General features: G+C 57.6%; 1 protein-coding gene and 1 pseudogene across 1 annotated transcript; both read left to right on the plus strand.

Annotated features, from left to right (window-relative positions):
• The first annotated feature begins 2,572 nt into the window (after window positions 1–2,572).
• LOC148595738 (maestro heat-like repeat-containing protein family member 2B) lies at window positions 2,573–10,947 on the plus strand (annotated as a pseudogene).
• A 9-nt stretch (window positions 10,948–10,956) lies between these two features.
• On the plus strand, window positions 10,957–15,063 carry LOC148595739 (maestro heat-like repeat-containing protein family member 2B). Its single transcript, XM_088519730.1, has 12 exons — window positions 10,957–11,134; window positions 11,310–11,442; window positions 11,581–11,667; window positions 12,133–12,237; window positions 12,420–12,531; window positions 12,801–12,913; window positions 13,055–13,210; window positions 13,327–13,481; window positions 13,721–13,880; window positions 14,168–14,334; window positions 14,582–14,719; window positions 14,895–15,063. The coding sequence occupies exons 1-12, from the start codon at window positions 10,992–10,994 to the stop codon at window positions 15,061–15,063; spliced, it is 1,638 nt and encodes a 545-aa protein (XP_088375856.1). The 5' UTR covers window positions 10,957–10,991.
• The last annotated feature ends 53,988 nt before the right edge of the window (window positions 15,064–69,051 follow it).

Genomic DNA, 69,051 nt, shown 5'->3' on the forward strand with positions numbered 1-69,051 from the left:
GGCCTAAGGCTGACCCCCTCGAAGCTCTCCGGGTTGACGTCCTCCACCCCGAGATGATCCTGGCCCATCTCTGCAGCCAGATGGGCCGTAGGGGCAACTGGACCAAGAGGGGGTCAATGGGGGCTATTGGGAGGGGGTCAGGCATGTCAATGGGGCCAAGGGGGGCTCAATGGGGCCTACAGGGTCAACTGGGCCAACGGGGGGTCAAGGGGAGCTACTGGGGGGGCTCAATGGGGCCAAGTGGCCCTATAGGGTCAGCTGGGCCAAGGGAGGCTCAATGGGGCCAATGGGGGCTCAAGGGGGCCAAGGGGGGTCAATGGAGGAGGGGTTCAGCCAATGGGGAGACTCCCCAGCAGCACGGGGGGGCTTGGCCACGCCCAGCACCTCCACCCCGCCCCCGCAGCTTCATTGCAGCCAATGGGGGGGAGGTTGGAAAAGGGGGCGTGTCCTTTCTGTGGGCGTGTCCCAGGAGGCGTGTCCCTGCTGGGGAAGGAGGCATTTCCTGCCACAGGCCCCGCCCCCAGTGGCCTCCTCAGGGCTCTGACACCTCCCCCCGCCTCTGAACTGTGCCCCAAAACGGCCCCGTTTTGCCCCAAAACGGCTCCCTCCCCCTGGCCCCAGAACCCGCCTCAGCCCCCGAGACCCCCCAGGACTCCCAATATCCCCCTAAGACCCCCAATATCCCCCCAATTCACCCCAAACCCCCCCAAAACCCTCCCAAGACCCCCAATATCCCCTCTATCTGCCCCCAAACCTCCCATATGTCCCAAGACCCCCCAATATCCCCCCAAACCTGCCCCAAGACCCCCAATATCCACCCAATTTGCCCCCAAATCCCCCCAATTTGCCCCAGGACCCCCATGTCCCCCCATCTGCCCCAGGATCCCCCCAAGTCCCCCAGCCCCTCCCGAGACCCCCAAAACCCCCAAGACTCCATTTCCCCCCTAGATTGCTCAGCCCTCCCCAAATCCCTGAGTTTTCCCCCAAACACCCCTTCCAGGCCCCTCCTGCCTCCCCAAAATCCCGATTTTTCAGCCCAAAATCCTCCCCATCCCCTCCCGCAGGAGCCGCGCGCCCCCTCCCGAATGGAGAACAGCGCATGCGCAGTGCGCAGGAGCCGCGCGCCCCCTCCCGCACGGAAAACAGCGCATGCGCGGTGCGCAGGAGACGCGCGCGCCCCCCCTCCCCGCGCACGCGCAGTGCCGCCATTTCGCCATGAGGCGGCGCCTGCGCAGCCACGAGCTGAGAACCGGCCTCTAAAAACCGCCGAAAAACGGCCCCTAAAATGGCCGAAACAGCCCCAAAACTGCCCGAGGAGGTGGCCAATGATGATCCCCTCTTCTGCCTGTTATTTTTTCTCTGTTTTGTTTTTTTTTGCTTCTTCCAAGAGAGAATTTTTTTGGGGAAAATCGCTGGAGAAAGGAAGCTTGGAAAGCTCAGGAAAGGCAGCTGCTGATTAAGCATCCGTTGAGCAGCGGAATGCTCCATACAAAGGGTGCATTAAGAAGAGCGTCTCCAGCAGGTCAAGGGAGGTGATCCTGCCCCTCTGCTCAGCCGTGGTGAGGCCACATCTGGAGTATTGTGTCCAGTTCTGGGCTCCACAGTACAAGAGGGATGTGGAGCTGCTGGAGAGAGTCCAGCGCAGGGCCACAAGGATGATCAGGGGCCTGGAACATCTGCCCTATGAGGAGAGGCTGAGGGAGCTGGGCCTGTTCAGCCTGGAGAAGAGAAGGCTGAGAGGGGACCTGAGCAGTGTCTGTAAATACCTCAAGGGAGGGAGTGCAGAGGACGGGGATGGTCTCTTTTCAGTGGTGGCCACTGATAGGACTAGAGGAAATGGCCGGAAACTGAAGCACCAAAAATTCCATAGGAACTTAAGGGAAAAATTCTTGACAGTGAGGGTGACAGAACACTGGAACAGGCTGCCCAGAGAGGTTGTGGAGTCTCCTTCTCTGGAGATCTTCAAAACCCATTTGGATGCAGCCCTGTGCCACGTGCTCTAGGTGTCCCTGCGTATGCAGGGGGTTGGACTAGATGATCTCTAGAGGTCCCTTCCAACCCTAAGCATTCTATGATTCTATTGCTTCTGTCCTTTGGATAATATCGTGAAGACAAGGAGGTTGTTTGGCAGCAGCTTCAGTGACACTGCTTGAAACTCCCAAATCGGAGCAGAAAGGTGGTAACCTTGCCTTCCACCTGTAGCAGCCTTTATTCCACATCCTCGTAATGAATTAACACTGCACAGGCACGGGCCGTGCGTCTGCAGAGAGAGTCACCGCGCAGGATGTCTGGAGGCTGGAGAGCGCCCCTGAGTGCTGGAGCGCGGGCAGGGCCGCCCTTGGGGCGCAGGAGCTCCTGGCCCCAGCCAGGCCGCCCCCAGCCCCGTGCTGCTGGCAGCCCTCTGTGAGGCGCTGAGGCCCTTATGTGTCACAGTGGCCCTCATGGCGGGTCACAGTGGTCCCCGTGGGCCCATCACCCTCCCAGGGCTGGCGCTGGCCCAGTGGCTCGTGACTCCTGTGAGAGGAAGTGCTTGCTGATGGAGCAGCGCGTCCGCGGAAGGAGTATTGCCACGATGGGGGTGCTGCGAGCACTCCGAGGTGAGGGCCAGCACCGCGCTTGGCACCCCGCGTCCTCCGTGGGCGTGAGGGCCCCTGCTGGTGCCGGCGTTCCCAGCTTGGAGAGCGAGGCCCCTGTCCCCAGGCCTCCCTGGCCTCTCCTGACACCCTGAGCTCTGGCTGGGGACACCAGTGCCCTGATACCGGGCCTGTCCCTGCAGCTGCTGGCGTGATGCAACCCTCCACTTTTCCTTCCAGAGTTCTTCACTCGTGTAGGTCCCCGGTCCGGACCTGTGCGCGAGGAAGATGGCGGCAGCGTGGCTGGGTCTGTCCCTGTGGTCATCGCTACCTTTGCCGCCATGGTTATCTCTCTACTGGACCGTCTGCAAGACGCCACGGTGAGTTGGGGCTGTCCCATGAGGCTGGAGGGCTCCTCACAGTGCCCAGCTGCCCTGATGCCATGGGTGGTCCTCCCTCCATGGCACCTCTGTCCCCTGCCTCACTGCAAACACCGATCCTGCCATGGTGTTGGGCAGTCGCTTCCACATACCCTTCTTTCCTGCGGGAGGTGACGGTGGTGCCGGAGTTGGGGCTTGGGTTGTGGTCAGGAAATCCCAGCGCAGGATTCCCAGCCGCTCCTAACGGCTGTGCTGAGCGGTGCCGCCAGCTTGAGCACGGCCTCACCATCCCGGAGCTGCTGAGGGCTGCAGGTCCCACCACATGGTGTGTGATGTGTCCCCAGGGCGGTCGAGAGGAGACCTACCGCCAGCTGGAGAGCGTCTTGTGTGGCTCTCAGAGCTGTCTGCAGAGCTCTGTCGTAGACAGGCTCGTAGCAGCAGTGTCTGCAGACCTGCGAGCGGTCCAGGTGAGCTTGTTCTCTCTTAGTGAGACTCCGGATGCAGGTGCCCAGCTGTCTTACGGACAGTCTTTGGGACGTGTCCTTGCTTGTGGGGCTTGGGGAGGTACCCGGAGCTGTGCAGAGAGGCGGTCGTGGGCTGTTTGGGAGCGAGGGGCAGTGGGAATCGTGTCACGGGATCTATGTGGTGCCTGGAGACTGAGCGCGGGGCACAGCTGGTCGTGCTCGCGCCGTGCAGGAACTGTTGTGTTCCAGGGTGTGACAGCCGCTGTGAGGACGGCGGCGAGTGACGTCCTGGTGGCCCTGGCCCGCTCCCACCTGCGCGAGGTGGTGTCCGCGCTGCAGGGCCACCTGAGGAGCCTGCAGGAGGTGTCAGCGGAGGTGGTGCTCGTCACCCTGCGGAATGTGGCTGCCCGCTACGGTAGAGTTCCCAGCCTGATGCTCTGCGTTTCTGTGGGTGCCCAGCGGGAGACACAGCTCCTGCCGCTGCCCAAAATGTCTGGGCTGGGCTGGAGGGAACCTGCTGGAGACCAAATGTGCCAGGCTTTGCCCCGTGTCATGCCCAGGGCTTCCCTGCACCCCTTGGGGAAGGTGCCCACATGCGGGTGCCCTGGCAGGAATCTCCTCATGCCATAGGCTCCCCCAGCGCAGCGCCAGTTCTCCCATCCCCTGCCAGCATGGCCCCGTGGCCTCAGGGCCCCACAGCCCTGGTCCTGGCACACAAAACTACCAGGGCACAGAGCCCACGGGCTGTGGCAGCTCTGCCTGATCGGGACTGCCCCCTCCGCAGCGCTGCAGTGCGTGCCCTTCGCGGCAGCGACGCTGGCGACCCTGCACAGGGCGCTGAGCGAGGTGCGGAGCGGCCGGGTGCTGCGCGCCGTCTGTGGTGGTGAGTTTCGGCATCACAGCAGGGCCCACAGAGACGGGAAGGGACCAGGGTGGCCCTGGGTGCCTTGCTGGGCTCTTGGGGTGGGCACGGCTGGGAGTGGAAAGCGCCGTGAGAGGGACCGTTTGGGAAGAAAGCAAGGAGCAAGGCTGTGCAGAGGAGACGGTGCTGGGGTGGGAGAGGGGAGAAACAATCCAGCATTTCAATCCGGGTGTCTCAGACCATGGCTCATGATGCCCCTGAAACCCAATCTCCTGCACTGAGCCCTGGCACCCCTGGCCTGGGCGCGAAGCAGGCTTGGGGACCGCTGCAAGGTCTCCTGCCGGCCAGAGACTGTGACACGATGCTGTTTCCTTTCCCATGCTGCAGTCCTGGAGCAGTGGTGCAGCAGCATAAATATGTACTTCCGCGAGTGGGAGAAATGCGCCTTCCCTCGCGTGGGAGCTGCCCAGCTCTGCGCCCCCGTCCACCTGCTCTTCTGCTACGTGGGCGAGAACTGGCAGGGCTGCAAAGAGGAAGAGGTGAGTGCTGCTGCCCCAGCAGCCACGGGCCACAGCAGCGAGGGCGCCCGTGGGGGCTGGAGGGGCTGTGCGAGCAGCCAAAGGGAGCAGGCTGGCCACAGAAGTGCCCGAGAGGGGAGTCTGCAGGCCATGCAGTGGGGCAAGCAGTGCCAGGCAGTGGGCAGGAGCGCAGGTGCCCGTGGTGGCCCTGAGGCGTCAGCATGGAGGATGGGGCTGCCTGCTGGGAAGAGCCCAAATCCTGGGAGCGTTTGGCAGGGTGGGCTAGGGGTGCAGGAGGAAACGCTCCCTGTGCTGGTGAGTGAGCCCTTGTAGCAGGGGTGAAGGGGAAGGGGAGGACTCCACATGGGAAGGGCAGGCTGGTGTGTGGGAGAGGCAAGTGCTGGAGAGACACGGGGCCCTCGACGTGGCGTGTCCCTGTTCCTCATCAGGGCAAGCAGGCTGTGCTCCGGGCCATGGGGGCCATGATGAGTGTCCTCGTGCGCCTGGAGGAGCACCGCGAGCGCGCATGGCAGAGGCTTCCCTGGCTGCTGCATCAGTACCGGGAAGTGCGGGACCCCGCTGGGGTGACCAGGGTGAGGCACTGCGAGGGGCACAGCACTGCTGGGGCCGTGGGGATGGTGCAAGGTGTTGGAGAGCTGCAGGGTGCTGGAAGGAACAGGAGCTCTGTATGTTTGAATACCTTTGAGCAGGTAGAGGGATCTGGGGCTTTGCAGGGGCTTGTTAGAAGAAACGGCACAGCAGGAGGCCAGGATGGAGAGGATGGATCCTGGGACAAGTGGCTCGGGAGGGGAGGCTGTGCCACCTCTGTGTCGGGGGGCATAGGGAGCTCTGTCCTCACAGGCAGGGCCGTGTCCAGCCCCTGTGATGGGAGAGGTGTGAGGGGGGTGGTGTGCCAGGAAAGGCCATCCCAGCAGGGCTGCAGGGGGGAGAGAGACCTTGTGGTTGAGCCAGCAGCCCCGTGCAGGCTGGGGTCTCCCTGGGAGTGGGTTCAGGCCGAGGCAGCTCCCAGCGGGGCCAATTTCCTTTCCCCATGGCTGGCGGTGACAGCTGCCCTCTCCCTCCCGTGCTCCCTTGCAGAGTCTGCGCTATTTCCTGGGGGCTGTGGCAGACGTTCAGAGCCACGTGCTTCGCACCAGGCTTCTGGCCATCAACGCTGCTGTGCACGAGCAGGTAAGGCCTGATGCTGCGTCGCTGGCCTGCACGTGCTGGGGGCTCTGGGCTTTTGGTTGTGGGTCTGTGGCCAGAGCTGCTCGTGAGAGGATCACTGGGAGCACAACTTGTTTCTGTCTCCCTCCACGCTGCTCTGGCTTTCCCTAAAACACACCTTGTCCCCACAGCTCTGTGATGAGGTGGAGCCGCCCAGCCCAGAGCACCGAGCAGAGCTGTGCCGCTGCGTCGTGCTGCAGGGTAGGGAAGGAGAGCCGGCCCCGCGCCGCCGTGTCCCGGCTGCTGTCCTGCCAACGGGCAGGTGTGGCATGCTGGCCGCTAACGCCAAGCATGATGTCTTCCCCGCAGCCCAAATCTGCCCAGCGGAGGTGATTGTGTTCCTCTACTACAAGCTGAGGAACGGGAGCAGGGCTGATCGCACGGCCGCCGTGCAAATGCTGCAAGCTCTGGTCTGTTCTAACAGTAAGTAAGACGTGCTGGAGAAAGGGAGTGCCCATGGGATGCTGCTGCTTCCTCTGAATTGGCAATGCAGCCCCACTTTTCTGCCCCATTTGCGCACAAAAAGCCAGGGAGCTGTGACAAATCCCTCCGAAAATGGGGGCTCATCCTCAGCACCCGCCTCCCCTTGTGTCTTGCAGTCCCCAATGCGAGGGAGAACATGCCAGTGTTGGTGAAGCTGGCACAGTCCGTGTGTCACGACCCTGCAGCGCAGGTGAGCTGGTTTGGACAGGGACGGTACCGCTGCAGGGGCCGAGCCGCCCTTTCCCCAGGGCAGAGGCTGGCGAGGCCAAAGCAGCAGCCAAAGGCAGGGCCTGGGGCTGGAGCCCAGTGGCGGCTCTGGAGCAAGGGCTGCTGCTGCTCCCTCATTGTCTTGACCTGGCAAGAGGGGCTGCACCACCGGGAAGGCCGTCAAACCCGTGCATTTGGTGCGGTTGTGACTGCTGCCCCTGCCACAGGTGAGAACAGCCGTCCTGCGTTTCATCGGGGAGCTGCTGCACTCCAGCGCCCCGGGCTGCTCGGCATGGGACGTGGTGGGGCACATCTTCCTTGAGTTCAGCCGCTCCTCAGACAAACTGGTAAGGGCAGAGGGTGGCACTGCTCTGCGTCCAGTGCCACAGCGCTGCCATGGGCGTCCCTAGCACTGGGCGTCCTGCCTGGTGAGCAGGAGCAGCGACACTGTTGCCGCAGTGGGAGCAGCCTCCCCTCGCCGTGCACCCAGAGGGCTGGGAATGGGCATCCACGGGTGTTTCCCACTTCTGTCCTGCAGACATCAGGAAACCTTTCTGAGCTGGAGGCCCAGGAAGAAAAGGCCATTCGGCATCTGTGCATGCACATCCTGGGCACACTGGATGTCTCCACCGGAGCAGTAGCCAAAGTGAGTTGTCTGCTGCTGGACGCTGCTGCTGCTTCTCTTTCCCCTGTGTTTTTACACCGCCCATCCTAGCCCCTATCGCAGCCAAGAAGAGCTAGGGCTGCCCTTGCTTGTTCAGCGCACGCTGTGGCTGAAAGGAGCATGGCTGGGCACCTCTTGGCTGCCTTCTGTAAATGAGACATAGGGACTGGTGGGGCCACAGGGCACCCCATTGCAGCAGGGAGGTGAGCTGTCCCCAGGGTGAGTTGTGGTGGCCGCTCTCAGCAAGCAGGCAGCCAAAGCGAGGGGAAAGGGGAACAAAGCTGGGTGGGTGATAGGGAGAGAAGGTGGAGGAGGCAGACGGGGTGAGACTGAGGGGCTGGACTGGTGCCACAGAAGCGTCAATAACAGGCAGACTGGGAGGGAGAGGTGGAAATAGCGGCATGCTCAGTAGCCCAGTTCTTGCCTGCAGCTCCTGTGGCCCAAACTGCTGCGGTATGTGGTGCCGGCCCAGTACACGGGCATGCTGGTCCCCCTCTGCCGCTGCCTGTGTGCACTGGCCAAGAGGCGGGAGGGAGCAGAATGCTGTGAAGAGGAGGCAGCACACGAGCTCCTGGAGTCTGAGGAGCAAGGTGGGAAGCAAAGGCGCAGGTGGCGCAGCTGGGGTCCCCTTCAGCTGTGTGTGGGGCTGCGGGACATGGTGCGGGCAGGGCCTGCTGGGGCTGGGCATCTCACGTGGCTTTTCTTTGTGCCCACAGCTGCTCTGCCAGCGCCTCAGGCCCTCCTAGTTCGCCTGTTGGTGAGTAACAGGGCCCCAGGAAAGTGCTTTTGTGGCTGCAGAGAGGGGAGAGGCAGGAGAGATGGTGCCTTGGCCAGTGCAGGGCACCCTGGGGGGAGGCCGGAGGATGTCAGAGGGTGCCTGGGCAGCCCCTGCCCGTCGGGGGCTCTTGCTCCTCCCGGGGATGGCAGCGCTCAGGCGAGGCTGTTGGCTGCCTCCTGGCATCCAGGGCAATGCCAGCCTCCTTGCCCGCCTGCCTGCGGGGTGGCCACAGCTCCTGCGGCTTGCACAAGCCCGTCTCTCCTCTGCCCTAGGTGGTGGCAGCGGTGACTCCCCACGCAGGCGGTGGCCGTGGCGCTGCGGCCCTGCAGCTGCTGCAGGCGCTTCCCAGCAGGATCCACGGGCGCGTGGGGGCGAGCTGGGCTGCAGAGATCCCCCTGCTGCTGCAGCACCTGGCAGGTAAAGTGCCCGCGGGAGGGAGAGGCTGCGCACGGAGAGGGCAGCGCCGAGTCTGGAGGAGGGGATGAAGTTGTATTTGCCAGCACTTACCAGCCCGATGGCCTGAGGCTGTGGGACATGAGACACGGTGCTGGAATAGCAGCAAGGGCTTCTGATTTCTTGGCTTTGCAGGAACAACTGCGAGAAACCTCAACATGGCAGAATGGGAGAGCCTTCTGCTGAAGGTACAGTATCCCTGTGGGGATACGCGTGGATGGGGCAAGCAAGGCCAGGAAAAGTGCTGGGAGGAACCTCAGAGCTCCCTGTTGAGGCACTGAGTGGCACAAGCAGGTCCCGAGGCCCCAGTGCCTGCCCTGGCCATGGGTGCTACTGGCTGGGAAGAGCTGCTCTTGGCATGTGCAGAACGGCTGGGCATAAAGGCAGCTGGAGACAGGGGCAGAAGCCTCCTACACAGCGCCCTGTGCCGTGGCACTGCCTGCTCCTGGCATGTGCAGTGCCCACGGGGCTGGAGTGGCTCCTGAGGGGAAGAGCAAGGGGCAGTTACAGGAGGGGCCGGTGGGCAGAGGGGCAGTTGCGAGGGGGTGCTCTGCCCCGGCCCTCTCCAGGGTCACTGCGGTGTGCAAAAGGTCCTGGCCAGGAACGGGGGGCATTTACTTCATCTCCCGCTTCACCCTAGTTCCTGCGAGTGTCACTGGACCTCGTTGCGAGCGACGTCTGGATTATTGACCTTAGCCGGGAAATAAGCCGTCAGCTGGGCTGCTCTCCGCGCCTGTCCTGGGAAAAGGTTTGTTCCCTGTGCAGTGTTGCTGCTGTTCACGTACCCCGAGGGCTGCGGTGACAAAACCCTGGGGGATGCCGGACAGGACTCGGGTCAGCGATGCTGCTCTGCTCTGTGCCTGGTTTTGCCCCTGCCCTCTCTCTTTGCTCAGGAAGGCGCTTGTGCCCCCTCCATGCTAAGCTGGTCCTGGGGCCAGACTGGCCAGAGGCTGCTGTTGGTGCTGCAGGTGCCTCGGCGATCCTGGCACCATGGGGCTGCCATGGGCTGGCCCTGTCCTGCCAGGCTGGGCTGTCACTGCAGCTGGGGCCTGGCCTCTTCTCTTGCAGCGGTTCCTGTACAAGGCACTCGGCACAGCCCTGGCAGCTTGCAGGAGTCCTGGCTTCGTACAAGAGCAGACCCTGGGACACCTGCAAACTGCAAACTTCCTGGAGCTGTGGAAGGCACAGGTGAGGGTTCCTCATGTTGTGCTGCATGCCCTGGCGTTCAGGGGCTCTGTGTGCCCTGCTCTGGCCCTGCTGCATTTCTGTTCACTGCCATTACATCAGGAAAGGTCCTACCTGGCTGGTGGAGCTGGCCAGGGCTGGGCACTGTGGAGAGAGTGACTCCCCACTTTTGCTGCGTTGTAGGGAATAGTTTCAGTTGTGTCCCGCTGTGCTGAGGGGCACTTTCAGCTGGCCTTGTCATCCATGGAGCAGTTCCTGGGAACTCTGCAACCCCAGAAGGTAAAGGGCCCTGGGAGTTCCTGTGGGTAGTTGCCAGAAAGTGTGTGGGGAGCTGCATGGCTGATTGGGCTCGGGTAGCTCCCCTCTTGGGAGCACGGAGGGTCCTGGGCAGAGCGGGGCTGCGGGCCGACGTCTCGGTGCTTCACCGGGCTTCTCCGGCGAACCCCTGGCAGAGCGACACGGTGACGACCCGGGCTACCCGCGCGGCGCTCATGGTGGTTTATGGTCGGATGGCGCTGCGAGCTCCCAAGGAGCAGCTGCTGGCCCACGTGGGGACAGACATCGTGGGCAACGTCCTGTGGCTCTATCAGGAGGGCGGCCAGGTGAGGGCTTGGGGCGCGTGGCAGAGCCAGGGCGCTGCCATCAGCTCCAGCCTCTCCTTGTGCTTCCCGTGTGCCCCTCTCCTGCCGCAGCGGTGCCAGTGCTGCCCGCCCTGCTCCCCTGGGCCGAGGTCTATGGGGTCTTCCCAGGAGACAGCCAAGGCAGCTGCTTCCCTCCCCTTCGGAGGCTTCTTGTTGGGAGGGAAGAGGAGGTTTCCTGGTGGAGCGCAGGTGTCACGCCAGGCTCCGCAGGGCTCCCAGAGGGTGCAGTGTCCTCCACGCACTGTGCTTGGAGACAGATTGCCTCCGTCTCCCTTGTTCTTTCTGCCCTGGGCCCTTTGAGGAGCTCAAAGTGGATTTTTCTTCCCTGGCATCAGGACGCGCAGCTGAAGCTCTCCCTGGTGCAGAGCATCACTGAAATCAGTACAGCCATCCAGGCTGCAGGGGCCAGCCCCAAGTTTGAGCTCTGCCGCAAGCGGGAGCTGCTGCAGACCCTGGTGGTGAGTGCCCAGAGCCGGGGCCGCGGTGCTGTAGAGCCTTTGTGGGAGTTGTGAGGGGGCGGCAGGGCTGGTGTCTGTGGTCTCGGCCAGCTCAGCCCATGGCTCGGCCTGGCAGGAGTTCCCCCGCTCTCCTGCCCACTGCCCACCTTGTGCCTGTCTGTGCCTTGCAGGAGGTGATCCAGGAGGAGCCGCAGGAGTCCCCGGTGCAGCCCCGGGCCCTCGTGGCCATGGAGCATTTGAGGTAGGGTCTGTTCCTGGCACTGCGGGTGCCAGTGTGTGTCCCAGCACAGCTGGCTGGTCTGGCTGGGGCTGCGGGTTTGGGGTTGTGGGTTGGGCCAAAGGCAGCTGTCCTCTGCCTCACTCTGGGGAGGGCTAGTAAGCCCCTCTCTGTGTTCTCTGCCCTTTTCTCTTGGCAGCAAGTTGAAACCCTGTCTGAGCAGGAGGGAAAAGTGCAGCCTCCTGGCTCAGTGCTGCCAGGCCGTCCTGTGCCTTCGTTGCCCCGACCAGATGCACGTGAGAGCGAAGACGGTGGCAGCTGCTTCACGCACAGTGGTAGGTGCTGGCCTTCTGGGTCACCCCTGAGAGGGGAACCAGCACCAGGCACCCCACACTGGGAATGGGAATCAGCACTGGCTGCTGTGGCATCTTTGTGGGGTACATGGCCTCTCCTCTGCTTTCTGGTGACAGGTGCCATCCCTGCAAGCCCTGGGACAGCTCACAGCAGCCCTCCTGCAGGCAGAGCCGGTCCCCATCTGCCTGGGGGACGTGGTGCAGGTGAGTGCCCTGGGGCAGCGCAGAAGGCGTTGCTGCTGCCAGAACATGGCAGAGCCAGGGGAATGATGCCTGTGGGCCTGGTCCATGGAGGGGAGCTCTTCTCTAACTCCGTGCCATCCATGCACATCAGTCGGAAGTGAAATGGTCCTAGTTTCAGGCGCCCTCGCCCTAGGTTTGCATCCACGCTTTTCCCGTCTGCAGCAATGTTCTTGCAGGCAGCTTGCAGTATCCTGCAGCCCCCTAGATGAGCAGAGCTTCTCCCACTTGTGCAGCTGTGAGCAAGGGCTGATGCACAAATGAAGGCTGCCCATGGTGAGAGCCTGGAGTGGGGAGGTGGCCACAGCAAGGGCTCCTCATGCGGGGCTGCGGTGCCCAGGGAAAGCAGGGCCACAAAAGCAGCAGGGCCCCTGGGGAGTGGTGCAGGGCAAAATTCAGGCCGTGGTGAAGCAGATGCTGTTGTGGCAGGTCCTGCGGCGCTGGCTCACCTCGGCCCACCTGTGTGAGCGGGACAGAGCGCTGCAAGTGTGTGTGCAGGTGCTGGGCACCTGCGAAGAGAGGCGCGAGCAGAGGGTGAGCGGGGACCCTGTGCCGGGAGCTCTGCGTGGGCGGGCGGCGGGTTCTGGGTGTCCCAGGGCTGCAGGGTGGCCCCTTGTTCCCGCCCGGCTCCGCCAGTGCTCGGGGCGCTGCAGTCGGGACAGGGCCAGCGGCCGTGGCGATGTCGGTGACCTTGTGCCTGTGTCTGGCTCCCGCAGCGAGGCGGCACCTGCCAAGAGTTTGGCTCCTTGGTGGGGCTGCTGGGGCCTCTGACATGCGAGGAGACAGCCGCATCCCGTCGGCGGGCAGCGACCTGCCTCTGCCTCCTTCTCCAGAGAGTTGGTGAGAGGAATAGGCAGGGCTGCCCCTGCTGCTCCCTGCGGGAAGGAGCCCAGCACCAGGCCCTGTCCCCCTGCGCTGCAGCACCTTGTCCAGCTTGCAAAGCCCCTGTGTTGCCTTGGGGGACCCTGGCTTTGCGTGGCCTTTGCTGGCCTCCCTCATGTCCTCACTCAGTGCCCAGGGATCCGGAGGTTGGCTCCCCATGAACGTCACTGCCCTTTCTGATAGCTCCCCATCAACGTCACACCCCTTTCTTATAGTTCCAGCCGAAAACATGGTAGAGATGCCGTGGACCCAGTTTGCATCTCTGTCCGCGAGACTCAGCGCCGTCACCTCTGGGTCTCTCTTGGCAACCTCCACCAACATTGCCAAGGTACCTGGCCCTCAAAAAGCGCAAGTGGGGCCATGATGGTTTTGTGTGCACGTGTGTGTGGGAGCGCTGCTCTCAGGACAAGTGTTTTGCATCTGAGCAACTCTTGTGACATGCTCACTTGTGTTTCTGATTTCTCCCCAGCTTGTCTGCAAATATTTCCCACGAGGCCAGGCCACAGGCTTCATGAACAGCATCGTGGAGAGCCTGCTGTGCGCCAGGCCCATGTGCATGTGGGCTGCGGGTCAGTGGACACTGACCTTCCTGGGGGATTGTGTCGACAAGATATTCCAGGAGGAGGTGAGAGAGGCATTTTTTAGGATGCCTTTGGCTGTTCTCTGTGGTAGTGTGTTGGCCCTAAGGCACAACGGGGAAAGGACGCACCGAGCCTTTCTCTCTCGCCAACCTCCTTTCAGGTGCCTGAGATCATGTCTACCCTGTGCACGTGCCTGCGGAGCACCCAGCAGAGCACTCCCCGGCACGTGGTGCTGCGGGCCATGGTCCTGCTGTGCCGCTCTCACCAAGAGCCGGTGCTGGGCAGCCTCCTGCAGACACTGCTGCCCATGGACAGGTCTGTGCAGCCGCCCTTCCCGCTGCCCTGAGAGCCAGCCGTGGGGCTCGTCTGCGTGGGCGGCCCTCTCGGCAGCCAGTGCTTTTGCCCCGCGCAAGGCTGAGCGCTGCAGCTCGTGTCCCTGTCGGGACCTGGGCACCGGCAGTCCCCATGCGCACAAGGAGGGTGTATGGCTTCTCCAGAGGTACCTTGGGTAGCCAGGGATGCCGGCTCACGTGCTGGTGTGTGTTCCTTTGCAGCAACACAGCAGAGGTGTGGAGGAGCCTGGCGAGAAGCGCCGTGGGCTGCCCAATCCTCGTCCGTTTAACGCAGAAGTTGGGGGCAGCCGGGAAGAGCAACGGGACCGACTGCTGCGCTGGGGAGCTGGGCAGCAGCCGGGCTGCCCTGGAGCCTCACATGGTATGGCCAGCACCCCCGGCGGCCGTGCCGCTTTGCACGTGCTTTCCAAGCGGTGCTTGAGTGCGAGCGGGATTCCTGCCCTTTGTGAGGGCCCGTGGAGCCTTGTGGGGTGCTGAGCTGGTGTGGTAGCAGCGTGGGGAGCTGGGACAGCTTGTGGCTGCCAGGCTGAAAGGCTCTCCCTGCAGTGAGCACTAGAGAGAGTAAAAGCCCCCAGGCTGTCATGGGGACATGGTCCGTGGGCAATGGCCTTGTTTTACCAGGCAGTTCTTGGTTGAATTTCTCTGTAGATCACTCGCGCCCTCTGTGAGGTGGTGTCAGCACTGAGGTGTGACACCCTGGTTCGGCGCCTGCTTCCCTGGCTGCTTCCAAGCCTCCTGGAGCAGCTCAGTGAAACGCTCAGCGAGGAAATGGACCTGCCCCTCGGAGAACTGAGGAGGAGTGACCCACCGGGCAGGTGAGGAGCAGCAGGGGCAGAATCTCTGTGTGTGGCCCATGGCCTTGCAGGAGCACCTGCCTATTGCCCTGGTGCTGGGCTGCCTCTGGGGTAGGTGGGACTGGGCTCTGTAGGGCAGTGCGCCGGGCATTGGGCCGTTTCTGCACCTCAGCTGAGTGTTGCAGCTGGAGTCCATCGTGACGCTGTGCTAAAGAGCAGCTTCCCACAAAGTGCTGCCCCTGGAGCTTTCCTTGGCTTCTCCCTGCAGCCTGTTTGTGGAGGCGTTGGAGCTGGTGCTGGCCAAGAGCCTGGAGCACCGGTGGCTGCGGCTGCTGCGGGAGCAGGGAGCGTGGGCGTCCTTGGCAGCGCCTCAGGCTCACACAACTGGCGTGTGTCTGCTGGCGAGGTGAGAGCCCCTGGTGGGACCGTGATGGAGGAAGGGCTGCCGGGAGCTGGGGCCTGCCCCGAGCTCTGCTCCAGTGTGAGCGGCGTCTGCACCGGGGTGGGCGCAGCTGGGAGCGGTGCCGCGGGGCCGTGCTGTGTGAGCACGTGCTACAAGGCTGTTGGTGCTCTGTGTGCAGTGTGCTGCTGCGCGCGGAGCAGGTCCCACAGCGCCTGGTGCAGCGACTCTTCAGCTGGCTGCATTCCCGCTCGGCGAACCTGCGGCTCACAGCCACCGCATTCTGTGCCGAGGTGAGGCAGCCGCGGGGCGAGGGGGCTCGCAGGGCTTCCTGCGTCTCACCCAGGTGAGGGGTGCTCCGTGCCAGCGCTCACGTGTCTCGATTGCAGCTCATGAAGGACCAGCTAGTGAGGGAGAGGAAGATCGTGACACCCCTCCTAGAGGCGCTGGCAGAGCGATCGCGCGACCCTGTCAGCAGCGTGAGACGAATGGCCGTGAGGGGCCTGGGCAATGTGGCCACAGGAGCACCCACCAAGGTGAGGCAGGCTCTGGTGGGCTTTGAGTGCAAGTCAAGCTGGGGAGGAGTGCGGAGGCACTCGAGGAGCCGAGGCAGGTGCAGGGCTGTGCCGAGGCAATGCCCTGGCATCAGGGCTCTCCCCTGGGCTTGCTCTGGAAAGCGCTGCCGCTGGCACCGCAGCGGGGAGCAGCGCTGAGAGGCAAGAGCTCATATGCGTGTCGCTCTGCAGCTGCGGAGGCACTGGGCCACGGTGGTGAGAACGCTGCTCGGGGGCCTGGAGGACGTGGGCAGCCCCAAGGTGGCTGCGGAGAGCCTGGTGGCACTGACCAAGGTGCTGGGACAGCTGGAGGCGAGGGCCATGGGCTCTACCTTTGGAGAGGTGGCCAGGAGCTGCCGGGCGCTCTGGGGGGCGGTAAGTGGAGCTGCTGTCTCTCTGTGGACAGGCGGGAGCCCACGCGGGTTGCCGTCCCCTGCGGGCTGCTGTTGGCAGGGGGCAGCCGTCGCCGGTCACCCACCCTGTGGGCAGCGCCGCGCGGGTGCCGAGCAGTGTGTGCTGGCAGCCTGCCCGACGGTCTTTCTCGTCACAGGAGGAAGAGGAGCTGCGCTGCTCGGCCTTCGGCCTCTATGGCGCCCTGGCCTCCTCTGCATCGAGGAGGAGATCGTTTTTCAGCAGGGAGGTGGAGGAGGCCTTTCCCAGCCTGGTGCTGCACCTTCGCGACCCGTCCCCGGCTGTGTGCAATGTAAGAGCCCCAGGCACCCCACAGAAAGCCCCGTGGAGCTGGCTGAGCCATGGGGGCACATGCTGCCTTCTGCATGGGGCTGCAGGAGTCTCCACGGGCCCTGGGTGATGCTGCCCTGCTGGCAAGGTTCCTTCCTCAGTGCCCGGGCAGGTGCAGAGCATCCCCATGACAGGGCCTGGGGCTCTTTTGCAGGCCTGCAAGGTGACCCTGCACCTGTGCGCCCCATTTCTGGGGTCGAAGAGGCTGCGGAGGCGTCTCAACATCAGTGTTGGGCTGAGCGCAGAGGAGACACAGGACGAGGTCTGCAGACACCTGGTGAGTGAGCTGTGCGCTGGGGCTGTGTCCCTGTGCTGGCTGCCCACCCCGTGACTCCCATGTCATGGGGTCGCCTCCGGACTGGCCATGGGTGGGCAGGCGATTGGGCAGAGGGGAGCAAAGGGGGCTCTTGGAGATGGGGATGAGCTCCTGCTGCCTGCAGTGTGTGTTGTCGCAGGCCCAAGACTGCCCCGCGCTGTTCGAGCGGCTCCTGAGCACATCTTGGAGCTGCTGCATGGGAAGCCACCAGGCACCGCAGGCGGCAGCCGTCCACGTCCTGGGTGAGCAGCAGTGGGGGGCTGAGGCGCTGCTCCTGGCCAAGGCCCCGGGTTGGGTTCAGGGCCCGTCTCTGGGGCAGGTCGGAGCTGTGGCCATGCCCGTGCCCTGGTGGCCATGTCCCCATGCCAGGCCTGCTCCAGGACACAGCCCCAGCCACGTGGCTACAGCAGTGGGGCCTGTCTAGCGAGGTGCCCAGAGGTTCCGTGGGTGCCAAAAGCCAGGGCGCTTGGGGATGGGGGTTTGTGTGGCCCTGGGTTTGTGTCAGGGAAGACACCCCAGCTGGGCACCGTGAGGCATCAGGGGCCTTGTGCCCACGCTGCTCCCCTCAACGTCGGTGTCTTTGCAGCTCACTGGAGGCCGGAGCGCATTGAGCAGCCCCGTGCTCGACAGGCAGTAGCTGCAGAGCTCTGCGCCAGGGCAGCCCAGCAGTGCAGAGCAGGAGGCAAATAAAGCCGTGTCCCTGTGAGAGGAGAGTCACTGTCTGTCCGTGTGGGGCTGTGTGCGGTGCGGCAACGGCCCTGGCCTCCCTGGGGATGCGGGCCCTGCGTGGTGCTGCCTGGGGACAGTGGAGAGCAGAGGCACTGGAGGGAGGGGGTTTGCAGGCACTGAGCTTAGGGGGCCACTGCCAGGTGCCTGGGGACACCAGGGTCACTGGGAGCACTGGGAAGAACCTGGGGGGTACTAGTGAAGGATCCCAAAGCAAAGCCAGCTCCGCTCTCCCCTGGCAGCAGCCCATGGCAGCGGATGAGCAGATCTGCTGCCCCGCAGCCCTGCTCTGCTGCACTGCTGCCCTGGCACAGCTGCAGGTGCCAGGGAGAACCCCCTGCCGCACGGTTTGTCGGTGCCAGCAGCGCGCGGGCAGAGCTGCACAGCCCCTCTGCGGCACCAGGAGGGTCCATCGTCACCAGAAATGGGAACAAACCCACCCAGCCTGCCCCAGCTTCCCCCAAAGCACCCACCAAGGACATTCTCTGCCAACACTTCCCTCCAGCCCCTTTCCCTCTCAGCACCCACAAGCTCCCACAACCCATAGTGGGGCTGGAAGGCCCAGCAGCAATCGGCTGTTGTCACTCATGTGCCATTACACAGCAGTCAGAGGTGGCCCCTCCACTGTCAGGCCCATCACTGCAGAGCACAGGGTGAAATAAAGCCCCCAGCCCACCAGCAGGCACTTCCAAACACTGCTTTCAAACCTGCATCAACAAGTCCCCTGCTTGGGAACAGGAGGCTGCCACAGAAGCACTTCCAGAAGGAAACTGCCCAGCCGTTCCCTCTTTCTCGTTTGTGTTTTGGAGAAACAGGCATTGCCACAGCAATCCTGTCTCAAAGTAGCTTTTCGCACAAGCAAGTCAAGCTCAAAAGTAAGCAAGCCAAAAGAGGAAAAGAGAAACTTTATTTTCAGGTAAGAGTTAGCTTAGTAGGATGATGGAGATCCTGGCTTCTTTAAGGCAAGCCGGCAAGTGGAAGAACTTACATTCTAGGGGGTTATGCAGTTTATGTCTGGTGGTAGATTTTCCAGTGTTGAGTAGAAAGAGCTGACTGGCTGGAGGTTTGCCCTGCAGCTGGAGTATTTAGCATTGCTCTCTGAAAGAGAGATTTTTTTATTATTATTATTATTTTTTTGCTCTCTACTCATGGCTGGCATTAGTAGCCATGTGGCAGATGGCTTCTGAGGTTTCCCCTTCTCTTCTCAGACAGCCACTTTAATTCACAAGCCTTGCATGAAGGTCGCATCTGGGAGTCCACAAGCTTCTGGTTACATCTGGATGAAATTGCTTGAAAGACTCCCATATTGCTGGGAAGACAAAGGGACACCTGTGCATAAACGCATGCACAGGCCTTGCTGAAGCCTTCTTACCTGAAGATTCTCATGTAAAAATAGCTTGTTTCTAATCTTTTGGTTGATAAGAAATTTAAAGAATGTATGGAGCTGTTCATACACAAGGCCCTTCATTTCACGAGCTGTCACTTTTTTCTCATTTTTTACCTTTAGGTGTGCTTCCACCATGGTTAAAAAAAGGAGCAAGAAAAAGCTGGGAGGAAAATGTGAAGAGCCATCTAAAACCCTTACGGAGTAACAATCATGCAGGAGAATCAATTAAATAGAGTTAGCAGTGCTGGAAGAGCAGACACACTTTAGAAGGTAGAAGATTTCCCCATGTTATGAACCTTGCAAGCCCAGAACCATCCTGAATGCAATACAATGCCATGTTGGGCTAGTCACCTCTTCGCAAGTAGTGACACAACAAAAGAAAAGCGTGCTTTGCTTCTGATGAAATCAAGACCACAGGTAGCACACAGGCCCCATAATCTGACACATAAATCCACCAAGCGCCTGCATTTAAGACAGCTACTAACCGCCCACCCAACCTATGCACAGACCTTATGTAAAGGAAGAACATGCACATCCCATCAAGATAAAATGCAATATCGCATCAGGCCAACGCACCTTCTTAACAGGTTACAAAACACTGATTGAGATGTCACACGCTCTACTGTTCTCAAACTGCTCCAATATTAAAAGCAGACATTTGACCATGTGGGTGCTAGATGGACTCTTCACCCAACACTGCAATTAGCTGTGGCAAAGGAATTCCAGGAAGTCTTTAAGAGTGCTCTCAGCAGTATCTCAGGAAACAGGAAAAATCCAAAGACTCTTCCCTAATGTTTCACTTACTCATAGGACTAACTAGACCTCAAAGCCTTTTCAGCATTAAAAGCCTGCACATTTTCTAACACAGGTGGCAGCACATCCAGAAGGACTCTCGCAACCTACCTAACTTTTTCTTCAAAAGGACATTCTTTGCCATGAACCCAAATGCACGGCTCAGCAGAATTGACTATTTTTGGATTAAGCTTGCAGAAAACCTCAGAGATGCTCACCTGTGGTTCTCACTTTTTGCTCACACTGGCACTGGCACCTTCAGCAGGCTCCAAAGATTATCATGCACTTTGGCCACACTGCTCCTAGAGCTGCTTGTCAACTTTATATTCTTCAATGTTGACAAAAGGGAAGAATCCCCAGCGCCCACCAGCTTTTGCAAATCAATAACATTAGCAGCTGAAAGGGCTTTCATCACCATTCCCCTACACATGCTCATAACTGCCTCATTTAAGTATCACCAGGAAGAATCTCTCAAGGCACCAGAAGAGGACAACTTTCAGAGGCAGAAGAAAATACAAAGCACTGGCCCCCTGCTCTTTCGCAAGCCATCGCACTCAGTTTTATGCCGGAGATGTGTCTCCTTCTCCTGGACATTCATTATTGTTGCCATGGGGCTAACATCATTTTTCATCGTCTTCTATGGCCTGTCTTATGGCTATGAGACCTCACGCCAGTGGCTTTTTACATCTGCCGTCACCCTTCTGAAGAATGCCTTACTTTGCCAACCCCTAAAAATCCTGTTTTTCTCAGCCCTCAGTGCAATTCTGCCAAAATATTGTCAAAGCATTGCGTGGCCAACCCAGGAAAATTATTCTGGAATTGCGACGGAGATTGAAGGTGAAATGGGAGAGATGCACTGTAAGCTTGTGAAAATCTTTCCCTTCACTTATATTGCAGACAAACTTCACAGCATATGCCAAGAAAAGAAAGACTAGTTCCAGTATCTCAGGTTAGGTTTCAAGTCACTATTGTTGCTTTCTGGTTTTTTAAAGGTCACGAGGTCTAAGATGGGAGCAAATATTGGGAAATTTTACACAATTCCACCGATTTCAGGATCACAGGAGACATCACCGACATTTGGGGCTCACAAACAGAATAATAAATGGGAAAAAATACTGTTTATCTTGTTAGATGAGCAAGGCGGGATATTGTATTTCACACTTATTTTACTCTGTGCTATGTACTTTTCAAATAAATGCTCCTCCATGTTTAACTTAATTAGTCGTTCTTGCCTAAATTGGGTAGTAAGTTTTAAGGACTTCTTAACACTCAGACACTTGCTTTGGACTATGTTCTGCTTTTCTCCTGAATTTTGCTCTTGTATCCACCTCAGTGGTACTTTCCCATCGTGGCAGCTGATACCTCTTTTACATAGACAATGAGTAGAGAATAAGCCTATGAGGGGTAATCTTGCCTCTGCCAAAGAGGGTATGAGCGGATCTATGCTAACCTATACTGAGAGAGGACTAAAAAAGGTGAGTGCTCTGAAAATGCTGATAAAACCTTTGCTCCTCAAAGCATTAGGCATAAAAGACAAGAGGATCATTTATTGTGCTTTAACCTGGCACACTGAAAATAGGAGTTCTTAACACTGCATTTACATTTGTATGTGCGTGAAAAGTGCTGAGCTGAGCTCGCCCACCCACACAGAATTCCCCGAGGCCGGACACCTCGGCTAGGCAGGGAAATTAAGCCCCCTCACCAAATACACTAACAGGAGCTCTTCCCAAAGCACGCACCCATTTACACCTTACCTTAACAGGAAAAGAGAGATGACTTTCGCCAAGAGATTCTCTAAAATTAACACATCCAGTTCTTCGGCCCACTCTCAGGGGAGCCCCTGCCTCCCATGCCCACTGCAGACCTGGAAGAACCTCTTCCCCGTGGGCTGGGGCCTGACCCCCACCAAGCCGTGCCCGGCTCTCACCTGCTCTCTCCTGCTCTTTGCTTGACCGGCCCTGCTGAGCTGGCGGTGCTCCACCTGCACGACTTCCTTTGGCATTGGCAGCAGCAGCTCAAACTGGGCCATGCGAAAATGAAAACGCCGCTAGCGAAGGCCCCAGCTGCGTCCTGGCACTGAGCAGGCCACAATGGCGCATTCCTCCCGTTCCCAAAGCTGTCTGCCCTCATCCCTTCTGTAGGAAATCTCCCCGACGGATCCTCCCAGCAGAATTTACTGGTGGCTATAGGAGCTCTGTAAAGGAAAAACAAAGTGACTCAAGGCTCTAAGATTACTAACACCCTCAACATGGCTATTTAAACAATGCAGTTGTGCCAGCTTTGCAAGAGGAAGCATCGGTATTTTTTCTACTTTTTCTTTCAAAGTAATACCCAGACCTACTAAAGGAAACACTTAAAGAACACTGAAGGATGTCCAAACTCAAAAGGTCTTCATTACCTTTTTCTTCATGAGAATTTTTGAGACATGGGATTTAGTAATTCAAGGACAAGGACAGGGAACTTCTTCCACTAACTCCAGAGGTTGGAAACACCGTCTACTTCCTCACCAGAGCAATGCTGCTCCCCAGCCCTCATTTCAGCAGATCACACATTTGGGTCTCCTCCTTAATGTCACTGCCTGGACACTCATTCCAACAATTCCACTCACTTCAGCAAGAACATACCGCTCCCTTACTACTGCAAGAAAGAACCATGAGAAAGCTTTTATTTTGATTTGGGCCACAAGAAGAAGAACAGCAGTTACTGGCTTCTCTTTGATAAGAGTAATACCAAAGGGGAAAAAAAAAATACCCAAATTCGGATATTTGCCTAGTACACACCAATAAATTTAAGGAGAGTTATATATTTCTCCAAAATTATTTTGCTACATTCACTTAAGTGGAGCCTGCTTTAGATGTTGGGAATACTAAACAAAGCCATAGAAATGCCATCTCTAAAATTTGATCTCTTTGCTTCAAATTATTATTTATAGAGCCTATATCATTTATATTGCCTTTATATGGCCAATCATTAGGAGCTTTTTCTTAGACCCAATTCTCAGGAAAAAGCAAAAAAATCCCCACCAAAATTCTTCCCCCAAATAACTTCCCTCCCACCCCAAAATCATTATCTCCCAACATCCCTCCAAAAATTTTCCTCAAAACCATTTTCCCATTCCCAGTTCAAAAATTCCCTCAAAAAATATGCCTTCTAAGAAAAGGAATGTTTCCCCCCAAATGTTTCCTTCTGCCTTTTTTCAGAAAACAGCCCTGTTGACCACGGAGCTGCTGCTCGGATCTGTGTCAGCCCCGTTCTCTGCTGGAGCAAACTTACTTTGGTGGCCACTTCTGTGGCCCCACGGCCGAGCTCACTCCGCTCCACCGGGGCTGCCGGCAGGTCGGCCCTGAGCCCGCACTGAGCCCAGGGCAACGGCAACGGCAGAAACGCTCCCACCCGCTGCACACAGGACATCCTCTTCGGACACGCTTCCGTCCTCTGCATTTGGGAATCACAAATGAACATGAACACGTCCACGAAAGACACTTTACCAGCTAACACATCGCTCCGTTTCCAATGTCTGCTCAATCAACACCTCTACTAAGGCAGCCCTTCCCGCGCGCTCCCGCCGCCGCCGCGCACCTGCCGGCCCTGCGCATGTGCCGCGCGCCACGCGGGGCCGCCGACCGCACTGCGCACGCGCACGCGCCCCGCTCCTGCAGCGCCTCCGCCCCGACACGCGGGGGCAGCAGCGAGCGCGGCAGAGCGCACTGCGCATGCGCGCACCCCCCCCCACGTGGCGGCGCCGCTCCTGGGGCGGGGGGGGCGGCGGGGGGAGGGGGCGGCCTCTGCCCAGCGGTGGCACCGACAGAGCGAGAGGAAACGGCCACAAACTGAAACAGCGAAAGTTCCGCAAACTTAAGGAAAAACGTATTAGCAGTGAGGGTGACGGAGCACGGGAACAGGCTGCCCGGAGAGGCTGTGGAGTCTCCGTCTCTGGAGATCTCCAAGGGCCGCTTGGACGCAGCCCTGTGCCACGTGCTCTGGGTGACCCTGCGTGTGCAGGGGTTGGACTAGGTGATCCCTGGAGGTCCCGTCCAACCTTAAGGATTCTGTGATTCTGTGAAGGAAGGAGTTAACAGCTGGAAGTGCCCCCTGGCACCAGCTGTGTGAGGGCGGCAGCTGCGGGGGGACCCTGTCCTGTCCCATCCTGTCCTGTCCTGTCCTGTCCCAGCCCATCCCGTTCCGTCCCATCCTATCCCACCCTATCCCGCCCAATGCCATCCCATCCCATCCCCTCGTTTGTTTTTCGCTTTTTTCTCCTTTTTTTTTTTGCATTTTTATCTTTTTTTCTCCTCTATAAGCTTTCTTCTATCCTTGTCCCCCTTTAATTTTTTTCGTTTGTTTTCATGCATTTTATCCTTTTTTCTTATTTTACCCCTTTTACATTTTTTCCTTTGTTTTTACCCCTTTTAACTGTTTTCATTATTTTTTCCCTCTTTTACCTTATTTTTTCCTTCATTCTCTGCCCCCTTTTAACTTTTTTTCTTTCCTTTCTCTCTCTCTTTTAGTTTTCTCTTTGGCTCTACCTTTTATCTTTTTTCATGTTTTTTTCCTCTTTTATATTTTTCGTTGTTTTAGCTTTTTCCTTCATTTTCTCCCTCTTTCAGCTTTTCTCTTTCCTTCCCCGTCTGTTTTTGAGCCTTTTTATTCCATTTCCCCCTCATCTTTAGCTGTTTTTTTCCCTTTTTTCCCCCAAAGCCCCATTATTTCGCTGAAGTCACTTTTACAGGTTGAGAGGAGCATGAGGATGAGGAGAGAGGCTGGAGAGCGGAAGGTGCTCTGGGCCTGGGGGCTCCTGAATATCTGCACTGCCGGCATGATCTGCGTGGACATGTATGTTGGCTGCGAATGTGACTGCGTTACGGAAAACATCCTGCCTTGTGCAGGCCTCGGTACTTCCCAGAACCCCATTGCTGCCCGTTGGTAACTTTTCCTGTTTTATTGTATTTCCTCACCAGGACTGGAAAACTTCTCAGCACATACTACAATATCCCCTTCTGGCCTCTCTGGTTTATTGGTGAGTTGTCACTGCCCGTCAATGAGTTTGGGGAGAGGGGACTATTTCGTGCTTCTGTTTTCTTCCTGGGGAAGTTGTTTTAAAGACAGCTTGGAAAAAGAAAGGCAGAACTTAATTTTATTTTATTTTACCCCTGTTAAAGCTGTGGGAATTTCCTCAGTGTAGTGACAGGGAGGAGTCTCTTGGCGGCCCTGTTGTGAGGCTGCGTGACATTTCCAGGTCATGAAAGTTCCTTTCAATGGAGTAGACTCCGAAGGAGCTCTATCAAATCCTCTTGGAGGATGGAAAGGAGGAGGAGTAAGGCAAATGTGAAGATGAGGGACAGAAGGTTTGGTGGAAGAGCCTTGCAAAGGAGTGTGAAACTTCCTTGTAGAGTTTGTGTTCTGCCTGGAAAATACCTTGCACTTTGACAAATAGGCATTATAGTGCCATAAATGAGTTCTAGCCATATCAATGAATTTTAATGTAGAAAGGTCTGAACTGGTTCTTGTATAAAATAACCCCTGAAGAAGCCTTACCTCTGTCCTCAGAGGCACTTACAAGAACAGTTGTTTATGTATTTTAAAGCTGTTTTTTAATATTAAAAATAAGTTATTACTCATGGTCATACCATCTAGCATTATAAAACCTTTTTTCTTTATTCTAGAACTTGCAATTGCATCTCTGTTCAGCCTGAATGCCGTGTTTGATCTCTGGCTGTATTTCGAGTACACGAGGGCACCAACTAACCTGGTTATGACTCCCAGGCAGCAGGTCCTTCTGGGGATGCAGAACGCAGGTAGGTAGTATAAATGCCTGTTTATCTGTGTTCAGAACAGGCTGCCCAGAGAGGCTGTGGAGTCTCCTTCTCTGGAGATCTTCAAAACCCCCTTGGACGCAGCCCTGTGCCACATGCTCTAGGTGACCCTGCGTGTGCAGGGGGTTGGACTAGATGGCCTCTAGAGGTCCCTTCCAACCTTAAGCATTCTGTGATTCTAAAGCATTCTCAACACATGCATGGAAGAGTCAGCTGGTGGGTCTTCAGTTTCTTGGATTATTTAGCCAGGGTTGAAAATCCACTCCTACCCCCCCCCTTTTTTTTTTTTTTTTTTTTGACCTGTCTCTTCAGAAACTTTGACATTCAAGCTGGTGCCCAGAATATCAGGCCCCCAGCAGCCTCCGAGGCCAGCCCAGAGGGGTGGCAAGGGCTGCCGCTGGCGGTGGGAGCTGTGCAGGTGGCTGCGGCCTGGTGGCAGCCCCACACCCAGCAGCCCATCCTGGCTGCAGGTGCCAAGGCTGGTGCAGCGCGTGGAGAAACATCCACACTGCCACGGACACGTCTGCGTGGCCGGGCACGGACCTTTCTGCTGCCGAGCAGCATGTGCCCGGGCAAGAAGGTCTCCAGCCTGCTGCAGCCACCCCACAGGTGTGCGCCCCGAGGGGACACCCGCTGCCCCTCCCCAGCGGGGTCACAGGTGGCCGCAGGTGACAGCGGGGCCCTTTGTGACTGCGCTGCTGTGACATCCTGGCCCGGCGGGCTCGGCCCGCAGTGTTCGGGACGACGGCAGCGGGAGAGGACGGGAGCGAAGGTGCTGGCCAAAAAGCCCCCTGAGCACCCAGGAATTTCCCCGTTGCCCCCGGGCAGCTCCGCGGAGTTTGGCCACGCGGCCAGGATGGCGGAGCGACTCCCCGGCCACCGCTCGGTGGCTGCTGAGGAGGAGGAGGATGGGGCGGTTGCAGCGAGCATGTGCGACCTGGAGCCCCACTCGAGCCACGCACCCGAGGAGGTGCCGTCGGGTGAGTGCGGGGGCAGCGCTGGCCGCGCCGGGGGCCACGAGCTCTCGCTGTGCGGCCGGCAGCAGCGTGCGCAGGGCAGAGCGCTCCGCTGCCTCCTGCAGCTCCGGGCAGCCCTGCAGCTCTGCCCGCTCTCTTTCCCCATCAGCTCCCGGTGCGGATCTGCCCGGAGAGGAGGCAGAGGAAGCCCTGGAGCGCGTGCGCGCCTTTCTCAGGCGTGGAGGGAAGGTGAGTGTCGCCGTCCCGCTCGGGGCTGCCCGGCCTCTCCTGCCGGCTCCCTCGGGGCGCTCCACACTCAGACGGCCCCACGTGGCTGCTGGCGCTGGGGGCTGCTCCCTCGCAGGCGCCCACGTGTCGCTGCAGCCCCTGCCATGCGCTGGTGCTGCTGGCCGTGCACCTGCCCCTCTTACGCTCTCTCTTTGTCCCTCTGCTCCTGCAGCAGGAAGAGGCCCAGAAGCTGCAGTTTCTGGCCTGCATCTGCACCCTCTGCACAGCGTCCTGCTCGCCTAGCCTGCCTGCTCTGCTGCTGCGCCAGGAGCTGTGGCAGTGCAAATCCCAGCTGGCAGAGGCGCTGGAGGTGAGGGCACGCGGGACTCCCAGAGGCCTGTTCAGGAGGGCACCGGCCCAGCTCTGCAAGCAGAAGGGGCTTGTGTGAGCGTGGGGAGGTGTGGGGTCCTGACTGGTGGGCACAGCCACTTGTGGTGCCCTGGTAGCTCCCTAGGAGCCTTCCCGCTTGTGCTCCCCAGGTGCTGCTGCAAGAGGAGCCCAGGAACCACCTGGGCACGGCTGTGCGGCAGCAGGTCATGCTCAGCATCAGTGCCATGAGGTAGCTGCCCCAGAGCCTGGCTTGGCCACAGCCTCCCCAGCAGATACCCCAGAGGGCCCCAGTCCTGCAGGGAGCCTTCCCTTGTCCTGAGGGAGTCTCCCATTGGCATCCAGTGGGACAGAGAGGGTTGGAGTCGGGAGAGCAGAGAGGGCCCTGGAGCTCTCCCATGGGTGCGGGCCTTTCCCCAGGGGTGAGGCAGGAGGTGGGGAGATGATTGGGCCCCCCTGCCCGCTGTGTCCCCTGTCCCTGGACAGCATGCTGGCGAGAAGAGGTGACTCTCTATGGGGCTCCCTCCCCACTTGACGTCGCTATCGCTCCTGGGCCTCCCAAGCCCTGGGTGCATCCACCTTCCAAGGACATACGGGTGTTGCTGGCTGCTGCCAGCCCCACGGACTGAAAGGTCCCTCTCTGCTTGCAGCAAAGCCGGGCTGCTGCTGGAGAGCGAGCTGGAGAGCCTGCTGGCAGCCTGCTTCTCCAGCGTCTTCTCCCTGCCTCCACGGGAGCACCTGGATGCTGCTCTCTACTCCCAGGTGGGTGCTGGCTGCTGAAGTGAGGCTCAGGGCAGGCTCCCCGCTTGCCTCTCCCTCGCCCCTGCCCTGTCCCCCTTGCCCTGGACAGGGCCATGGGCAGTGTCCCCAGGGCCATGGGCAGTGTCCCCAGGGCCATGGGCAGTGTCCCCAGGCTGCGCCCTGTGCAGCAGCAGCAGCAGCTCCCCTGGCCTGGGGGCTCTCCTGCCCTCAGCACTACTCTACATGCCCCGCTGGCACAGGAGGAATTCAAAGCCCTCTCTGACAGTTGTGGGGCAATGGGGAAGAAGCGCCTCAACCCTCTGTCCCCCTTGCAGCTGCTGGACGCCATGGACAGCATGCTGAAGGCCTTGATGCTCGGCAGCCCTTCCTCCAGCGTGGTGGACATGAAGACCATCCTGCAGGTCTGCTATTTGCCAGGAGCAGAGCTGCCAGCTCCAGGCCCTGTGCTGGGATGGGGGGAGTTGTCCAGCAGCGGCTGGAGAGAGCCCAGTGCTGAGAGGGGACAAGCTCCCGCATGGGAATTGGGATCCCCACAGTTCTCTTGTGTGAGCCCAGTGTCCCTTGGCTACAACCAGCATCCGCTCTTCCTCAACCCGCTCCTGCACTCAGTACAACCCCCATGGGCTCCTGCTGTCACATCAGGCCCATCTGGGAGATTTGCCCCACAGTCACAAAGGACTCTGGACACAAGATCCCTTCTCTGGGCTCTGCCGGTGCTCCAAGGCACAAATGTGGCCAGGCATTTTCTGGGACACAGGACAGAGCAGCAGCTTTTCTCCTTGCAGCTCCTACTGCCCTATGCTGAGTGCCAGCAAGCAGCTGTGCACGAGAGGGCTGTGGGACGCCTTGTGAAGCTGGGGGATCTCCTGACCAGCTCTTCTTTGGTGTCGGTAAGGAGCCTGTGGTGCAGGCAAGCTGCAGCCACTGCCTGTCCCTTGTCAGCATGCAGCCGTGTCCTGGAGCTCCAGGCTGCCTCCAAGGGAAGCCACCAAGGCTCTGGCTCAGCTGGGATCCAAGCCTGCAAGGAGCGTGGGCCCAGGGCTTTGATCCTGAGCGCTGCCCTCCGGCCTCGTGTCAGCACTGCCTCCCTTTCCCAGGTCCGGGAATGCTTCCAAGTGGGCGGTGCCAGCTGTGGCAGCTTCTTGGAGAAGAGCGTGCCGGTCCTGGGGCAGCTGGTGGGACATCTCACCCTCTGCGGTGCCTGCAAGGATGAGGGGCGCAGCGACGAGGCCGCAGAGGCCCTGTGGCACCTCTATGAGTTCCTCCTGCAGGGAGAGAGTAAGAATTCCTGTGTGGTTGCAAGCAATTCCCCTCGCCCACCCCTTGCAATAGGTCCAGCACCTCCCTGGGCATCCTGCTGCGCACTCTTCCCTGCTAGGGCCTTTTCCCCTGCCAGGGGAGGTTTGTCCCTGACGCCTTCCGTGGGCCATGTCCAGCTGTGCAGCCTTCATGCTGTGTTCTGTGTTTCCCCTCCTGTGCAGGCAGGGAGCCATCACAGGAGAGTGCCTGGCAGCAGGAGCTCCGAGAGGAGTGGGAAACCGCAGGCACCTTGAGGCTTTCCCGGTCCAAGGACACCAGGGAAATGAGCAGGGTAAGGAGCACCTCCCTGGCTGGGACCTCCAGCTGTGGTGTCAGCCTGCAACGTGGACGCGGAGAGGGGTGGCTGCCAGGTGGGCTGAGGAGAGGGCTTGCACTTTCCTTAGGCCAGGACTAGCCAGGGGCTTCCTGTGTGCATCCCACAAGCTCTGCTTCCCTGCAGGAGCAGCGGGTGGGGACCTTAACCCCAGGCACTAGCCCCATCCCAGCGCCGTCACCCCAGCCAGCAGAGCCCTGGCTCCTGGCTCGGAGGGACTCGCTGTGCCAGCACTGTCCCGTGTCGCTCTCCAGGGCCACGCGCTGCTCAGCCAGGCAACGCAGTTGGGAGCCTGGCTGTGACATCTCCCTCAGGGCTGCCTTCTTTTGTGCCCTAGATGTTTGGGAAACACCTCCATCCAGACGAGAAGGCAGAGGCCATCCTTGTAGCCATCCGGGGCATGAGAGCCTGCAGCAGCTATGACACGCAGGCGGCTGCTCACATGCTGGATGAGCTCGTCACGGACGACGCGTGCCTTTTGGAGCATGTGAGTAGCCTGCGTGTGGCACGGCCGGGTTTCAGCCCCTTTGGGGGCTTGTTTTTCCCCTGAGTGCTCGTGTACCAGGCACCCAACTGCCTCTGTGGCCAGCCCAGAGCGGTGGCAAGGGCAGGCATTCTCCACGGGAGCTGTGCAGAGGGCTGCAGTGCGGCAGCAGCCTCACACTCTGCCATGTGGGCTGCAGGCGCCAAGGCTCGTGAAGAACATATGGGAAAACATCCTGGCCGTGCGAGATGCATCTGCACGGCTCAGCCTGGACAGAGCTCTTCTCCTCCTGAGCAGCACATGCCCAGACAAGGTGGTCGCCAGCCTGCTGAGCTGCTGCCCCTCATGTGACAGGTCTGTGCTGGCCGGGGCAGGGGCAGGGACAGGGCTGCGGCCTCGCAGGCCATGGGGCTGCAGCCGCGGCAGCCGCTGACAAAGCGCTCTGGTCCCGCAGCGCCGCCGGGGCCATGTGGAAGGTGCTGCTGTCCAGGCCGGGTGCCGCGGAGCCGGTGCTGCAGGAGCTGCTCGGCGCGCTGCAGGACTGGCGGCTGCCCGAGGCAGCGGCCTCGGCCGCCTCTTCCCTGGCCGTGAGTTTGTGGGGGAAGCCCCGCTCTGCCCTCGGGCTGCCCTTGCCCCTGCGGCGAGAGGCAGGGCTCCTGCTGCCCTTCTCCATGCAGCCCCAAGCTGGGGCCTCCCTGGGATGCACAGGCCCAGCGTGGGAGGGGGGCTACGGCTGGCAGGGCCTGGCCAGCGCCAGCTTGCTGGGCTGCTGGGCCTGCTTTGGGCCCTCTGCACACCCGGACACACGGAGCTGGCCTGAGCGGCTGGCTGTCTCCCTGCGCCTCTGCATCGCCCTGCTTCATGTGGCACGCGCTCAACCTGCTCTGGGAATAGGACTAGGGGAAGGGCCACGTTAGGGTTCCAGGCAGCAGAAACGTCATCAGGGCCAAGTCAGGGGAACCAGGGTGCCCTCCAGGCTACGTGTAGCCCTCCAGGGGGATGTCCTCACTGCCCAGGAAGGCTCATGGTGGCTTTGTGGCACCCGAGCCCCAGGAGCTGCCATGGCTCTGCTCTGGCCAGGCAGCCCCTCCAAGGCGCAGGGCACTGCTAGGAGTTTCGTCCCCGAGCTCCAGCAGCACAGGAGGGACATGTCCGCAGCAAGGGCTGTCTCTGGGCTTTTTCTGCAGGCAACGCGTGCGCTCCAGGAGATCCTCCACCAGCCCCACTGCCTGCACGTGCTAGGGGCGTTCTTCCCCCAGCTCCTGCTGGCGCTGCTCTTCCAAAGCTCTTTCATGGCAGCGCTGGAGCAGCACGAGTCGGACGCATTGTGGGGGAAATGCCGAAGGGAGGAGTCCACGTGCAGCAGCCCCGTGAGGTGCTCCATCACGTCCCCGCCGTCCCTGGCAGGCAGGGCTGCAGGCAGGGCCGGGGCTGCGAGTGTGAGCGGGTGTTTTCTCTGCACACAGGCTTGCAGTGCAGACCATGAAAGCACTGCTGTGCCGGGCCGGCTACGAGAACGTGATGCTGGCAATGGCAAGGAAGGGCGGCTGGGATATGCTCCTGCGCGCTGAGACCCATCACCAGGGAGTGGGTTTGCTGGCCAGGTGAGAGCCCCCATCTCCCTGCTCTGCCGCAGCATTTCGCCCCTGTGCACAGGGTGGCTCTCAGAGCGCACGGGGGTGCCCAGTTCTCCACGCAAAGGTGGCTTTGTTCTGTGTGTGGTGGCCCGAGGGATGTGACGGGAGGCAGTGAGGGTGCAGGCTCAGGAGAGCTTTGCCTGGGCTGCTCAGGCCTCACAGAGCCTTCTTCCCTCCGCCAGAGAGATGAGGAAGAGCCCAAGAGCGCTGCGCCTTCTGCTATTTCAACAGCTGGCAGTGCTGCTCTTGGGCGAGGAGCCCTGCACGGAGATCCCTGCCATGGCTTTCCTGGTGGAGGTGAGCCTCGTGTGGGCACTGCCCTTCTGGGCTGCTTCTAGCTCCAGTGCTGTCTGCTAGCCCCAGCAGTGGGATGGAGGGCAACGAGCGCAAGTGGGGCAGTGGGTGTTCTGCCATGAGTCCCCTCGGCCTTCACCCCTCTGCAGCGGGCTCCTTCTTGTCCCCACGTGTCTTTGATGCCTCCTTTGTGTCGCGTCTCTTTTGAAGGGCTCCTCCAGAGCATGAGGACAGGAGGCTGGTGCAGGGAGGGGAGGAGCAGGCCAAGGCTGTGCCCTGCGCTGTGTCCTGAGGCCCCAGGCAGGGAGGGGGTCCCGGGGGCTCCCTGCAGTCACTGCTGCCCTTGGCCAGGCTTCCTCTGAGCCCGCTGCCCTTGCCCTGAGCTACTGCTGGGATCCAGCGGTGTCCAACACAGGCAGTGCTGCGGCCATTGCCACCTTCTCTGTGCTGTGCATTGCAGCTTATGGCCTGCAGTGACCTTCAGGCAGATGAAGATGTCTTCCTGGGAATCTCTGTGGTGTCCCTGAAGAGTCACAGCAGGGTAATGCATAAGCTGGGACTCAGAAGCCTCCTCGTGCTGTGCAGCAGACAGGAGATGGTGAGCAGGGCATCACTGGGGGAAGCTGTGTGAGCTGGGCGCTGGGTGCCAGGGAACAGGCTGGCTTGGACTTTGCTGGGCCTCGGGAGCTGAGGGGGCTGCAGATCTCAGCCCAGCACCTAGCAAGCCATGTCTGAAAGGGTGTGAGACTGAGGGAAGCTGCTGTCTAATAAGGTGCCAGGGTAGCCTTTTATTTGTGTTTTTTTTTTTAATTGAACTTGTATTTCTCACATACAGGTCAGAAAAATGCATGTCCTGATGCCTCTGCTCATGAGACACTTGCAGGACGAGGACAGGGACATGAGCAGCCAGGCCCTTCTCGTGCTCAGCCGTGTGGTCCGTGTCCTGGAGAGACCAACACTCACGGACATGGCTCCAGAGCTGGCTGAGAAGCTCCTGCCCCTCTTTGAGGATGTAAGGCAGGGGGCAGAGCCGTGGGGCTGGCTGGTGTGTGTGGGAGGCTGCCAGGAGCCTTTCTGCCTGGGGCTCTTGGGATACTGCCCTGTGCTGCCCATGCTGTCCTGGCTGCAGGGCTGCATTGCACCAATGCAGCCTGTGAAGGAAGCTGCCACGTGCGGTGCCAGTGCTGAGGAGCTCTCTCTTCCTTGCCACCAGGAGCGCGAGCACACACGAAAGCTCTCCATGCAGCTCTTCAGCAAGCTCGTGGAGACAGCAGCGGGCAGGGCAAAGGAGCAGATGAAGCAGCAAGTGCACACGAGCACGCTGCCACTGCTCTTCCACCTTCAGGATGAGAGCCCCAGCGTGGTCGAGGTACGGCTGAGCAATGGGGCACGCTGGGGAGCTGAGTAGCCACGTTGGGAATAGCTGTGGGAGGTGGTCCTGGCTGAGTCCTGCCTGGATGTCTCTGGGGCTGCAGCCCTTCAGCCTCCTGCTGGCCTGGGCCGCAGCTCAGCAGCTCTCAGGAGTCTCTGCTGTGCTGCCTGTTCAGGACAGGCTGGCTCAGGTGGTGCTTGCTCCATGTTTCTGCCCAGCGAGGGGGGCCAAGGACCCCAAAGCAGATTCAGTGCCCTGCTGCTGCCCCTTGCCATGAAGGGCCAGCAAATGCCCTGAGTCTTGTCAAGAGGAGGGGGGTGGGAGGGCACAGGCTCTTGTCCCATGGGCTGCGGTGGCATCTCTCCATTTTTCCCATGTGCAGGCTGCTCAGGAAGCCCTCCTTGCTGCCGCCAAGCTCCTCAAGTGGAAGGAGCTGAGGCGCTTGGCTCAGAGCCAGCAGACTTGGCTGATCAGCAAGTGCCTGGTAAGGACAGTCCCCAGGCCGCAGCCCAGCCCGGAGCAGCTCTTTCCTCCTCCATGCCCCGTGTGTGTGGCTGGTGGCTCCAGGTGCAGGAGCAGCCCTTGCGGGCTCTTCTGCAGGCTCCTGTGCCTTTGCTGAGCCCTGGGATGCTGAAGCTGCCCCTGGCCCAGCGGGGCCTTGCAGCAGGAGGGCCCCTCAGCGCGTGGGGCAGCAGCCGGCCCTCCGCTGCCTCCAATGCTGGCTCGGTGCTGCCCGGCCTCTGCGGGGGGTCCTGAGTGTGGTGGCAGGGGGAGGCGGCTGCTCCTGGGGGAAGGACGGCAAGAGGACGGTGTGCGCTGAGCCCTGTGCTCTCCCCAGCTGGCCAGGAGCAGGGGCAGGAGGAGGGCGGACGAATACCTGCGCCAGAGCCTGTCCTACCTGGAGAGCAGCCAGGAGTCCCTGCGCAAGGCGGCCGTGCGGTTCCTGGGTGAGCCCCGAGCCCTGGGCTCCATCTCTGTTCTGGGACAGCTCGGCCTCAGCCTCGGCTGCTGCGCTGGCAGCAAAAGCAGCCCTGTGACTGCAGCAGCCCCGCGTGCCTGAGGCAGCGCCGGGCGCCTGGAGGCTCCGTGCCACCCTCAGCCATCTCTGCCCGCAGCGGTGGGGCTGGTGGGAGTCCCTCGCAGCAGGAGCCCTGCGGGTTACACTGGGGAAAGGGGACTGGGGTGAGCCCTGCCCGAGGGGAGGTGGGTGCCTGTCCAGGCGGGCAGGACTGGGGGGAACAGCTTTGAGGAGCAGGATTTATGGGGCGCTGTGTGTGTGCCTAGGGCATGCTGGGCAGCACAGCGGGGAGCAGAGCAAGGAGACGGTGGAGGTCATCTGTGAGAGTGAGTGAGGGCAAGCGGGGTGTCACACGGGGCTGGGGGGACAAAGAGAGACCCTGTCCAAGGAGCTCCCATCCCTGTGTAGGTGAGGAGGGCTCTGCTGCCCGAGAGGAGCAGAACAGGGGTGGTGTGGGGAGAGTGGAGAGAGATTTCAGGCACCTTGGGCACATTCCTGGGCAACTGGATTAGCCAGCTAATCCATTAGAGCCCCTGGCTCCATCCTGACTGTGGCAAGAGCTGGGTGGGACGGGTGGTGTTAGGAGGAGAGGCCTGGGGCCCGTGGGGATACGGGGGCTTCATCTGAGCTCGTGCTTCCCCCGTCAGCCCTGAAAGGCCTGCAGGAGGACAGCAGCCCATCCATCTCTTCCCTGGCCACCCAAACCATGCTGATCCTGAGAGCTGCAGGGAAGGGGGCTGCATCCACGGGCACCCAGGAAGGCCTGTGCGACCGCCTGAGGAGGGCGTGGGAGAGGCGGCACTGCCCTCTGCAAGGTGTCAGTCTTTGCTGCTGGCGCTCGGCCACGTCCTGACGCCAGGCTGCTCTGTGCACAGGCCTCATTAAAGAAACGTTCGTGTCTCTTCACCGTGTGTCGTGTCTTTTCTTTGACAAACCAAGCAGCAGCAAACGCAGGTTGTGAAGGGATTGGGGTGCCCCTCTTAGAGGAGATGGGTACGCACTCTCTGCAGCAGGCTGCAGCCAATAACCTGACCCCTTGCTACTCCTCGCAGCAGTCAGTGAAGCCTCTCCTGCCCTCCAGCTTTCCCCTTACATAGAATCATAGAATCACAGAATGCTGAAGGTTGGAAGGGACCTCTAGAGGTCATCTAGTCCAACCCCCCTGCACACGCAGGGTCACCTAGAGCACATGGCTCAGGGCTGCATCCAAGCAGGTTTTGAAGATCTCCAGAGAAGGAGACTCCACAACCTCTCTGGGCAGTCTATTCCAGTGCTCTGGCACCCTCACTGTTAAGAATTTTTTCCTTAAGTTCCTGTGGAAATTTTAACGCTTTAGTTTCTGGCTGTTTCCTCTGGTTCTGTCGGTGGCCACCACTGAAAAGAGACCAGCACCATCCTCCTCACTCCCTCCCTTGAGGTACTGACAGACACTGATCAGATCCCCTCTCAGCCTTCTCTTCTCCAGGCTGAACAGGCCCAGCTCCCTCAGCCTCTCCTCACAGGGCAGATGTTCCAGGCCCCTGATCATCCTTGTGGCCCTGCGCTGGACTCTCTCCAGCAGTTGCAAATCCCTCTTAGACTGTGTAACCCAGAACTGGACACAATACTCCAGATGTGGCATCACTAGGGCTGAGTAAAGGGGCAGGATCACCTCCCTCGACCTGCTGGAGACGCTCTTCTTAAGGCACCTCAGGACCCCATTGGCCTTCTTGGCCACGAGGGCACCCTGCTGCCTCATGGTCAACTTATCATCCACCATGACACCCAGGTCTTTCTCTGCAGAGCTGCTCTCCAGAAGGTCAGTCCCCAACCTGTACTGGTGTCTGGGGTTATTCCTCCCCAGGTGCAGAACCTTGCACTTGGCCTTGTTGAATTGCATGAGGCTTTTCATCGCCCGGTTGTCCAGGTCCCTCTGGATGGCAGCACAGCCCTCTGGGGTATCAGCTACTTTTCCCAGTTTCGTGTCATCAGCAAACTTGCTGAGGGAGCACTCTGTGCCTTCATCCAGGACATTGATGAATAAAGTGAACATATATAGGTTATATATAGAGAGGATATAGGTGAAGATCAACGTACATAGAAACATAAACTCTTAATTATATAGGTTAAGATCAATATACATAAAAGCATAGAATTGCAAACATCACTACATCTATTCCCTGCTGCACCAAATGTTTACAAATGATTCATGATTCACTCCGACAACTCAATGGTTTTTGACTCCTGGACTTGGCTGGAATTCTTCCGTGGCTGTGACTGCTCTGTCGTCAGTTGAGGCTTTGCATCTTTTGCTGGTAACCAGCGAGCACCTGTGGGAAGGAGAACACACACATATCCCCTTCCCCATGTTATTAGTTCTATGGAGCCTCTCCCTGGTGGTTCTCCCAATTCTTTATACCATCCCTTTGATGGGGGCACAACTGCAGACACCATCTCGAATTGTCGATCAGCTGCTGGTGTAAATAACAGATGATCAGAAGGATTCAAAACATTAAGCACATATAATGCTTTGTCTAACTGTTCCTGTGGGGTAACACTGTCCATAGGATTTCCTCTTTTTTGTTTATTTAACATAGCCTTGAGAGTCCCATGGACATGTTCAGTAATGGCTTGTCCAGTGGGGGAATGCGGTATACCTGTAACGTGCTGTATACCACAGTCTTGTAGGAAGACAGAAACTGTTTGTGAAACATTAGCAGGACCAGCATCAACTTGAATTCCTTTCGGAATGTCCATAGTGGCAAAACCTCTTAACCAGAGGCGTTTCACATCGTGCGCCTTTTCTGCAGTATGTGCAGTGGCTACCAGAAACCCTGGGAAGGTATCCACACTAACATGCACATAACCCAGACGGCCAAATGTTGATATATGTGTAACATCACTCTGCCACAGTTCATTAGCTCGTAAACATTGAGGGTTCACTCCTGTGTATGATGATACTGGTGTAATACATTGACAATCAGGGCATGCACAGACAATTTCTGTGGCTTGTTCTCTGGACAGAGCAAATTGTTTACGTAAGGAAGAGGCATTTTGATGAAAGAAGTGGTGAGATAATCGGGCTTGCTCCAAACTGCGCGGCAGTACTGCTGCCATCATCAATTTGTCTGCAATAGCATTTCCTTCAGTTATTGCTTCTGGTAGAGTAGTATGTGACCATTTATATTTTATAATGCATATACATATGCCAATGCATATGCCAGTACATAGATGGCATCCTAATTGGGGGTGATTTTCCCCAAAAGGTTGGGAAAGTAGCCACAGCAGTATGGCAAATCCTACTTGAAGCTGACATTGAGGTACCACCTGAGGAATGCCAGGGACCAAGCAAAGAGGTAGAATTCCTAGGGACTTGGTGGATAGCTGGCAGTGAAGGGATTCCTGCAGATACCTTAAGAAAAACTGAAGAGCTGCAAATGCCCCGATCAAGGAAAGAATTACAACAATAGATGGGAACTTTAGGATAGTGGAGAAGGCACCTACCTGGATTTTCTATCATTGCCCGTCCATTATATTCGCTCTTAAGGAAAGACAAACCTTGGAAGCGGGAATTAGAACACAAAGAGACAGTCAAAACTCCCAGTGGAGAACTAGAAACATTTCAGTCACTGGAACCAGAACACCCCCACAACCCTCTTACAGCTGAATGGGGTTTCCCTGAACATGCTACTTGCTGTAAGTTACAGTAAATAACTTACTGTTACTGAGGTACAGTAACTTACTGTTACTTACTGTAACTTACTTAGAGGCTAGCCCTGATAGAACAAAAAGATATTTATTGTTTAGCTTGACTGCGTTTAAAGAAAGGGAACTACAACATTCTGAATGGAAGAAAAAGGACTTTTATCCTTAGTCTGAGCAGTTAAACAGATTGAGAAAACACAACAAAGACAACCTGTGCAAACTAGAAGACCGTGTCATTTACTAGGAGCAATCCTAAAGGGGACTGCTCCCCCAGAAGGAATTGCACAACACCCCACTACCACAAAATGGTATGCCTACCTATCAGGAGTTGCAGAAAACATGCAGCTAACTGAAGGCCATACTAAGGTTCCCAAATCACAGATGCCTATAAAAACAGATCCATTAGCATTGGGACAAGCTCTTAAACCTTCATCAATTCTGAATGTACCATCTGTCATCAATGGAAGACCGACAGAAAACATGTGGTTTAGAGATGCTTCGGCAAAAAGTTTAAATGGTAAATGGCTATAAAAGGCTGATGCATTAAATATTACCACTGGTGAAGAAGTAATAGAAGAAAGTGAAGGCAGTGCCCAAGTAGGAGAGTTAAGAGCAGTAGTTTTAGCTACACAAAATGGAGCAAGGTTGTGTAGGCTCCTATGCTGTGTGGGCTGGTGCCACACAATGGCTTTGTAGATGGGAAGCTCTTAACCGGGAAGGAAATAGAACCCCAGGTTGGAGCCCAGGGCTCCAAGAGCAGGGAGCCTGGAGCCAGCAGGCCAGGGCAGGGGCTGCAGGGGATGGGGGCAGAACCCGTCCTCTTTCCCACAGCACATTTTGTGGCCTGGCTCATGGGCAAACTAGCACAAGGCCTCAGTGTGCACAAAATGCACTCACAGATGAAGCGCAGCTGGGGCTGGAGCTTTGCAGAGTGTAGGGTCCTTTTCTTGCCCTGGGGTATCTCAAGAGAGCGCGCTTTGGGCCAAAGCTGCCCCCATCCTCTCCTCTGTCTCTTTTCCCTGGCCCCTTATTCCTGTGTTCCAGGCTGCTGGAAGGAGAGAACATCCTGCCCCTCATCAGGACAATGTGGCTTTTGGAGGATGTCAGGCTGCCCTCTGGGCCTGAATCCATAAGCAAGAGACAGGCACAGAGGCCGAAGAACCACGGCAGCTTTGTTGTGGGAAGCTGAAGAGAGGGCTGAACGAGTCCATCAAGAACGGGGCCAGCTGGTTCCCGAGGGGTGGTCGCTGCAGTGTTGCCCGCAGTGACGCAGGCTGCTCCGCGCACACAGTTGCTCCCTGTGTGCCACGCGCCGCTGGGCTGGCAGTGCTGCCTTAGAGCTCATCTACCCGCAGCCTCCTGGTCTCCCGCCTTGCTTGTGCCGTTTTGCCCTGCAGCACCCGCTCCCTCCCATCTCCCGACCCCAGCGAGTCCTACTGCCCCTCTGTGCGATGGATCCACTTGGCTACAAAGGAAACGCTGGTGACGTTCTTGCTTTTCAGGCAGGGCCTTGGGAGGTCCCTTCCCATGCAGAGAGCAGTGTGTGCTCTCCTGAGGATCAGCTTGTCCTCTCTTGCATTCAGCTGGGAGCGCCTCGGTGTGCAGTAGAGCTGAGGTCCTGCTGCCCTGGGGAATGCTCTCCAGCCCAAAGACACTGCATCCGGCTTCTCTCCTTCTGTCCTAGGAGGCACCCGAGGCCCTCGTTCTGCTCTAGGAGAGGCCGTTTCACCTCTCCTGGGCTCTCCGGAGCCAGCAGCATACAGCCGACAAGTTCCATCCCAATGGTGAGCATTTGTGATTGAGGGACACATTATCCCTCTTATGAGGAAAGAATAAACAGGCCGGGCCTGTTTTGGGTGAAGAAGAGATTGATAGGAGGTTTTATCGACAGGCCCAAATAGCTGAGGGAGAATGTAAAGAGGATGGGGCCAAGCTCTTCCCTGTGGTGCTGAGGGCAGGACACCTTCCCCAGCATGGGGACACCTCCCTGGCTGCTGCATGCAGGGCCCCGCTGCACCCTGGTGCCAAAGGTGCCTCTGCAAAGTGGTGCATTGCAGAGAGCAGCCGTGGCACCTGCTCTCCCAGCTGTGGCCAGTGCCGGGCCCTGCTCTGGGCAGCTCCTGCCTTCTCCCCACGGCAGGGAGCTCACAGCTTGCGCTGCTGCGCTCTGGGCCCTGCGCACAGGGACGGCCCCTTGGCCAGCCCAGCTCCTCTGGGCCAGCGCTCACACGCAGCGCTGAGCTCTGCCTCGAGCTCCTGGCAGAGGGAATGGCGGGCGGCCCAGGATAGGGAAAGGCTGGGAAAGGCTGTTGGTAGCCCGAGGACTTGGGTGTCACACAATTCCAGTAGAGCAAATGGGCCCTGCACAGGAAAGCCCAGAGTCCCCACGGAGCGGGAGGACCTGCCTTGGTGACGTGGTCCCTGTCCGTGGGGCTGCAGAGAGACAGAGCAGCCTCCACGATGGTCCCCAGCATGGGGCTGTTCCTGACAGGAGGCAATTTCTGCAGCAGTTCCTGTGGGGAGACTGCACGTACCGCCTTCCTGCCATCCCTGAGCGTGTCCCAGCCCTGATGGGCCCTGTGCTCACCCAGGGGCTGGGGCACTCAGCTCTGCATCTCAAGGCCCCGTGTCCCTGACACCCAAGAGCTGCCCTTTGCCTGTGGCCTGGGCACTGCGGGGACTTGTTGTCTCAGGCCTCTGAGAGCGTCAGGGCTACCCCGCACTAGGGCTGTGGCACCTTCCTCTTTGGGCATCCCCTGAGCCATGTTCCAAGGGAAATCCTAGAGGGAGCTTTTTGCTGGTGCTCCCCTGCACCTGGAGCCTGAGAAGATGGCTCTGCACAGACATAGCTGCAGTGGGGATGCTTTTGTGCCTGAGCTCCCTGGGAAACAACACAAAACACCCAAAGAATGGCACAAGAATATGTACTTGAACAGCAACACCAACAATGAAAACAACAATAAAGAAAGACAGTAATATCAACAATATCAACAGTAAAAGCAACAGCAACACTAATATCAAGAATAACAACAGCACAAAGAGTAGGTAAGTGCTGTGAGCCCTGATGAACTGGGCCTTCCTTGCAGCCTCCAGCGTGAACAGAGCCTTGGCTTGCAAGGGTAAAGGAGGTGCTGGCCCTCGCAGGGCTCTGCAGGCCCCCAGCCGCCCGACTGGGCCGTGCACGGGCAGTCGGTAACTCAGGGCCTGCTCCAGCTGCTTCCCTCCAAGCTGGTGTTCCTGGGCAGGTCCCCGTGCCTCCTGCCTTCCCCTGGGCAGGGACTGCACAACACGTGCAGCTCAGGAGAGGCTGGGAAACCTGACGGCCTCCACAGAGGCTTCCTGCGGCCCTGGGAAAAGAGAGGAAGGCAAGCGGTGAGAAACGCTGCGGGGCCTGTTGAGCAGGCTCATCTCAGGCTGCTTCCCTCTTGCTGGGCAAGCTGTGAGGGGCCCTGTAGGGCAAGGAGGAGGCACCGTGGAGCCCCGGCCCCCAGAGGAGGCTGAGAGCTGCTGAGGCTCAGAGCAAGGCGGCTGCAAGGGGGACACGTGCAGGGGCCACAGGAAGGCTGGCCGAGGGACCAGCAGTGCGTGAGGAAGGGCTGCCCTGCTGCAGCCCTGACAAGCCAGAGACAGCAGCGCCGCGGCTGCCTGAGCGGAGGTGCCGAGCGCCTGGAGCCCTTGCGACGGAGGGAGGGTTGGCGCCTCTCCAGGGCAGCGGGGAAGCCCCCGCCGCAGGGGCTCGGGCCAAGGGACCCGGCTCCCCCAGCAGCCCCAAGGGGAGGGCGGTTCTGTGCGGGCTCTTTGTGGAGGACACAACTTACCCGCCGGCCTCCTGAAGCGCTCCCTGGGGCTGGAGGTGCGCGCCCACTGCCACCAGCGAGCCTGCCAAGGAAGAGAAGGGTCGGAAGGAGCTCGTGTGGCCTCCGTGGGGCAGGCAGCTTTGGGGGTGCAGCAGGCAGTGGCCCCTGGCCTGGATGGGAGGCCACGGAGCGCCCACTGCTTCTCCTTGCTCTTTGTGGCCTGCCCAGGGCTCTTGTTCCCCATGGCCCCGGCTTGCTCCCAGCCCCGCAAGGCAGCGCTTCCTACCTGCTCTTCCTTGGTGCCCTCTGTTTCCACTAGGAAAACGCACTGCGCGCCGCCCTGCCCAATGGCTGGGATCCTGCGGATGTGGTGGGGATGGGGGCTGTTGCGCAGCTCGGGGAGCCTTTCTGGTGGCTTGGGGGTGCGTGTCTCTGCCTCCAGGACGTTTCGCGGCTCTCTCTCCCGATGGAAGATGCGGGAGAAGGTGTCCGCGCTGCAAGAGAGCAGAGAGAGCCCCGAGGTTGCGCAGCTGGGCAGCAGCGTCCTTGCTGAGAGCTGCCCCGGGCACCTGGCAGGGCCCCAGAGGCAGCCAGGCCCTGGGCGGCAGCAGCAGCCTGGGCTGGCATTGGCCTCCCGGCTGCCGGCTGAGCTTGCCCCAGCTGGGTGGGCAAGTGCTCCCCGACGCAGCGTGCGGCTGGCCCTGGAGCAGGGTTGTTCGAGAGCTGCCAGGGGCTTTTTGCCCTCCGCGGAGAGGGTCAGCGCGGGGCAGGCACACGCGGGCACGGGCAGCTCCCTTGGCAGGGCCCGGGACACTGCTCAAGGGCAGCTGGTGGCCAAGGGGTGGCCCAGGCAGCTCCTGGCTGCAGCTGCCCCTCCACAGAGGCTGAAGTGGCGGCTCAGCCCGGGGCGTCTGGGGCTCTAGGGGCCGGGAGGCTGCGCGAGGGCAGCGCTCTGTGCTGGGTGCGCAGCACGAGCAGCGCTCACCTGTCCTGGGGAGCCCCCAGCTTCCTCCTGCGCTGCCCGCCCTGCTCCAGGCTCTGGTAGTCGGGCGCACGCAGCAGGGGAGGTGCCGGGCGCCGCGCAAGCGTGCGCGGCCCGTTCCTGGCGGGCTCGGGGAGCGCCTGGGACGCATCCCTGGCTCCGCTGCCCGCAGCACGGCCTGGCCTCCGCACGTGCGCCATGCTGCCGCCGTGGCCAGGAGGCGCAGACTGGCAGGTGCCGCGAGCCAGGGTGACAGCAGAGCAGCCCCTCCATTGTGACTGCAGCAGCTCCTCTGTGACTGGGAGCTCCTTGGCAATGGGGTGGGGTGGCGGTGGGGAGGGGGACGGGGGAGCGCTGAGTGCCCCTCTTGTGCCGTCCACAACAGGACTGGGCTCTGCTTGTGGCCCTTCAGGCCATGGGGACTCTGCAGTGTGGAGGCCATGGCCACCTGTGCCAGCCGAAGGCCCTCTCTTGGGGCCCCAAAAGTTGCCCTGTGCCCTCATGGCTTGGCACGCTCCTGCCCCCGCAGATGCAAGAGCAGCTCTGGAGATGTGCTTCATCATAACAATCCATCTGCTCCGGTCCTCCTTAAAGATTAAGCACAGAATTAGCTGCTTTAATACAATTCCCATCTCATAAAATATATGTAGGAGTCTTTTTTTTTTTTTTTCTTACCTGATGTGACCTTCTCATGCCTGGCGAATCTCCATCTGTTCATTCTTTCTGAGAAGCTGGTGGGGCAAAAGATGAGGGAGGCAGTCACCACGCTCAGATACATGTTTGCGTGATGAGAAACCTGAGAGCAGGGGTCTTCTTTGGGTGTTCCCAGTGATGGGAGGCACATGCTGTGGACTTGCTCTGCAGCCAGCAGCAAGTGTGAGCCCTTGTGTGTGTGTCCAGACAGCAGAGTGGGCTGGGCTGCGCGGGACGAGTGAGCAGCGCTGCTGTGTGCGCGTGACGCGAGGGCTGCCCTCCCTCACCTGCCTCAGCTGCCCCTGGCCCCGCACGGCTGCTCGGGCACTTGTGGCTCCCGGCAGCAGCAGCTGCAGACAAGAGCGGCATTGGCCAGAGCTTGGGTGCCGGATGCCTTAGGGGAACCTCCAAGGCCCTGGGAGTCACCAGCACTGCGCTGGTGGCCCCTGGTGCTGTGTGGCCCTGCTCCACACGTGGCCTTGCTGCTGCCTGGCCAGCCCCGGGGGCAGAGTGGGACGGAGCCCTGGGAAGCATCCATGTTCCCGTGGCGATAAGTGCCCCTCTGGGATGTTCCAGCAGCGACAGAGGGACCAAAAGAGCACCCAGAGACACCAAGGTCATCTCGTGCTTCCTTCCCAGCACGTGGAATGAGCACATGGTTTGTGTGCCAGCTATTCATGCATAGTGTGGGGGATCTGCTTATGCTTACACAGATTTTGCAAAGAGTGGCTGCCCGTGTAGGAAGGAAATCAGATTTTCAGCCAAGGTGGGGAGCCTTATTTAGGGCTTCTGTGTGGGAATAGCAGCTGGCTTTCCCAGCGCTGAGGTCACTTCCCTGCTGCAGCCAGAAACGCCCTGTCCAGCTTTAACACTATCTGGATCTCTGGGAAGTGTTGACCCACCTCATGACCATGATTGCTGCACTGAGCATGGAAGCTGCTTCTTCTGCCTAAGAGGGAGGTGACTGCAATAAACAGTTCTTTTTCTCTAATTTCAAACACCTTACATGACTGCTGTCAGGGGGACCATTCTCTTAAGTAGTAACCAACAGTGCCATCTTCTAAGGCACCAGGGTTCAAAGGGAAGGCTAAGCACCGGCTGGGAAGGTGGACTCCTCCAGGCTCTTGTCATTGCAGTTACAGTCGGCAAAACTTGAGCTTGTGTTCACATAACTGAACACTTCTGAGAACGAGATCTTTTCTCTTCATACTTCCCCCTCCTTCTCCCTGCCAGAGATGCAACAATTGCAGAGGTGTGCAAGGGAGAAACTGCTTACTGCAGCATGGGTTAGAGACTTGGGGCTAGAGACCCCTATGTGACGGAGAGGTACCCAGAGAGAGCTGTACATCATCAGATGATGTGACACATGTAGGTTATTTCCATGGGTCATTTGGGTCTCTTGTGCTGTGTTGTCATATTGTGCGATGGGAGTGGGTCCTGAAGCCCTCCAGGGGACAGGTGTCTTGGAGGCTGCAAGTGAGCGTCATGTCCTGCTTGCACAAAAGGAGCACCTGGCAGCGGAAGTTGGTGTTCTGTCTCCCATAACCATCTCAGCCTGTGGCCAAGCTTTCCTTGGACTCCTCCATATGTTTTTGTGACCACTTAAGACAAAAACTAATAACTGAAGGCCAACCCAAAAAAGCCCTGCCACCCCAAGCCTTCTCATTGCTCCTCATACAGGGGAAGGCTTGTGCGGAGGGATTGGAAGCAACTGTCCAAGTCCTTTTGGAGATGTTTCAGAGGCTTTTCCTCTGGCTGGAGGTGTTCACAGTAAGACTTGCTTCAAGGTCTTTGACCGTTGCTGTGGTGAAGGGAGTAAGCCTTCTCCAGGGGCAGAGAGAGGACTTTGCTGTGCTCCTTGGGCAGCCAGTGCCATTTGCTGGCTCATGGCCTAAGGAAGTACCAGCAGCATCAGCCCTTCCCTGGCAGCGGTGCGTGAGCGTGGCTGACAACACAGCCCTCCTTCTCCATTCCCTGACCCAGGCACAGGCAGAGGAGGTGGGGGGCAGCTCCCTACAAGAGCGGTGCCACCTCCCTGTCCGCTGCAGGCCGTGATGTGGGTGGGTGTCGTTGAGGGTGGTCAGGGCCCTGCAGCCCTCGGTGTGTGACAAGGTGTGGGGTCACAGTGGGGCCCTCACGTGTCATAGCCACAAGGCCCCTGATATCACGGTGCCCCTGGCCGCGGCGCACACTTCACTGTGAGGCCTGTGGGATCCCGGTCGCTGGCTGCTGCTCTCTGGGCTGATTTTCCATCCTCTGGAGCTGCTTTCCCGAGAGTTGGGGAAGGCAAAGGGAGCCAGTGGGCTAGCAGGGCCAGGCCGTTTGGTGAAGTGTAGGTGAGAGACGGTTGGAGAGGAGGAAGGTCCCTTTTGCCTTTCTCGTCCAGTCCTCACCTAGAGGGAGCGTGTGGAAGTATGGAAGGCACGAAGCCTAACATGTTCCCAACTGTCCCTGATGTCACCATCGATGGTAAGGCTTTCAGCAGCCAGTTCTTGTGTGTATGTGAAGAGCAGTGAGGGTGAGACCTGGTACGAAGACCCTGGTGCATGTGGGAGAGGTCTGGGCAGGCCTGGGAGCGGGAATTAGAGCCATCAGGGAATGTGAGCTCCAGAAAAGGTCCCTTCCCCGGGGAATACCTGTGGTACATAATAGCACTCTAGCAGTAGTGCCATGGAGAAATTAAGAGGAAAGGAGGCAGAGTCACTACAGGCAACGTGAAAGGGAGACTAACAATGTCTTTGGAAGCATGTCTGTGGGGAAATGCAGATTGCTGGCACAGTGTTTTAGGAGCCTGGAGCAGATGAAAATGGGGCTTGTGTTCACACTCACCGTGGGCTGCTGTTCTGATCACATTTTTCCTATCCTGCATTCAGGGAGTGTTCCTGGGGAGGGCCTCTTGCCCCAAGAGAGCAATTCCTCCCAGAATGTAAGTGGGGCCACATCGCAGGCAGAAGAACTTGCTCTTGCCCCGAAGAGCAAGTCTCCTGAGAGGTGAGAGCCTGGGAGAAGGCGTTCGAGCACGTGGGTGAATACTGTGCTCTGCTACTTATGGGAGGGAGCTGTGTTTCCTGGACACAAAGACTTTCCGAATTCAGACATGGTGGTTGCCCCCTTCTACCATGCCCTGTGCTTTCTTGCTGCACAGCAAGGAGGGAGCAGGCTTTTGTGACCCTCTTCTCAGGCTCATTTTTCTCCTCTTATTGTTCTCAGAGGTGCAGTCAAGTTCTATCCGAGGCCCCCGCCAAGAGTGGCACATGCACCTCTAAGACCCAGCCCAAAGGTGACCGGGCAAGAAGAGAGTGGCAATGAGAAGACCACTAAAGGTAATTTAAGACCCAACTGAAGTTTCGTAGAGGTCTATTGGTCCTTTATTGTCCTTTTGCTTGTTGCTAGCTCCAAGGTGGCATATGGAGCAGTAAAGCTGATGAGCTCTCTCCCATTCCCCATTTCAGAGAGTCCTCTTGGGAAGCACCCGTTTTCCCAAGGGAGGCACTGTGGCCAGAGCGTAAGCGGTGTCACATTGCCAGAAGTAGCGGGGAACAGCAAGGGTGCTGCGAGGTGAGAGGGAAGGCATTTGGGATATTACTGTGCTCTAGTGCTTGCGGGAGGGAGATGGGTCACTCGGATGCAAAGTCTTCTCCATTCAGAAAGGTGGTTACCTCTTCCCCCATGCCCGGCGCTTTCTTCCTGCACAGCAAGGAGGTAGCGGCCTTTTGGGACTCTCCTCTCAGGCTCATGATCTGTGCTTCTTGATTCCAGGGGTGTGTTCAAGTTCTGTCCTAGACCTCCCCCAGCACGGGCACCTCGGGCACCCGCAGACCCCAGCCCAAAGAGGAGTGGGGAAGAAGGCGGCGAAGACACCGCAAACAAAGGTAATGTAAGACCTGGCAGGAATTTTCCTGGAGCTTTGCTGGCCTATGCTTTGTTCCTCTTGCTAGGGAATTCTAGCCAAGGCACAGAGCTTCTGTGTGGCTTAGTAGAGCTGATGAGCTCTCATGGTCCCCGTTTTCAGGGAGTCCTCTTGGAAAGCGCCTCTTTCCCAGTGAAAGACGTTGCACACGGAGGGTTCGTGGCATCGCAGCAGGAGCAGAAGCGGGAGGGAGCAGCAAGTTTCCTGCAAGGTGAGAGCCTGGGGGAAGGCAGTTGGGCTGATCGTGTGCTCAGGTACTTGTGGGAGGGAGATAGTTTTCCCGGACACAAAGTCTTTGTGACCTCTGAAGGATGGTTGCCCTCCTCCCTTCATGCCTGCTGCTTTTTTGCTGCACAACAGTGTGTAGCTGGAAATTGCAAGCCTCTCGTCAGGTTCATTTTTCTCCTCCTCTTTCCAGCTCCGAATACAAGCTCATGCCAAGACCTCCACCACCAAGAGTGCCCCATCCGCCTCTTACGCCCAGGCCAAAAAAGACCGTGGAGGAAGAGGCTGGTGTTGACAATTTAGAGAAAGGTAAAGTAACCCGTGTCAGGACCTTCCTTAGATTTGGTACGCTTTCACTTTGTTCTTCTTGCTAGGGAATTGTAGGCAAGAGGGAAATAGGATGCCTGGACCAAAACAGCCGATGGTCTCTCTCCCAATCCCCATTTCAGGGAGCCGTCCTGGGAAGCGCCTCTTGCCGCATCACAGCCGCTCTTCCTGGAGCGTAACTGGGCTCACGGAGACGTCCAGAGCGAGGGAGGAGAGCAAGTCTGCGGTGAGGTGAGAACCTGGGAGAAGGCAACAAGCGGGCTGACTGTGGGAGAGAGATGTGTCACTGGGCCACAGAGCCCTTCTTGACTCGGAAAGCTTATTACCCCCTTCCACCATGCACCACCTCTGTTTTCTTGTGCATAGCAAGTGTTTAGCAGCATCTTGTGTGAATTTCCCCTCCATCCCTTCGAAGGGGATGGAAGAGCTCGTCCTGGATGTTGTCTGTAAGCCTGTGGGGGACAAGAAGGTGATCAGTAGTCTGCATGGATTCACCCAGGGGAAATGATCCTTCATCAACCTGCAAACCTTCTAGGATGGAATGACTGGCTGTGTAGATGAGGCGAGAGCAGTGGATGTTGTCTGCCTTGACTTCAGCCAAGCTACAGACACTGTCCCCCATAACATAGGCAAGCTTAGGAAGTGTGGGTTAGATGAGTAGACACTGAGTTAGACTGAAAACTGCCTGAATGGCAGAGCTCAAAGGCTTGTGGTTAGTGGTGCAGTGTCTCTTTGGAGGCTTGTGGATGTAGGTGTCCCCAAAAGGTCAGTATTGGGTCCAATCCTGTCCAGTGTATTCCTGAATGAGCTGGCTGAAGGGACTAAGTGCAGCCTCAGCAAGTTTGTTCATGATAGAAAACTGGGGCTGTGGTTACTAGACTGGAAGGCTGTGCAGCCTTTCAGAGGGAGCGGGACAGGCTGTAGAGATGGGTGGAAAGGACCCTTGTGAAGTTCAACAAGGGCAAGTGCAAGGTCCTGCCCCTGGGCAGGAATAACCCCATGCCCCAGGACAGCCTGAGGGTTGACCTGCAGGAGAGCAGCTCTGCAGAGAAGGACATGGGGGTCCTGCTGGACAACAAGTAGACCAGGAGCCAGTAATGTGCCCTTGTGGCCAAGGCGGCCAGTGGTGTCCTGGGGTACATTAGGAAGAGCACCAAAACCCGCGTGGACACGATCGAGCGCAGTGTGCTCTAGCTCACCCTGCCTGTGCAGGAGGGTTGGACTCAGTGATCTCCAAAGGTCCCTTCCAAGGGCAATCATTGTGTGGTTCTGTGATGCACGCTGTGCTTGTCCTTGTCTCCTTGTTTCCAGGTTGACAACATTCAGAAGAGCAGCCTACAAAAGCTCCATTCCTCAGACAAGTTCCTCCCATGACAAAAGGAAAGCAGAAAGGGAGAATCCAGCCACAAAGCTTGACACGGGGAAGAGCCTGACATACTGGGGGACCCTGAGGCAGCTAGGTTTGTTCTGTGTGGAGACAGGAAGGCCGAGGGAGGCTGGGTTGACTGCTTCCTTTGACACCCCCGCACAGACACTTCCTTGCACCCACTGGGGTTCATTATAGAGTAGAAAGAGACAGAGGTTTCTCAGGGATACCTAGGCAAAAAGAGGCAACAGGGGAGAGGCAAGAGAGAGAATCTGCAGGAAGAGCAGCAGGCGAAGGAGGGAAATTCACGGGGGCGTGATTCAGCCCTTAATGAGGGTGCCAGGAGAGGCAGTGCAAGGGCCATCCTTGGTGACACAGCACCCTCGGCAGGACATGAACCCAAAACGCTGGTCCAAGCTGGCCTGGCTTTCTGAAGAGTGTTCTTCTTTCCCCCTGCCAGGTAGCCTCCCTCTAACCCGTGCCTGCAAGCGGCTCCTCGCTCGCAAGCGGATTACACCTGAGGAACTGGCCCAGCGAGCGAGAGCGGTGGCAGAGGAAATGGGCAAGACTGCCTATAGAGACGAGTCTCCTGAGAGGTGAGCGCCTTGGACAATGCTGTGCTTGTACGTGGGCAGAGATGTTTCCCTGGGACACAAAGTCTCCCTGTGCTCTGGAAGGTTGTTGCCCCCTTGTTACCATGACCTGGCTTTTCCTGGTGCTGGGCAGGCAAGCGCAGAGCAGCTTTCCTGGAGACTCTCCTTTCTGAGACATCCTTATATGCTTCCTCTTTGCAGGTGTGAGGTTGAGAGGGCACCGAACAGAGCAGGCTCCAAATCTGGCCTCCTCCACGCTGCAGCAGCGCAAGGTAAAGGCCGCCAGAAAAGGGAGCACTGCCACGAAGGTGCCAGGGGACAGGCACATGTGCTGGTCAAGGAGAAGCTGGGAGGTGTGGGTTTGTTCGGCCTCCAGAGGAGAGGGCCTTGGCGGTGCAGGGAGCCCTGTGCGACTGTCTTCAGCTGCTCAATGGCACTTTCTCCTGATCCATCCTTTCAGGGAGTCCTGCCAGGTGCCTCATTACCCAGAGGAGGCTTCATGCTCAAAAGAAGGCACAAGCTCCTGGGCTGCCAACCATCCAGGAAGAAGCAAGGGAGGTGGCCAAGAAAGCAGTGCCTTCTTCCAAGTGAGAACCCCCGCAGAAGTACTTTGGGGTGATTCTGGGGTTTTCTGTTGTGTGAGGGAGAGGTTTCCCCAGCACTCAGAGGCCATATGAGCTCCGGAAGGGCTTGAGCACCTGTCCCAAGTGCTGGGTCTAGAAGCAGCTCATGACAGGGGAAGAAGTCAAAAGGTTCTCTGGGCAACTTCTTAACAGGGCAGGTATCTGAGTACTGACCCTGCTCCTCTTATTCTCCTGTCTGTTCAAAAGGGTGCCCAGGCCTACACGACCTGCACTGTAGGTGGGCAGTGCTCGGGCACAGCTGAGTGTGACAGCTCGGGCATTTGCCTTCCCCTTTTTGGCTAAGGAAAACACTTGTGCAGAAGCACCTCCTGCTGCAGAAGCAGGTGTGCAGCCCGGGAGTGCAAGGAGGAGAAGAAACTCACCCCACACTCCCATGTCCTCCTCTCCTCGTGTGCTTTCAGACTGCCACCATGCCCCAGGAACCCCCGAGGGCAGACAGGCCCTGCAGCCCAAGGCCAGGCAGCAACTCCTGTTTGTGCAGGATGTGCAACCACAGGACAGGTAGGTTGGTTGAATGGATGGGTAGATGTTTGCGTCAGCCTGGAGACAGCTCTGTGAACACACTTGACTGGCTGCTCAGGAGTGAGCCCTTGCTATGAGGCCACTGGAACATGCAGTAGCTTCTCCTGGCTCTGTCTTTCAAAGCTGCCACTTGCTCCAAAGTTGGACAGAGTATTCTTCCGACAGATAGTCTCAGAAAAGGCTTCAGAGCATTTTTTTGGGGCAATATTTCTCCTAGTAATATTAATTGTGAACTTTTATGTGATAGAAAATATGCAGTTTCCCTGTAGATCAGTGATCGTTTAGATCTCTATTCAATGCAGAAAGGGCCGCTGCACTGTGCCTTGTGAGCAAAATACTGTTGATAGAAAGGGACAAAGAGGAGGAACAGAAGAGCACAAGCTACCCCTCTGAAAAGAGAAAAAAAAAAAAAAACTCGTAAGCTGAGACTCATATTCTGTGATATTGCCTTTCTGTGGCCCTGCAGGAAATGTGCGACCACTGCCTCCAAGAGGAAAAAAGGATCTTCTGGGCTTCAGTGGCTGAAGACATACAAAACAAAGAAAGGGAAGAAAGAAAGAGATGGAAAGGGAGGTGGAGAGCAACGTAAAATAAAGGCAGTCTGCAAAAAAACAGCGTCTTCTCCTCTGTCCTTTTCCATTGAGGTTTTTCCTGCTTGCTCAAGACATGGGTTAGAGGCTGCAGAGCCTTGGTGTTGCTCACTGGAATGCCCTGTCTGTGGCAACAAAAAATTGCGAGGTCACTGGGGAACCTGGGATGACTCTAAGAGCACCTGGGCTAAGGGAGGACTCCTGGCCTTAGGGGCCGTTAGCGTGCAGCGAGGCTAAAGAGAACATTCTCCCTTGGAATTATTTTATTACTGGTCTAATAGCTTCTATAATATCAAGTAAAGTAACAAGAGTAAAGTGAAAGGAGCAGTAAAGACAGAGGAGCATCTCCATCAAAGCAACCTGTTTCCATTGCACTTGGAATAGGATGCAGATGTCCCTTCGCCACGAAGAAGCTCTTGATTTCTGTATCTGTTGGTGTGTATAGTGTGTGTAGGGTGCCTAGACACTCTGAGAAGAAAGGTAGGTGAGATGTGTGAAAGAGAACAAACAAAAGAGAAGCCAAAGAATCGGTGAGGGCAAAGCCTGTGTCCGGCTGCCACAGCAAGGCTGGATTTTGGCCACGAAAGCCTTTCCTTGACAAGCCTCAATCTACTTGCTCTCTTAGTCCAAGTGGGTGTAAAAGCCCCCTGAGCCTTTCCTCTGCCTTCAATGGGGTCGGGCACTACCAGCATTTCTTCTGCATTGTGCTGGCCTCTTTCATCAGCAGTCTCTCTGGATGTAGGAGAGCTTGGGTTTGCAAGAATTGGGAGGGACTTCTGTAGACTTCTGTAGTGTGTGGAGGGGGCACTTAGAAAGGCTTTTCACATGTGTAGTGGAACTCTTGCAAGCAACACTGCTATGGCAGTGATGGCTGGGTGAAGAAAATTACTGCAGAGGCTGGTGCTGAAGTCCCATTGAGCTCTATAAATGTAGGAAATAGCAGCAGTTACTGGGGCTGAATATTGAAGAGAAAAAACAAACAGGAGGGGAAGACGACAGCTATGGAATGGCTCTCATTCCCGTGGAATTGTCTCCTTCCTTCCTTGGGACATGGAGCACTGTTGAGGACATGGAACACTTCTAGGCTTTACTGTGTGTTGTGAGATAGGAAATTTTAAAGAAAGAGGGTAAGGGCTGTTGCTTGGCCCTCTCCTGAGCTGAGAGCCTCTGCAGTGCTCTGGTTCTGAGAGCCTCTGCAGATTCTCTTGGCAGCCTGAGGAAGTTCCATGGGCTGATCTATACGGACCATCAAGTATAGCAATATGTAGGAAGACAGGTAGGTGTAGCCAGCTATGAAAACAGTGGCCTGATTGCTTGATGGATAAAGGTTTTTCCGAGGCCAACCAATATGGGAACATATAGGATGAGTTAATTGCATCAGTATTGTAAATTGGGTTTAGAAGATATGGGAATACCAAGGGACACGGAGGGCTCCAGTTGTGCCTTGGGTTCAGAGCCTTGAAGAGCCTCCAGCCCATCGTGACCTATTTTGGCAGAGCCGCTTTGGCAAAGCGTAGGAAGGGGAGAAACCTCTGCCACTGACTGTGGCAGCCGTGCTGCATGGCCAAAATCACTTTGTGTGCCCCTCCTGCTGGCGATAACCTTGACCTGTCTGCAAAGCCTTTGTCCAAAGCAGAGCAGAGCAAAGGAAAGCAGATAGAGAGCACACTGTCCTTGTGCTGCCCATGGGAGTGAGAGATTTAGGCACGGGAGGGCAGAACGGTGCCTGTCTTGGTGCCGTCTCCGTGCTGTGCTGGAGGCGGCTTTCGTGCTCTCAACAGAGAAGTGGGTGATGGCAGGAGGACGAGGAAGAGGCGACCCGACCTGCGCAAGCTTGGCTTCCTGCAAAAACGCTGCGAGGCTGCAGAATGGAGAGGCCTCTCATTTAGGTCCTTTCACCATGTTAGAGCTCTCATTTGGATGGTATTCCCACCGCCTCGCCTCATGGCAGCAGTATGAGCCCCTTTTGGGACTGGAATCAACAGATCCTCTTCTGACATCAGCTTGTAGAAATACTACCTATACCCAAGCATCATTGCACAGTGTTCTTTTCATCTAACAAGGCTGCTATTTAAACATTCTAACCTTAATTTTAAAAATTAATGAAATTCTAATTAATTTAATCCTGACATATAGAAATCAGTTCTCATATTACAATTCTACCCCTTCTAGTAAGAGTACATTTTTGTCCTTGGCAGAGCTGGAGATGGAGTAGCGTTGAATGAAGATCCATTAAATCTAGCCACTCCACTAGTAACTAGTATTTTGTGTAATGCTTTTCATGGCATTCTCTTCTCATTCATGCTCTCCTATTATTCGCTCTAATCCTCATATCCTCATAGTCATTTAAGCATAGTGTGAAGAATGGCTTAATTATTCAATTGGAATACCATACTTCCGGGTGTAGTAGAACCTCCCTGTAGCCTCCTGTTCCTTCCCCTAAGAGCTTGTTTAGGAGCAGTTTTTATGTAGCCGATAGCCGAGAAGGAACACACGTGAGAGGGTAACTTGAAAATAACACCAGTCATTTTATTTAGAAAACATAAGGAACTACCTGGAAAGGAAGTGAAAAAAACAACGAGAGTTTTCTGGAGATGACTGAGGCAGCAGTGCTGGGAAGGGCAGGTTGGTGCAGATGCTCAGAGGCTGGCACGCTGCAAGAGAGCGGCAGCTCGCCGTAGCAGAGGGAAGCCCTCGCTTCCCTCCTGGCAGCAGGAGCGATAGCGGGAGCTGTTCAAGACACCTTTTCTCTGGAGACTGCTCCGTAGGTGCGGGAGGGGAGGAGGGGGAAGCGAGGCTCCTCTTGCGATTCCCTCTTGGATTCTGCTTGTGGCTGCTGCCTGATGCTGCTCCCAGCTCAGGCTGAGGGTGGTCGGTGTCTTTGCTGGCCACGGTCCATAGCACATTGTGTGGCTGAACAGCAGTATTGGGTGTGCTGCAGCCGCTGTCCTGAGTGTGTGGTGAGGGAGGATATGTCCCGTGAAAGGCCTCTGCCTTGGACATGCCAGCAGCTCCCATTGCACCCGTGGCCTCAACACGACGGCAGTGCTCTGGTGGGAGCAGAGTGCTATTTTTCACTTCTGCGGCCGTTTCTTTGTCACGACGCACCTCGATATACATCTTCCTGTTGTGGGGTAACAGCCTTGGTCCCTTCTTGGTGGAGGTTGCAAGCATCAAATCTGTAATGCAGATTTGGACAAACTCCTCCTTTTCCAAGGGATCTTTAAATTCTTCCTTGGAGATATCTTGCAAATCCTCATGGCAGTAGGAAGGGATGTTCAGTGGCTTGTTGCCTGTTGGAAAGGGGTCGGTCTGGTGAGCCAATGTGCCATCTGTATGCTTGGGAGAGGGCTGTGCTTCTGAAGGAGATGGGGGTGTCGGATCCCAGGGCTCTTCTAATTCTTCTTCAGAAATTTCCTCCAAATCCTCAATGCGGTTGAAGACAATGTGCATGGGGGCATTGCCGGTGGGATCGGGATGCGTCTCGGGAGGCAATGTTCCATGTGTGTGCTTGGGAGAGCCCGGTGCTCCTGGCCAAGCTGGGGTCCTGCTCCTGCTCTCCAGGGCAGGCACGCATGCTGTCGCCTGCTGCACCTCGGCCGCTGTGCTCCATTTGCTCAGCCCTTGCTTTAGCCAGGCCGCCTGTCCCTTGGAAGGCTCTTGCTGACTTGAGATGGGAGGGAAAAGGAGCAGTTATCCTTTAAAGAAGGCAGGGCAAAGTAGCGATGCTCCAGCTTAGGGAGGAAATGGTGTCGAAGCACAAGCGCTGTCCAGGGAGACTGCAGGTTCCAGAGCAAACATTCCGCCAGAGCCGCTGGCAACCAGCTGCGGGGGCCAAGCAGCCCTTTGAGCCTTGGATATCACAAACACAGAGCCATCGGTGTGGTGCCTTTGCGATGTGCCATCCCTGAGCAACGGCCTCTCCAGTAGGATGGAGGCTGCTCCCGGCCATAGCAAGTGCTTTGCCACCAAAGGCACCTCTGTGAATTCTGCAACAACAGCTCTCTGCTGTGTTTTGTTTCAAAAGGCCAGTCCAGCTCCCTAGTGCAGGACTGAAAGTTAGCCTGACCATGTCTAAGGGACTTGTCTAAGGGTAGCTTAACCTTTAGCTTCAGTGCTTCCATATTTCATTGACTATATTTCATTGACTTAAAACAATTCTGTATGAAACCTATCTAGCTTTCAGCTAGAGAGAAGCCACCCTAGGTATGAAATGCGCTGGAAGGAAAACAGGGACTGCATCTTCATGGAAGCCACCCTCGCCTCTCAGTGTGTGCAGGGGAAAGAGAGGAGGATTGAAGCACAAGAAAGCACATGCCCTTTAGCTGTGCTCTCCCTAACACAGGACTCAAGAGGCAGGAAGATGCCATTGAATTACCCTTGGGCCTTTCTGGAAATGCTCCAGAAATGTTCCCGCTGCTCTCATCACTCCATCAGTTACTCACCAGGGTTATGGCTGTGGTTACTGATCTGGCAGGATTAAAGTGAGTCAAGGTTTGTAGGGCCACCTATCTTCCCTTTGCTCTTTTTCTGCACTCATTCGACACAGAGGAGCAAATGGGTTTTTTTTGTATCCGATAGCCGAGAAGGAACACACACGAGACTGTAACTTAAGAACAACACCAGTCATTTTATTTAGAAAAGATAAGGAACTACCTAGAAAGGGAAGAGAAGGAAAAAAAAAAAAAAAGAGAGAGTTTGCTGGAGGTCGCTGAGGCCGCATGACATACGGCAGGAACAGCATTGGGACTGTCTATGAATATTGTGATAATGAAATCCAAACAAAACAAGACACACACCCCAAAGGAAGGAAAACAGAGCAGCACTGGCTCCCATCACCCCCAGCTACCACCAAACAGGACTGTCGTGCATCTATGCACAGTATCACCCCTCTGATTAGAAAATGGCATTCAACATGCGGAAGTACAAGTAAGCCCATAGTTCCAAGGCCCTTTGGCCCTAAAGCCCTAGGATTTATCCTGAGCCTTCAATCTCTGTCTTACACTGTTCATCCCAAACTCCTAACTCTTTATTCTTCTTTATTCCTATTCTTTTAGCCCCGAGCTGTAGCCCTAGCCCTTTCATCCTAGCCCTTTCCCACTGCTTCTTTCATCTTAGCCTATGGGGATCACAGAGGAGCAGGAACAGCTCAGCAGCCCCTTCTAAGCTCAGGGTTTTGGTATTTTCACAACCTTCTCACCTGGGGTTCCAATAACCCAGTGACCAATCCCAGAGAAGGGCACTCCGTAATCTTCTACAGGTGACCTCTATATCCCCACATCTCTTTATCTTCACCAGGTGATCCTTATTAACCTTTCCTCCTAACTATTCCCATCATTATTGGCCTCAGAAAATCCATTATCCACCACCAGCCTTCGTTCCTAAGTTAAGTTTCTGATCAGGGCGGGGGAAAGTTTGGAAAGCTCAGTTAAGTTACAGCCTATAAAATGCACTGTAGAATGCCTCCGTGTGTTTGTCAGTGTGACGTGACTCGAACTTTGATTCCTCATGACCTGTATTTTTCTCTTAAAATCTCCTCACTTTACAAAGAATATCCTGTATCGTGTAGTTTAATCAGCTGTGAAAAGCAAATGTAGCAAGTAAGCATTTTCTTAAGTCGACTTAAAGCCCATTTTAGAATATTCACTGATTAAAAGCCACTTCCAGAGTTACCTTTTTAGGGTTTTGAAGCCTTCTAATTTCTAAACCACATTTCCTGGTGGCTGCTTTCTGTGTATTTGTTGCTGTGCCTGCATTGCACGTCATCTTAAGTAGTCTTGTGCCCCTGGAGGAGCTGCTGTTGAAGCACACAGCAATCCTTATTGCCTCCTTTTGCTGGTAACTGGAATTCTTCGTTTGGGATGCTGAACACTTCATTTTGTGAGCAGGCTAGAAAGTTGCCTTCGTAGCTTCCTGCTTAGGTCCAAATTTTTTCAAGTAGAGCAGAAAAATTGGATCTTTTGTGTATATGCAGTGCCTTGATAAAGTTTCTATACAGGCACAAAGTACGTGCATGTCAGGTGCTCTGCATATTTGTGACTGATTTTCTTGGTTCTTTTAAGCAGGGAAACTTGATGTATGCTTGCAAGAACAATGAAGCTGCTGAAAAAGCTTATGCAACTCAGGTGATAGGTTAATTCTGGCTTTAAGTTATCTTTACTGCTCACAGAAGTGAGCTAACTACTGGATAATTTCCATGTGTGCATAATTCTCTATTGCCATCGGGGTTACAAGCCAGAGGGATGGATGTCAGGGCTGGGCTGGGCTGGGCTGGGCTGAGCTCACACAGATGCTCAGAAAAATAAAGGAACACATTCACAACATGCTCACGACCAAACACAAATAAAAGGCAACAGATGCCACAGACAGGTGGGAAGTCAAGTAAATGGGCAGTATTATTCAGCATGGGAAACAGTGCTCTTGCTACAGCAATAGTGGGGCAGTTTTCCTGGTTTTGTGCAGCACAGCAAGAATTTTCAGGAAGGGAGATGTGCATGAGAGCTCCTCTGAAGTGTATCCTCCTGCTGTAGTTACAGAATCATCATCATCGTCAGAAGCAGCTGATGTTCGTGATGCTGAGGAAGGTGAGGATCCTCGGAAGCATTATGGCCTCAGGCAGAGGAAAACTGTCATATGCTACCAAGCTCCTTTGGAAAGTAGGTTATGTGCACAGGTACTCTCCAGGGCTAAATGATTGCATATAAATGAGATACAATTTCTTGAATATATTTATACACACACTCAGCTTTGATTTAAATTTCTTCTGCAAGTGCATTTTGCTGCATTTATTGCATGCATGTAACCTGTGTACATTGCATTTCTTTGCCACTTCAGCTGCTCATTGCCATTTCTGTCAATGTCCCATTACAAATGGGCTGCTAAAGGGTCACTTCAGAAGGTCTACTTTTTATAAATCTCTTTCTACTTGTAGTTTAGTTTATAATGACTTTTTTCTTTCATTGCACTGTTTTATCAAAAACTTAACCTTTAAGTTTTGTTACTTCCATATACAAACTTACTGATTTTAATTTAAAGGTCTCCACTGAGAAGTATAAAAAGATATATGTACATATCCTTCAAAGAAAAGTCATAAACCCAACATGGTACTCTTACCCTCTTGTCACTTTGTGTCCTGAAAAAACCTACTGTGTGTGTTTCCCTTGTACTATGCATTGAGAAAAGACACTTGAAACTGCTTTCTGGAGTTATAAACAGGTGAAACATCACTTTCTTCCATTTTATTTCATTTTATAGAATCATCATCGTCAGAAGAAGCTGAGGTTTGTGATGCTGAGGGCGGTGAGGATCCTCGGATGTGTCACGAATTCAGGCAGAGGAAAACTGTCATATGCTACGAGGTTCCTTTGGAAAGTAGGTTATAAGCACTGTAGAGTAATTGATGGGCCAATGGTCTTCAGCCAAAGGCTGAAGGGTTGGTATAAATACCCAACTATAGTTGGGTATTTATATAACCTTCACACATCTTAACCCACCAATCCTGGAGCGTCAGCATCCCAGTGACCAATCCTGGATCTCCTCTCCTTCACCAGCAGTTCCTCAGTCCTAGTTTTGCAATCTTCAACAGGTTCCCTTCATGAACCTTTTATCCTATATATTCCCACACCCAAAGTCTTATGTGAATTCTATGCCCCTGTCCCCTCAAGGTCCTGATGTGTTCCTAATGTCCTGCGTTCTTCATGCCACGCATGTCCTCGGTTCTCTATGTTTCCCTCCCCTGTCCTCTGTATCCCTAATCCCACATGCCCCCTGTGTCCCTGATCCCATCTGTGCCCAATCTCCCATGTGTCCCTCATGCCCCATGTGTCCACCCAATATCCCGTGGCCCCCAATGCCTTGTGTCCCCCCGCGTCCCTGCACTGTCCCCGACCAAGGTGACGCACCTGCAGCACGAGGAGGCAGCGCAGACAGCCCGGCCACTCGGCACGGCGGGTGCCCAGCAGCAGCCGCCGCAGGAAACAAGGCAACAGGGGGCTGTGCCCCCCTGTGCACCCACCACCACCACCTCCACCGCCTGGAGCACCTCTGTCCTGCGCTGGCAGCTCTGGGGCAACGAGGGCACCACTCAGGACATGCAGGGGACGCTTGGGGTCCCCTTTGGGCCCAGAGCAGGGTCACGGGGGAACCCAGCGTTTCTCATGTTGGGTTGGGAGTGGGCACCCAAAGTGGCTCCCACTGTGTGCGGGGGGGTACCAGGTTGGAGGGACCCACTGGGGATCCCATGGAGCGTTGGGACATGTTGGGGTGGGTGGGGTCACCCAGTGGGGGCACGGGGACCATGGGCACCCAAAACATGGCACAGGGGGGACCTGGGGACCATGAGCACCCCAACGATGACATGGAGGGGACATGGGTAACATGGGCACCCCAGGCCTGGCACAGAGGAGACATGGAAACTACTGAGGGTGACTGAAGTGATCCTGGGGACCCAGCGGTGACACTCACTGGTGCTGGATGTGGGTGAGGACGTCCGAGAGCTCGGCCTGCAGCTTGACAGCAGCCACCAGTGGCTTCTTCTGCTCCCGCTGCAGGTCCCCAACAAGCTGGGGACAGACAGGGGTGGTTGTGCAGAGGGGTCAGCACGTGCCTGGCAGGGTCCCCATGTTCCCCCGCTCCCAGCAGGACCCGGGGATGCCCCGACGCTCACCTGGCCCTGCCGCTCGGCCGTCTCTACCACAACGATGCTCTCGGGAAGGGCTGTCTCACACCCAGAGCGGCTTGAGCTGCTCAGGGAGCACCTGGCGGGAGCCCTGTGGGGGCCCCAACATGCTCAGCATCCACGGAGGCACCCTGGGAGGTGAGGACAACCGGGAAGCCAGTGCTGGTGGCCCCCAGGGTGTCCCCACACTGTGCCCACACTGGTGTCACCACCCCAGGGACCACGATAGTGCCCATGGCTGGGACAGGGGAAATTCGGGCTGTCCCTGTCTTGTCACAGACTCACTGCCCCCATCCCTGCTGTGACGTCCTGCATCCCTGGTGTGTCCCCTTCCCCTGGCAAGTTACTGAATGTCCTGTATGTCTCTAACTTGCCATGTCTCCTTGATGCACCATATGTCCACCCAATGCTTCATATGTCCCCAATGTTCTCTGTGGCCCACCAATGTCCCACATGTCCCTGATACTCCATGTGTCCCCAGTGCCCCATGTCCCCCCTATCTCCCATGTGTCCCTAATGTCCTGTGTCCCTAATGCTCCACATGTCCCTCATGCTCTGGCTGTCCCCTGATGTCCTGTGTCCCCCTGATTCCCCATGTGTCTGCCCATGCCCTGGGTGTCCCTAATGTGCTATGTACCTGGTGGCAAACGTGTTCCCAAGCTCTGTATGGCCCCAAATATCCTGTGAAACCCTGATGTTCTGTCCCCCTAATGGCCCATGTGCCCCACATCATCCTTGTGCACCCAGGGTCTCAATGTGTTCCTTATGACCGAAATGCTCCCAATTCCCTATGTATCCCTAATATGCTCTGTGCCTCATGTCCTCCATATCCCCAATGCTCTGTACATCCCATCATGGCCTCTGTCCTGACAATGCTCCACGTGTCCACACGTGTCTTGTGCCCTCTTATGTCCCATACTCTCCATTAGCTCTTGTGTCTCTCAATGCCCTGCATGTTCCCAGATCTCCTAGGTCTCCTCCTGTTCCCCATGTTTCTCCAATGCCCCATGTGTCCCCAAAGTCTTGTGTGCCTTCTATGCCCTTGTCCCCTCAAGGTCCTGCTGTATTCCTAATGTCCTGCTTTCTTCATGCCACGCATGTCCTCGGTTCTCTATGTTTCCCTCCCCTGTCCTCTGTATCCCTAATCCCACATGCCCCCTGTGTCCCTGATCCCATCTGTGCCCAATCTCCCATGTGTCCCTCATGCCCCATGTGTCCACCCAATATCCCGTGGCCCCCAATGCCTTGTGTCCCCCCGCGTCCCTGCACTGTCCCCGACCAAGGTGACGCACCTGCAGCACGAGGAGGCAGCGCAGACAGCCCGGCCACTCGGCACGGCGGGTGCCCAGCAGCAGCCGCCGCAGGAAACAAGGCAACAGGGGGCTGTGCCCCCCTGTGCACCCACCACCACCACCTCCACCGCCTGGAGCACCTCTGTCCTGTGCTGGCAGCTCTGGGGCAACGAGGGCACCACTCAGGACATGCAGGGGACGCTTGGGGTCCCCTTTGGGCCCAGAGCAGGGTCACGGGGGAACCCAGCGGTTCTCATGTTGGGTTGGGAGTGGGCACCCAAAGTGGCTCCCACTGTGTGCGGGGGGGTACCAGGTTGGGGGGGACCCACTGGGGATCCCATGGAGCGTTGGGGCATGTTGGGGTGGGTGGGGTCACCCAATGGGGTCATGGGGACCATGGGCACCCAAAACATGGCACAGGGGGGACCTGGGGACCACGAGCAACCCAACGATGACATGGAGGGGACATGGGCAATATGGGCATCCCAGGCCTGGCACAGAGGAGACGTGGAAACTACTGAGGGTGACTGGAGTGATCCTGGGGACCCAGCGGTGACACTCACTGGTGCTGGATGTGGGTGAGGACGTCCAAGAGCTCAGCCTGCAGCTCGACAGCAGCCACCAGTGGCTTCTTCTGCTCCTGCAGCAGGTCCCCAACAAGCTGGGGACAGACAGGGGTGGTTGTGCAGAGGGGTCAGCACATGCCCGGCAGGGTCCCCGTGTCCCCCCGCTCCCAGCTGGACCTGGAGGTGCCCCGACGCTCACCTGGCCCTGCCGCTCGGCCGTCTCTACCACAACGATGCTCTCGGGAAGGGCTGTCTCACACCCAGAGCTGCTTGAGCTGCTCAGGGAGCACCTGGCAGGAGCCCTGTGGGGGCCCCAACACGCTCAGCAACCGTGGGGGCACCCAAGGGGATGAGGACAACCAGGAAGCCAGTGCTGGTGGCCCTCAGGGTGTCCCCACACTGTGCCCACACTGGTGTCACCACCCCACGGACCACCATAGTGCCCACGGCAGGGATGGGGGAACTCTGCCTGTCCTTGTCTTATCACTGCCCTGCTACCCCCATCCCTGCTGTGACGTCCTGCATCCCTGGGCTGTCCCCTTCCTCTGGCAGGCCCCTCAATGTCCTATGTGTCCTTAATATCCTGTGTCCCTTGTGCACCATATGTCCACCAAGTGCTCCATGTGCCCCCTGATGTCCTCTGTGACCCTTCAGTGGTGTGCTCTGATACTCCATGTGACTGCAGTGCCCCATGTCTCTCCAAAGACTTCTTTGCACTCAATGCCCTGCGTGTTCCCTGATCTCCTGCATCTCCTCCCATTCTGCATGTTTCTCCAGTGTCCCGTGTGTCCTCTATGCCTCAAATTCCCCCTCTTTCCTGTGTGTCCCTAATGTGCTCTGTGCCTCATGTCCATATGTCCTTAATTCTCTGTGTCCCCTGATGTCCTGGTCCTGACAATGTGTCCCTGCATGTCCTGTGTCCCCCAATGTCCTGTAATCTCCATTTCCTTCTGCATCTCCCAATGCCCTGCATGTTCCCAGGTCTCCTATGTCTCCTCCTGTTCCCCATGTTTCTCCAATGCCCCATGTGTCCCCAAAGTCTTGTGTGCCTTCTATGCCCGTGTCCCCTCAAGGTCCTGCTGTGTTCCTAATGTCCTGCTTTCTTCATGCCACGCATGTCCTCGGTTCTCTATGTTTCCCTCCCCTGCCCTCTGTATCCCTAATCCCACATGCCCCCTGTGTCCCTGATCCCATCTGTGCCCAATCTCCCATGTGTCCCTCATGCCCCATGTGTCCACCCAATATCCCGTGGCCCCCAATGCCTTGTGTCCCCCCGCGTCCCTGCACTGTCCCCGACCAAGGTGACGCACCTGCAGCACGAGGAGGCAGCGCAGACAGCCCGGCCACTCGGCACGGCGGGTGCCCAGCAGCAGCCGCCGCAGGAAACAAGGCAACAGGGGGCTGTGCCCCCCTGTGCACCCACCACCACCACCTCCACCGCCTGGAGCACCTCTGTCCTGCGCTGGCAGCTCTGGGGCAACGAGGGCACCACTCAGGACACGTAGGGGACGCTCGGGGTCCCCTTTGGGCCCAGAGCAGGGTCACAGGGAGCACCTGGTGGGAGCCCTGTGGGGGCCCCAACACGCTCAGCATCCGCAAGGGCACCCAAGGGGACAAGGATAACTGGGAAGCAAGTGCTGGTGGCTCCCAGGGTGTCCCCACACTGTGCCCACACTGGTGTCACCACCCCACGGACGACCATAGTGCCCATGGCTGGGACAGGGGAAACTCGGGCTGTCCCTGTCTTGTCACAGACCCACTGCCCCCATCCCTGCTGTGACGTCCTGCATCCCTGGCGTGTCCCCTTCCCCCGGCAAGTCACTGAATGTCCTGCGTGTCTCTAACTTGCCATGTCTCCTTGATGCACCATATGTCCACCCAATGCTTCATATGTCCCCCGATGTTCTCTGTGGCCCACCAATGTCCCACATGTCCCTGATACTCCATGTGTCCCCAGTGCCCCATGTCCCCCCTATCTCCCATGTGTCCCTAATGTCCTGTGTCCCTAATGCTCCACATGTCCCTCATGCTCTGGCTGTCCCCTGATGTCCTGTGTCCCCCTGATTCCCCATGTGTCTGCCCATGCCCTGGGTGTCCCTAATGTGCTATGTACCTGGTGGCAAACGTGTTCCCAAGCTCTGTGTGGCCCCAAATATCCTGTGAACCCCTGATGTTCTGTCCCCCTGATGGCCCATGTGCCCCACATCATCCTTGTGCACCCAGCGTCTCAATGTGTTCCTTACGACCCAAATTCTCCCAATTCCCTATGTATCCCTAATATGCTCTGTGCCTCATGTCCTCCATATCCCCAATGCTCTGTACATCCCATCATGGCCTCTGTCCTGACAATGCTCCATGTGTCCACACGTGTCTTGTGTCCTCTTATGTCCCGTACTCTCCATTAGCTCTTGTGTCTCTCAATGCCCTGCATGTTCCCAGATCTCCTATGTCTCCTCCTGTTCCCCATGTTTCTCCAATGCCCTATGTGTCCCCAAAGTCTTGTGTGCCTTCTATGCCTGTGTCCCCTCGAGGTCCTGCTGTGTTCCTAATGTCCTGCGTTCTTCATGCCACGCATGTCCTCGGTTCTCTATGTTTCCCTCCCCTGTCCTCTGTATCCCTAATCCCACATGGCCCCTGTGTCCCTGATGCCATCTGTGCCCAATCTCCCATGTGTCCCTCATGCCCCAGGTGTCCACCCAATATCCCGTGGCCCCCAATGCCCCTGCACTGTCCCCGACCAAGGTGACGCACCTGCAGCACGAGGAGGCAGCGCAGACAGCCCGGCCACTCGGCACGGCGGGTGCCCAGCAGCAGCCGCCGCAGGAAACAAGGCAACAGGGGGCTGTGCCCCCCTGTGCACCCACCACCACCACCTCCACCGCCTGGAGCACCTCTGTCCTGCGCTGGCAGCTCTGGGGCAACGAGGGCACCACTCAGGACACACAGGGGCCTGAGATGATCCCTGTCCTGAGATGCAAAATCCCCCCAACCCCACAGATCCCTTCTTGCTTCCTCGACAGGGACCCCCAAGCCCTCTTGGGAACCCAGTTTCCTCCCTTTCTCCTGCACTCCAAAATCCCTCATCCACTCGGGGACCCCAAATCCCACTTTAGGGGCCCCAAATTCCTCCTGCAACCCCAATGTCCCCACACCTCAGGAGCCAAGGACCCCAACTCAACCCATATCCCCCCCTCTACCCCAAACCCCAGCCTCGGTTGCCTGGCACCCTCCACCCCAGCTTGCCCCTTACCTGGCTGATGTCAACTCATCTTGGCTGCTTTTCACTTGGGTCCTCAACTTTTTGGGGATTCCTCCAGAATCCATGAGCTTTTTATGGTCCTCCTCCTGCAGCCTGTGCAGGGAAAGGTCATTGGGGGGGTTAGGGCAGTCAGTTGGGGCACCCCAATATGGGGGGGAAATTACGCATCCGCATTTGGGGAGAAAAGGGAGCTGGGGGCTCCCAAACCTGGGGTGGTGAGTCCAGAATACCCCAATATTATGGGTGAAATTCTCTAGGGCACCCCAATATTGTTTGTCTGTTTTGAGGGAGAAATATTGGGTAGGGTCTCAAAAAACTAGGAGCGACTCCAATATGTGTGTGTGGGGGGATTTGGGGAACCCACATACTTGGCAAAAGGGCCAGGGCACCCCAACTTTTGAGTGAAGGCAGCTGGGAGCATCCCCAATACTGGGGGATTCCAGGGGACCCCAATACTGGCAGCCAGGGGTGCTTTGGGCACGCCAATGTTGGGGGGATCTGGGGCATCCCAGTATTTTGGGTGAAGGGAGCTGTGGGCACCTGCACTACAGGGAGGGGTCTGGGAGATGTCGGGGGCACCTCAGTATTGGCCGTGCAAGTAGCTGGGGCCCAACAATACCTGGGCTGAAGGGAGTCTGGGGCACCCCCAATACTGGGGAGGGCTCTGGGACACCCCAATATCCAGTGTAAATGGAGCAGGGGGCAGATCCATATTAGGAGGAGCCTGGCAGAAGTTGGGGACACCCTAACACTAGGGGTGTACAGAGTGGGAGGGGATCACCAATGCTGGGGGGGTCTGTGGCACCCCACAACTGAGGGGAAAGGGACCTGGGGGGCACCCTCCAAACTGGAGGGCTCTGCGGTAACCCAGGACAGGGCTGAAAAGACTTGAGGGAATCACCAGGACTGGGGGGGTCTGGCAACAATATTGGGGTCTCTGGGGACTCCTAATATTAGGGATGAAGGTTTCTGGTGGCATCCCATTACAGAGGTGGCCCAGGGTAGCCCAAAATTGTGGATGAAGGGATTTGGGAGCAACCCAAACCTGAGTGGGAAGTGGGGCAATTCCCTCCCATATCAGGAGATGGAACCTGGGGAACTCCATTATGGGAGGGTCTCACCCTTCTATTGGGTTAAAGGGAGCTGGGGGAACCCCGATACTGGGGGAGTCTGAGCTACCCCAATATGGGGGGAAGGCATTAGAGGGCAACCCAGCACTTAGAGATCCTGGGGCACCCCAGTACTGGGGGGAGGCAGATGGGAGGCACCTCAATAGTGAGGGGAGTCTGGGGTACCCCAGAATGTTGGATAAAGGGGAACCTCATATTGGGGTGGAGATGAGCATCCCAATATCCATATTAAAAGGTGCTGGGGGGTCCTAGGGCACCCAATATTAGATGTGAAGGGATTGGGGCACCTCAGTATTGGGGGTGAAGGGATTTGGGGGCACTGCAATCCTGGGGAGGAACTGGGACACCCCAATATTGGCTGAAAATGTAGCTTGGGGCACCCCAATCCTGGGCAGGGTCTGGGAAAGGTTGGGGGGGAACCAAATACTGTGGGGGTGAAGGGAGGTGGATTCACCCCAATACCAGGGGTGTCTGGGAGAGGTTGGGGACACCTCAATATTGGGAGTAGAGGGAGCTGGGGGGTGTTTGGGACCATCTGCAGAGCCCCATTTTCCACAGGGAGCCTGGGGGCCCAGGGCCACCCATGGGTGCCTGGGGGACACCCTACCTCACCCAACACTTTGAAGTGTCTCAGCAAGGCCAACAATTTCTGCTTGATGTTGGGCTGCTGTTGCGGAGAGCGGGTAGGTCAGGGCAGAGGCAGGGGCAGCCTGGGGACCCAGCACCGCTGGGGACATCCTGGGGACAACTCTAGGACCTGGCACCCTGGCACGTGGGGGAGCATCCTGGGTACTGCCCCCAGCTCCTCCTGCGGCACCCACAACACCCAAGGCTGCAGCAGAACCCCCCGGGCACCCTGTCCCCTCCACCCTGGAGAGGCACCTGCTCACCTGGGTCCAAGCAGAGCCTGGGAGCATCCTCCTCCTCTTCTTCACTTTCTGCAGCTCCTCTTTCTTGTAGATAAGGTCCTGGGGGACAGTGTGACAGGGTGGCACCATCGGGGGCACCTGTGGGTGCCGTGCAGGCAGTGGGACACCCGTCAAGCACCCACCTGCTGTGCAGAGCATCGTCGCTGCCCTCCTGCTCCAAGTAGATGCTCTCCTCCTCTGAACAGTTGTCCATGTCAGCAGAGTCATCTGGGGGCACCCATGGGTGAGCACCTGGCTGGGCTGCCCACCCTGGGGATGCTCCCGTGCCCCTTTTCGGCGGGTGCTGCCACTGCTGGGGGAGCTGCCCTGTGCCCTTGGCTGTCCCCATTCCTTGCTCTTCCCCTCTGACTCCAGCGGTGTCAGCAGGGACTCGGGGCACCCGTGGGTGCCTCGGCGGCCTCACCTGGCATCCTGCTCTTGTCCTTGTTGTCCATGTGCCGCTTGACACTTCATCCGAATCTCGGTGAGGGGCACTGCCACGTTCTGCGCAAGCACCTGCAAACCTTGGGCGCTGGGCACCCAGGAGCTCCACGCTCGCCTCCGGCCTCCCGCATGCACCACAGACCTGGGTGTCTGTGAGCTCGCTGCTCACTCTGGACACCCACAGGCACCAGAGGACATCGGGGTGCCCCCCAGCAGGCGCCCACACGCACCCGAGGGCCCAGGCGTCCGGGCGCCCGCATGAACCCAAGGGCCCAGGCTTGCAGGTACCGGCCTGCAGGCACACTGGGGACAGGCACCCCCACGCACCCAGGTGTCCCAGCACCCACACGCACCCCAGCACCCAGGCACCGGGGCACCTGCCTGAGGGCACCCGAGGGGCGCACGCGCTGGGGCAGCCGGCAGCACCCGCCGGCACGTGGGCACCCAGGGGTGCAGGGCACTCGGGACACACGGCCCCGCAGGGACAATGTGGGCACCCCTGCCCTGAAGGCTGCAGGGGCTCGGGCACCAGCTCTGGGCATCCAGGCTGCACGGGGGAGGCTGCTGTGGGTGAAGGGGCCAGGGGAAGGGCGGCTGGAGGGTCCCAGGCGCCTGTGGCAGGAGGGATCGGGGGCTGTTGCGGGGAGCGAGGGGCGCTGGGGGCAGGAGCTGTGCGGGTGAAGGGTGCTGGGGTGAGGGCCAGGCGGGGAAGGGTCCTGGGCACCGGAGTCTGTGGGTGAAGGGGGCTGGGGGCAGCTCAAGGGGGAGGGGTCCTGGACGGGGGCTGGGAGGGAAGCGTCCTGGGGGTGGGGGGTCCTGGCAACAGGGCCCTGTGGCTGCTGGGGGGAGGATCAGGCTGGGGAAAGGGAACCCAAGGGTCAACGGTCCTGGGGGTGGGGGCACAAGGGGGATGGCTCATAGGGCCTATGGATCAACCGAGCAGATGGGGACCCCCTGGCTGAAGTGTTCAGGGGGTCGGGGCCCTACGGAAGAAGGGTCCGGGGAGCTGGGACCCACGGGGAAAGTGCTTAGGAGGTGGGGGCCCATGGGGGAAGGGGCCGCGAGGTTGGGCTCCACGGGTAAAGGGTTCAGGGAAGCGGGGCCCATGGGTAAAAGGTCCAGGGAAGTGGGGTCCATGGATAAAGGGTCTAGGGAAGCGGGGTCCATGGATAAAGGGTCCAGGGAAGGGGGGTCCAAGGATAAAGGGTATAGGGAAATGGGGCCCATGGGTAAAGGGTGCAGGGAAGGGGGGTCCACGGGCAAAGTTTTCGGGATGTGGAGGTCCGTGAGTGAAGGGCCCAGGGTAGGGGGACCTATGGATGAAGGACCCAGGGGATGGGGGCCCATGGATGAAGTGTTCAGGGCCTGGGGCCCTACGGATAAAAGGTGGAGGGGCTTGGGGTCTTCGTGTCCTGTATCTACAAGGTGGGGGCCCATGGGGGAAGGGTCCAGAGGTTTGGGCCCTTTGCATGGGTTCAGGGTACCGGGACCCAGGGGTGAAGGCTTCAGGAGGCGGGGGTCTATGAATGAAGGGTTCAGGGAACCGGGACCCAGGGGTGAAGGCTTCAGGAGGCGGGGGTCTACGAATGAAGGGTTCAGGGAACCGGGGCCCAGGGGTGAAGGCTTCAG

Source organism: Tinamus guttatus, unplaced genomic scaffold (assembly GCF_059628265.1).
Source record: "Tinamus guttatus ecotype Peru unplaced genomic scaffold, ASM5962826v1 Tinamus_guttatus_pri_ptg000068l, whole genome shotgun sequence".
In the NCBI taxonomy this organism is placed as follows: domain Eukaryota; kingdom Metazoa; phylum Chordata; class Aves; order Tinamiformes; family Tinamidae; genus Tinamus; species Tinamus guttatus.

Bases quoted from the DNA above. Each gene is read 5' to 3' on its own strand.
- LOC148595739 (XM_088519730.1), top strand. From the start codon at position 10,992: ATGGCTCGGCCTGGCAGGAGTTCCCCCGCTCTCCTGCCCACTGCCCAC. The intron at 11,135-11,309 runs GTAGGGTCTGTT...TTCTCTTGGCAG, and splicing joins GTGGCCATGGAGCATTTGAG to CAAGTTGAAACCCTGTCTGA. The intron at 14,720-14,894 runs GTGAGAGCCCCT...CTCTGTGTGCAG, and splicing joins GGCGTGTGTCTGCTGGCGAG to TGTGCTGCTGCGCGCGGAGC.